We start from the raw sequence: 65,631 nt of genomic DNA on the forward strand, positions 1-65,631 counted from the left end.
CCATCGGTTAACTAATCGCACCCTAGTCTAGCCATTGGCTCGACTAAGTGTCTAACCGACCACGACTCGAGGCCTCCTAACTCTAGGGACATTCACACGACCAGACATGGCAAATCAACATAATCAGGACAGACTCCTAAGTCTAAGACACCCCAAACGCCTAGGACAGACTCCTAACTCTATGGGAAGATCTTTTGAAAATGATTTGCAAGGTTATTTTGAAGAATTTTTGTATTTTTTTGAAAATTTTAAAGGTTTTAAAGCTATGTAAGTTTTTGAAGTTATGAAAGTTGTGACTGAACTCAGGATGCCAGCTGCAAGCCTGAGCTGCCTACGTACCCCTCAGCTAGGGATCAAGCCATCCGTAGTTCAGAAATTTTCTAAACTACGAAGCCTAGGAACATGCAAAGACTGACTCTGAAAGATAGAATGACGGAATCCTAAACTCTATGAAGGTTGGACAGACTCCTAAATTCTATAAAGGTTGGAAAGACTCCTAACTATATAGAGGATAGATGGACCCCTAACTCTATAAAGAGTAGGACAGACTCGTAAACTCTAGCAGGGTAGGACAGACTCCTATACTCTATAGAGGTTGGACAGACTCCTAAACTCTATAGGGGGGTAGGACAGAATCCTAAATTCTATGGTGGTAGGACAGACTCCTAAACCCTATGATGGAGTAGGACAGACTCCTACACCCTATGAACGACCCTAGAAGGAAAAAATCCCTTAACCTGCAAAAGCTCTAAGGCAGAAAGGGAAGGGGTTGGCTCAAGAAGCATTCCATTATACCCTAAGCCCATGAGGACATTAGTAGCAAATCTAAATTCCAAATAAGATATCCAGGACAAGAAGAGGCTATAGAAATCAAGAACGGAATTAGAATGACATCAAGAGAAATGAAGAAGGGAGCTTATCACCTTGACTGATTTGTTTCACATGGAACAAAGCTGACATGACTAAGATGATTCAAAAGATTAGATCAACTTGCTTCACACAATTAACATTCTATCAACCGAGGTGCTAAACTAGGGATCTCGATCGACCTTTTCCCTATAAGACAAAATCGACTTAGCCAAGATAGCAAGAATCTATGAAGGCATTACAAAGGAACTCAGATCATACACAGGGAAAGAAGCAAAACCATGTTCGAGTAATACGAATATTTCCCAGGATGATACTGACAGATGAGTTGAGATGAGCAAATAAGAATTCAAGGGGTACTATATAGATCTTAACATCCACAATGTGAATAGAATACGTCCAAAACTTATCTAATCACCTAACCCACTTGAGAACTTACCATTCAAGCCTACCCAATGTCCTTTGAATAACACGTAGCACAGGCATAATTCAAGAGTGCTGACAAATCTTTCTGTAAATGCCTCTAAATAGTAGGTGCAAATGCCATGAGAATTTAACTCTTATACAAGCAAAATTGAATCAACTCATATTTCCATATTTTCAAGTCACAAACCAAAAATCATGCTAAAGGATATATGATTAAGAAAGCAATCCCCACAATTAAGCCCAAAAGCACAAGAAATATAAATGTATGCCCCCTAATAAATCAGTATCAGCTTTTACTGAGATTTCCATGTATTAATACATTCAATATGGGGTGAGCTTAATTCAGCAAATGTTTAAGAAGGACTCAGGCTGAAGAAAATATAAACAATTGATCATTTCTTATGACAAAGACAAAATCAGCTTAAAGATTATAAACAAATCTGAATTCTTATCATGAGGAGAAATTCCAGTCTACATACATTCACATAGCACTGCCATATTAACAACATTTCCAAAGCAAAATGATTCCATTCGTATATTAACTTTTGGAATCACTGTGAACGTGTAATCACTCCATACGAACATGTTGTAATCTTTGTCAAAAGAAATCCAAAGAAACCCAAAATGTTAAGCCTGTGTGACTACCGAAACTTGAGAGCATTTACTATCAAAAGCTTAATCGCAAGAAGAAGATAGCATATGTCCATTAGGATAATCAATAGATGTCCTGGGTTTGGGTAGAACAACTTTGGTTATTAAATGATCCGATCATGTTAACAAAGTTTTAGGAAATGGAAGCAATGGAGTTGGTCCACACAAAAACAAAGTAATTCTCCTAATAGAATTCCTTACACAATGAGAATGCCATGGCCATGCTGTTGCAGTTGTGACTCCACACTCGTCAAAACCAGGAACCCAACAAAATCAAAGTAAAGAACAAGGCTATTTGAAGCTAGATTAAGGGAACTGGATCCAAAGTAGTAAAAACCCCACACACAAATTTGGAAAACCAAATAGGAACTTGAATTTTAAAGGCAAGACACCACAATTGAATGCATGAACATGAAAAGGGTGTGAAAATGAGGAATATCACCTTTTGCTTGAACCCTTCTTCTTCGATGATAATTCCGCAAAACGAGGTTGCCTCCTCTCCGAATCTGGTGATGGTTATAGATCCGATGGCAGAAGTTATGGCCGTGAGCCCGGCACCCAAACCCTCTTCTCTTTCTATTCGTAGCCCTAGGAGAAAAGATGATCGAAATGTGGAGTGGGTAAAGGGATTTGATGGCTGTGATGGTGGTGGTTTTGGGTGGAATGAAAGTTAGGTCGAGCGGCAATGGAGGGCAAAGACCGGTCAGAGGAGGAGTGGTCGGAGGTTTTGAAAGAGGATTCCACAGATGTGGGTTTTTGAAATGGGTTTGTTATGAAATGAAATGGGGTTTTATGAAAATAGAAAAAGGGTAAAAACAGGGGATGTGGGTGGCGGATCTAGGTGGAGGAGAGGGGTGCTTGCCGACGGCAAGAGAGAAGGCCGGAGGTCGGAAATTGCAGAGGTGGAGAGGATGGCTGAGGAAAATGGTGGTAGAGGTGGCTGTAGAGGTTTAGGGTTCTAAAAGAAAATAGAGAAAATGGTGGTAGAACCGATGATGGTGGTGGAGATGGTTGTATAAATCCGACCGGATTTAATGGAGTTCTTGGTCGGAGCTATGCCGGAACTGCCGGATGTTGAAGATGGTGGGAGAGGAAGAAAATGGTGGATGGATGGTTGATGGGGTCGGAAAAAATGGTGGTGTGTTTGGATGGGGGTTTGCCGACGGCAAGAGAGATGGCTGGAGGTCGGGAGTTGCAGAGATGGAAGGGGAAGAAGAAGGTGGTGGCTGTGGAAGAGAAGGTGGCTGTGGGTTTAGGTGATCGGATTGAGGTGGCTAGGTGGAGAAGAAGGTGGAAGTGGGTGGAGCTTGGGCTCCCTTTCTCTCCCCCTCTCTCTCGGTTTTCTCTATTTTCTCTGCAAAAATGAGGCCTCTCCTCCTAAACCCTAATTTGACCCATATATAAAGGAAAATGATAAATCCCCCCCCGCCTCCATCCTCCATGGACAGCCACCACCTCGTGTATTTTGCGACAATTTTTAACCTAATGGGGGGGGGGGGTGTCCAAGTATAAAATAGGGCAAAGATTCTCCTCTCTCTAAATGATCCTAACCCCTTGATTTGATCCAAGGGCCACTAAGGGGTTGCTTGCACCAGAAGCAAAACCAGAATTACAACATCACCCCTCTAAGGTTGGCAAATCACCTTTTTACCAACAAAAATCCCTTATTTTTTTCATTTTAATACTCGCACTATCCCTGCTTGTCTTATTTTACATTTTTCGTCCGATTGCAATGAAATTTTGCAGGAGTGCCCTCGGGGTCATCAATAATCTCCTGGGGAATTTGTACCCACGAATGCGCACAATAAGATGCTGGAAACTTAAAATTTTCCCTCAATTTAGGACCACTTTCTCGAGAATTTATTTAACTTCGAGACCTCGACCCTGCTTTGGGGACCTTAGGGCCCGGTCAAAATGGGGTGTCTACAATGCTTTTTCTCCTTTGTTTTTCAAACTGCAATGGAGGAGCTTCAGAAATGAGCCTGGGGATTTGGTCCCTAGAGTAATATTCAGCTGGCGATGATGCTTTGAATAGAGATTTGAGGCATTTCTTTGCATACATTTGAAGAAACATATGAAAGAACTGATGAAAATATCATGGAATTTTCGCAATCAGCCTCTACGGATTATTCTTCGCAGACATGCAGATAAATTGAATTGATTCCAGTCCCGATTCCCTAATGCTCATCCCAACATCACAGATGAAATAGAGATTCCGTCTACATATGAAAAGGAAAAGAAGGGATTTTCAAGGGTCCATCGCAAAAGGCATTTTGCACCTATCTGTTGCACATCAGACCAGCCACCTCGTGAACGAAGACAACAGCTTTTGTCTCCATTCATGAGGTGGGTGGTCTGACATGTGACAGACCAGCCGCGAAATGCCTTTCGCGATGGATGCTAGCAATTCCCGGAAAAGAATGTAATGTCTAGTGATCCAAAAGCACCCATAGCCTCTCCACATACCTGGACAGATGGAGGAATCCTTTGAATCCTAAACCCATTCTTGGATTTTTCTTATTCTGTTGGTCGAATTGCCCCGCTAAAACTTATGTACAAAGAATGATCGTCCAAGTGAGCAGCTCTACCATTTGGATCACAACTATAACTACATAGGTTAAGTTACTTTTTGTGATCAAATGGTTTCCTAGTAAGAAATTTTGGAAAAGTAATATCCCTGCTTCGTTTGGTTTCACAAAAGCTTAGCAGCCATCGAAATTTGGTCTGGATTTGGCATTCCATTCCACATTTGACTGCCAAAATACATTGGACACCCTTTGATTCCCTGATGTCTCTCATGTAATAATTGCTTTTCTTTCTTGTCCCCTTCTTTCAAAAGTAATGAATTATGGTTGATTTTTTTAAGGAATGATGTTCTCTCTTTTTCGCTCTCTTCTCTCCCCATATTGGTAGTAACACCCCTTACTTTTTCAATATGCCGCGCAACCAAACATTACTACACAATTTTCCGATGTAAATCTAGGCGAATCAAAATGCTTGTCTCATCCCTTTAACTTCTTATTCCACTACTCTCCTGGCCCATCCCAAGCAAACAAACATAGCATCCAGAAGGTTTATTTGTTTATTCCACCCCCCCCAAACTTCCCTAAAAGTCGCCCACAGAAATCATAGGCACCCACTATCCTGTCATAGGCACCCACTATCCTGTAAGATGTCGCCCACAGAAACCAGAAGGTTTATTTGTTTATTCCCCACCCCCCCCCCCCCCACCAAACTTCCCTAAAAGTCGCCCACAGAAATCATAGGCACCCACTATCCTGTAAGATGTCGCCCACAGAAACCAAAAGCAACTTAGAAATATCAATTCACCAGCAGAAGACGACAACGGGACTCCGAAGCAAACAAACAACAAATAGCCCTTCAATTTAGTCAAATAAAAACAAAACAAATTTCCATGTTATCAGAAACTGTAACAAGACGACAGAAAGTCTCTCTTTTTCGTCTTTGATAAAATAATCCCTTTCCAACTGGCGACAGCAAATGACTTCCAGCGACAGATACAGCGTCGCGCCATTAGAATTCCGGCAAAGAGCACTGCTAGCAAAACGGGATCCCGTTTTGGGAGAAAAAAAAGATAAAGGATTTGAGAGGATAAAAGAAAGGCGAAACGAATCCAACTTTATGCCGAAATTTTGGCATTTTGGGCCGACATGTCGTGCCTTGAAGAAACCCTGTTGTGTTTCCTCCCGTTTCTCTTCCTTCGGCTGCCGCTTCTGGCCCCCCTTGACTCCTCCTCTTCCGCATTCTCTCTCTACAACCCCAAACAAAATACACATAAGCCCCTGCACAAAATACAAGTTGACAGACATAATACGGCCCTTTTCAGCTTAATAATATTTTATTCCGAAATGATATATTCGCCCCCTTTTTATTACTTGAGACAGCCTCCTCTACTGTTAAAGAGTATTCATAAATACATTAGAACATGCTGTCTCAAGTAAAAAAAAACAGGAAGAATATATCAATCATTTCCATATTTTATCTTCATCTTTTTGCATGAAAAAAGACTGGAAATGATATTTTTTTTGGGGTGGAAGTGCCTAAATACAATACCCCAGTACCGTCCCAAAAAATATAGTCCACATATTAAGCCCCCATGGAATGGAAGCACCGTAATATAGTCCACATATTTTTACAGACGTTTTGAGAATGTTTTGTGATTTACACAAATGTTCTAAGACTTTTTTTCATTGGAAAATTATGTTTCACAAACAATAATAAAACCAAAAAGAGAATGTCCCTCACCCCTAAGCAGAAATTATGGCCGGCATCAAAGCTGGAGAAATCGGAAATATCTTCAACCATGCCTTTTCCCGAGTTCATGTCCAAGCTACTTCTTTTGTTGTTGTTGTTTTTATTGTTAGAGGAAGAAAAAATGGGGGGATAACCCTGCGAAGTGGACCCAAAACTATCCCGTTGGAACATTTCCTCGAATAACTCTTGTAGTTCCTCGAAGCTCTCCTTCCCAGTATCCTGCAATTCCACACACGAATAGACATTTGATTGAAGCAAAGAGGAGATGAAACGATTTCCTTTCCAAGTAACTGATACTACAACCAGCCAATCGCTAGCGCTCTAGAGAGCATGATTCACAGTACGCACCCATGCAATCTAAATTCAACAGACTTATGGTCGGTGTTTAAAAACTAAATGACTCAACAAGGAACTCGCCCGAGTCGACTCCCGTGTTGCACCACATCCGCATTCCGTGTTTTGCCCTACAAAGTCCACAAATTCCTTTTACTCTCCTGAGTTATGACGGCGTCAACCGTGTTTTTAGCCGCGTCTGTGCCGAGTCGACAAGGATTTTTCTTGGCTGCGTTCCGCGTCACATCCACATTTTTAAACACTGCTTATGGTTAACTCCATATTACCTCGGGCGCTATGATTTGTGGACACGGACACGAGGGTGGCGTGTCGACACAGACAGAGTGTCGGACACGGCAAACTCCAAAAAGTTAGAAACGGAGACACGTCCAAAATCGAAAGTACATATAATCTTGATTTGTGGACACGGATTTTTGTGGCGACTTTCAACATGGATACGAGGTATCTGACATGGCAACCCCTAAAATTTTAGAAATAGTGTCACACTCGTACACATATATACATATAAAGTTACTAACACTTCTAGCAGTACACTTAAAAGTGTCCAAAGGAGTGTGAACACGGATGTCGTGTCGGACACGATACGACACGTGTGTCAACAATAAATTCAAAGTGTCGGCCAAATCATAGCTTGGGCGTATGTTAGACGGGGCCCTTTTAAAATGGAGTGATAAAAATAAATGGCAACTTGTAATTTAACAGCAAGCGAATCACCTCATGATTCTTAGCAAAAAATATTCTGAAGAGTGATGCTAGGAAAACTTTATAACAACATGCAACGGATACCACTTGTTGGTAAGAGATTGGAGAGAAGATATACGAAAAACCTTTCTAATAAAATGACACAAAAAACCCCTCTTTCACGGGTTAATTTTCAAGATAATGGAAAAGTTAGTTTAAGATTTTAAGTCCATTATGCATTGTGCCTATGTTAGGCCCAAATGCAACGATTTAAGGTTAAGAGGAGATGAGATCTCACTTACACTGGGCTTGGTTTGACTCATCATAACAGCCATCTCCCCCAAGAAATCGCCCATATCCTGTACAAACCAAATACAAAATCGAAAATAAAAATATTAACAATTTATTTAAAATTGATATTAACAGCTATTTTATACATTTAATAAGGGAAGAAGAATCTCTCTTTCCGTTCTCTGTTTTCAGACTTACATTTTCGTCGTCATCACTGTTGTATATTCCTACGTCATATAGGAATCTTTTGTTCGCGTCAGAAAGAACTATGAAATTAACAGAAATCCCGTGAATTTTGTAAATAGGTGAAACCTGATCAAAATAACAATAATAATAATAATAAGGGAATTGCTAGCGTCCATCCCAAAAGGGTTTTCGCGGCTGGTCTGTTACACGTAAGACTAGCCACCTCGTTAATGGAGACCAGCCTGACTTGCAAATAGATCAGCCGCGAAAATCCTTCTGCGATGGACCTTAGCAAATTCCTAATAATAATAATAATAGATTTTTATTCTCTCAACGAGAGAGAAAATTACCGGAATAAGCTTCTTGAATTGCCTGAAATTTCTTCTTCGCTTCTTCCACGTAATTTGAATTTCCAGACGAAGAGCAACGGTCCGGATGCCACCTCTAGAAAAAAAAAAGAATTTTGTTTTTCTCATCCCTTGGCGTATAAGGAAAAAAACATTAGCAAAAAGATCCAGATACCATCTTTGGAAAGGAAAGGAAAATTTCCAGAAATTTTTTAAAAATCCATAAACTAATTAATATCGAAGTATCATTCATAAATGGAGGATCTTTCAAGGCTTTTAACATCCAAAAATAGAATAAACAATTAGGATCACAATCTTTTCCAGATCACAAGGGCCGATGAACTTTAGAACAGATTTTTCAACAAGATATATAAGAAATCAGCAGAAATTTGAAATAAAAAAACAAGAAATCCATCGTCACAATATTTTCAGGCTTTATGCAAATTCAGGAAACAAAAATCCAACAAAAGTACCAGAAAAAGGTTATTTTCCTAACCAGCGCGAGTTTCTTATATGCATTCCTCAGATCCGACGCCGAGCACTCCTTTTGCAGTCCTAAAACGGCGTAAAAATCGCCGGTTTTCTCCTCCCCGGCAGCCATATATTCCAAGAAGAAAAGGAAATATCGGAATAGTCGACGAATTTCCTTGCCGGAACCCTAAAATAAACAGAAGCTTATAGATCGAGAACTACATAGGTTGTAATTTCGGACACGAAACCTCTCAATTTCGTGCAAACAAAGGGCAGAAGACACTGGAGAAGCCCCAAAGGCCAAGTCTTGGAAGCCTCCAGAAACAAAGCTTTTAACTTCTCGTTTCGGGCATTCTGAGTCGTCCGATTGGAACAAATTAATCTACGGCTTAGATCTTCCTGTGGCGAGATATTTTTATGTCTCCAGAAGGTTCCCCCGCTAAGTCAGATTTGACCGCGTGGTTATAGCCCTGGGCCCTTGCCGACTTTACTAACAAATACGAGGTTAGGCGCGTTTCTCAAGAGACCTCAATTTTATATATCAAATTGCACAAACGCCACAAACATTTCGGTAAAACTAGGGAACACTGGTACTGTACGGGTCCACACCATAGGATGATCCAAACCGTCCATGTGATGAGCCACAAGGTAAATAGGTTATGCCCTAAAAATCATTTATATAGGATGATCCCAACCCTCCGATCGATAGTAGGGAAACATCTATAGATGGGAGGGATAGGATCATCCTATGAAAATGATTTTTGGGGCACCAACTATTTACGTGGTGGCCCATCACATGGACCGTTTGGATCGTCCTATAGTGTGGTTCCTACACTTCTTTTTGAAAAATACGGTACTATAATAAGGGCTTACACCATAAAATATCTAAGAGAGAGAACAGCCCTCAGATGACTTCCAAGTATATGACAAAATCTGCAGAAAAGTGACTGTGTGGCTGTTTTCTCATGCGAAAATCAGCCGCTAACTGCCATTCCGCGAAAGTCCCTATCAAATCAATTTTTCAGAAAACCATTTCGCGTCTCACTGTTGCAGTAGAACGCAGCCACACAACCTAACTTTTTAACAGATTTTGTCTTATTTATTTAATTCATCTGAGTTAAGGAAGCTTGCAGAGAAAACTGCGGTGTGGCCCCCGAATCCTTTGAATCTTAACCTAATAAATGGGTGAAATTAAAAGATAATGTGGGTTCATTGGAGTTTCTTAGCGTGAGACATAGGTTCAACCTAAACTTATTTTTTAATCGGAATGGACCCAAAGTCATTGAGGAAAAATTCATCTCTCAGACATAAATTTGAATATATTTTATTATTTTGTTGAGATTTTATAAGAAGTGTGGCCGTATATGGTCAGGGTTGCAACTTGGGTCTGGCTCAACCCGAACGTTCAACCCGATTTTGGCTCGGGTTGGGTTGGCATTTTCTCAGGTTAGGTTGGGTTGGGAGAAGCCAATCCGATTTAGTTTCGGGTTGGGTTAGGGTTGAGGCCCTGGCAACCCGACCCGACCCGACCCGAACCCGACCTCTATCCTCTAATTTTTTTCTTGATTTTTTTAGGATTATGTTTTTTCCTTGTATTTTTCTGTTTGGCTCTAGATGAACCCGGACCCAACCATCCTCAACCCAAACCCAACCCAACCCGATTTGGAGGCAGGTTGGGTAAGGGCTGACAATCCTCAACTCGAGCGCAACCCGAACCGATTTGGAGGCGAGTTGGGTTAGGGTTTTGAGTGCAATAATTGGTTCTGGACTCACAGTAGGTAGTCATTATAAACAAATAGGGCCTTAAGCTGCTATAGTTGGGTTTATTTAATCATTTATATACTTCAACACTCCATGGGATGATGAAGTTTAAGTGCAATTCGTCATTGTCATATAAGAAAAGGAGAAATTTCATGATGACCATCCAAAAGATCACCGAAAAATTATGAAGAAGATTTTAATAAGAACAATAACTATGTTATAAAACAGTTTTGAAGGACAAAGACAATTTAAATTGTCCAATCAACTGTATATACACGCAATCTAGCTCTTCTTTTTAAATAGAGCATTGCCATTTTCCTTCTCACAAAATATCCCTAATCAACATCTTGATGTGGATGTTTTTATCATCATGCACGATCAATCTGCACAATGTCCCTAATCAACATCTTGATGTGGATGTTTTTATCATCATACACGATCAATCAGAGTGCTGATAGAGTACACCAATAAGCACGGTCTTATATCCTTCAAGTTAGGCAAATCTAAAGTATCTGGAGCATAAGAGAGGTCTACAAATGGGAGTTCGAGCAAGTAAACTAAGCACAATCTTTAAAGTTCGTGTAGTTAGATGGAGAAAAGAAACACCTCTAGTTCCGAGGGGTTATGTTCCTGTTTATGTGGGCATCAAAGGAGAGATGAGGCGGTTCATGGTCCATGTGTCATCTCTAAGCGATGCAGACTTCTTTGAACTTCTCCATAGGTCAGCGGAGGAATATGGTTTTTGTAACCAGGGTGCTCTCAAGATACACCATGACGCCAAGATCTTTGAGTACCGGATTCTTAGACGACGGAATTGAAAGATGGCGAGGGTCTGAGAGACCATGCAATTGAAATCTTGGTAGATCCTTTGTTTTTTATGGTGTTAAAATTTGGGGATCATTTGTAAAGAAGTTTAGCGTTTTAATTGATGAAGGGGATTTACTCTCCTGATGTAAATATATGTCATATAATGTTTATTAGCGTTTAGCCCTAATCAAAGGGTTAAGACAGGGCTCTCATCATTTTATTTCATATATTATACATATCAGATATGCATAAAGCTTGGAGGTAGGCAGAAACCTTGGTGACTTCAGTCTTTGGATGATTCAAGCCCGCTTACTTGTCATATATGATATTTTATATGGCGTGGAAAAATATTGTACGGCCCACTTCATAGCATGATCAAAACCATTCATTTGTTAGACCACAAGGTAAATAAGTTGTGCCACATAAATCATTTCTATAAGTTGATCATAACCCTAAGATCACTTGAGATTTCATTAACGTGGAGTCTCTCTACTCACTGGCGTGCCCGCACACACACCATGGAAGAAGTGATGTTCCCCTTTTCAAGGTAGACCCGGCAAATTGGGACCCGTACCCGCGGGTACACCTAGCTCGTAGGAGTACGGGTACCAATTTCATTACCCGCGAGAAAAATACCCGCACCCAACCCGTACCCGTGACTCGCGGGTGGGTCTAGGTCGGGCGTTGGTGCCCCCTGATTACCCGCCATTCGGTTTTCAACTTTTTTTTCTTAAGGCCTAAACACTAAACAGTAAAAAATAGACTATGTGGGTAGGCCAACAAAACAAGTCAAAGCAATCAGACTATGTGACTGGTATCTTTGGTTGTACCAAAACAAGCACTTGTTAAAATAAATGAAAAATTGTATGATGAATGGGCGTATAAACATGTACTCATCATCCCATCCTTGATATTTGATCCAACAGCAGCTGCTGTTGGATTAAATATCAAGGCTTGTACATCCATCGTACCACCTTTATGTGTTCATACACCCATTCATCATAAAATTTCTTTTGGTATATATATATATATATATATATATATATATATATATATATATATATATATATATATATATATATATATATATGAGGAAACTGTTGGTGAGCTTAAGCTCCCCAATCACATGGCTTCCCAATCACATGTGGTGATCCAAACCATTCATTTGCAAGGTCTTATGATAGATAGGGGGTGTACCAAAAATCAGCTCCATAGGATCATCCTAACCCCTCCATTTGTGGAGGACAAAAAATGGGCAGATTTGTGTCTGTCCATTTTTGTCCTCCACAAATGGAGGGGTTAGGATGATCCTATGGAGCTGATTTTTGATACACCCCCTGTCTATGTAAGGGACTTTAAAATGAATGCTTTGGATCAACCTAACAAAGTGGGACCCCATGTGATTGGGCGCTTAAGCTCACCATAAGTTTGGTGAGCTTAAGCGCACCAACAGTTTCCTCTCTCTCTCTCTCTCTCTCTCTATATATATATATATATATATATATATATATATGTATATACATATATATATATATATATATAAAATTTCTTCTTTAAATTGGCCAGGTTACCCGTGAGTATACCCGTACCCGCCCAGGTGGGTTCTGGGTTCATGAAAGGCTACCTTACCCGCGCCGGTATTTCTTACCCGTACCCGCCGGTACCCATACCGCACGGGTTGTACCCCTACCTGCGCGGGTTACCCGTTTGCCAGGTCTACTTCAAGGTTACAAAGGAGGCAATTAAGAAACAAAGAAGAGAAGCACAAAAATGAATATTCACTTCTAGTTTTTTCATTACTATTGCTCTACAAGACCCTTTTACATCATTACTGACGTGTGTTGCACGAGCCGTGCGAGCTGGTTAACAGTTAGGCGTGGCAGCATCTTAAAGGGTGGGTGGGGGGAGAAGCCAAAGGCTGGCCTGGATGTAGTTCATGCTAAGGAAGGGTCTCACTTGATCGCCGTTTAGTACCTTTCCAAAACTCACACGCCCTTTAGTGGATGCTCCTGGTCCCTCGCACATGTATTCTCCATAGAAAACAGTCCTACAAGTAATAGAAAATAAACAATTTCATGTGGATGCCATAAATACATCACCTTTGTGCCCATTGTATAATTGAATTTTTTTTAATCTTCGCTTGATTAGCAAAATTGGACGTGATTATAATTTCTAATAATAACATTAATAATAGCAACAACAATATGTATAAGAATAAGGTGATGAAGATCATGATGAAGAACAATAAGAAGAAAGAGATAATTAAGAAGGAAAGATGTGTATTACCTGTCACGTTCAGCATTGCCCTTGTCGTCCCAACCTTCAGGGAGGACAACGGTGTCCATGAAAGAGTAGGCAAAGACGACCCTTGAGCTTGGCATCCACGCTCGGCTCAGGTAGGCTTTCCCAGTACCAGTCACATTGCAATGGACAAAGGAGAATCCGCTCTTGTCTGCAACAGTTGTCCTCCCTTGTGCTGTAATTGCTGTAAGACCTTTAGCCACTGAACTAATCACAGTGTTCTGCAACCACACAAACATTACACACACACATTACTCTACAATCATTCAAACTGTATTGTCTTATATTGGTACTCCCATGTTTTTATAATTGCACAAACTCAGCTTGTCTTTTCTTTTTTAATACGCTTCGCAAATCTTTTTTTTTGTAGCTGTTTAAATAATAATAATAAAAGAGAAAGTGAGTGTCCAATTATTGTTAAATGTCAGTGCAAACATCAGTCTAAATTTTTTTTCTTCATTTGTGAGAAGCTTAACCTGTGGTGTTGATCCTATCCTTTTCACTTGCTTTCTTGTGAGCCCTTTTTTTTTTTGAAAGGTAATATTATAAATAAAGGGAAAAAAAAAAACAGGAGACCGAGATGGGACTCCCATATTACAATCGAAAATGGGAAGACAAAAGAGATGAAATATACAATCAACGGCACACCACTCCTCAAGGAGGAAGGTGGTCAAACCACCTAATAGGACCACCAGATACACCGCGCTTGGCAAGCACATCCGGCTTATCATTTGCCCATCTTCTGACATGTTGATATCCTATAGAAGACCCCGAAGTTATATCACCAATCTCATCAAACATGGAAAGAAATCTCCACGGAGGAGCCGTCCCACCTTTTAGCCAACGATTTCTTGTGAGCCCTATCTCACATTTTTAACTTTTGGGTCAAAACTTTGAAGCTTGTCTCAATCTAATGGGAAAAAAGTTTAGAGAGAGAGAGAGAGAGTACCAAGTAGATACTCCTTCCATTGCCAAAAATGAAATCAACTGTGCCCTTAATGAAACAATCCTTGAAGAAATGCTTGCCCACTTTATCAAGAAGTGTATCTTGAAATCCATTAAACCTGCAGTTATAGAAGGCTGCTTTATCACCTGCAATCCGCATAGCAACTGCCTGACCACCTTCTTCCCCATCAGCCGGACAGGGAGCAGAGTTCTACACAAACAAAACAAAACAAATCCTTTTTATTTCAAGCTCCAAAACATTCTATACAAACAAAACAAAACAAATCCTTTTTATTTCATGCTCTTTATTTCAAGCTCCGTAACGACTACTTTCCCCTCCCAAAACTTAAAACAACTCCAAAATAATTAGCATTAATCTCTGAGATCAAATTACGCCTGTAAAAAAGTACACCACGTAGAACAAATCCCTGATTCATTGGTGTCGGAGGTATAAATGATCAATAACACCAACTCTATCATTGTGACCTTGTGGAGCAAGTCAATGTTTCATACAATATATAGTGTGAGATCCCGCTTCGGAAAGGGAGTAAAAGTTGTCAGGCTATATATATATAGGAAATGGTTTGTGGCAGCCATGCACAGATAAGCTTATCTGTGCATGGCTGCCACAAACCATGGGGGGCCACATTTTTGGAGGAATCTAAAGCATTCATTTGGAAGGCCCTTCCATGGATAGGGTGTGTACCAAAAATCAGGCCTATAGGATCATCCTAACCCAATCAAAGTTAGAGGGAAAAATGAGCAGACACTGTCCATGGAAGGGCCTTCAAAATGAATGCTTTGGATCCCTCCAAAAATGTGAGCCTCCCATGGTTTGTGGCAGCCATACACTAGCTTAAAATACAGTGGAGGCCCACATTGTTTGGATGATCCAAACCATTCATTTGATTGGCCCTCACATAGATAGGGTATCTACAAAAAATCAGCTCCATAGGATCATCCTAACCCTTCGAACCGTGGAGACAAAAAATGGACAAATTTGTGAAGGTTTATACACGTTTATTTTACCTCCACAAATCGTAGGGTTGGGTTGATCCTATGGAGCTGATATTTTGTGGACACCCTATCTATGTGAGGGCCAATCAAATGAAGGGTTTGGATCACCAAAACAATATGCCCGTATTTTAAGCTAGTGTGTAGATAACTTCTCTACACATGTGTGTAGGAACCGTTTTCTCATATATATATATATATATATACTTCTCTACACATGTGTCTAGGAACCGTTTTCTCATATATATATATATATATATATATATATATATATATATATATATATATATATATGAGAAAACGGTTCCTACACACATGTGTAGAGAAGTTATCTACACACTAGCTTAAAATACAGTGGGGGCCCACATTGTTTGGGTGATCCAAGCCATCCATTTTAAAGGCCCTCATATAGATAGGGTGTCTACAAAAAATCAGATCCATAGGATCATCCTAACCCTACGATTTGTGGAGGTAAAATGGATGTCTTTAAACCTTCACAAATTAGTCCATTTTTTGCCTCCATAGTTCGAATGGTTAGGATGATCCTATGGATCTGAATTTTTATGGACACCCTATCTATGTGAGGGCCTTAAAAATGAATGGTTTGGATCACCCAAATAATGTGGCCCCCACTGTATTTTAAGCTAGTGTGTAGAGAACTTATCTACATATATGTGTAGGAACCGTTCTCTCTCTCTCTCTCTCTCTATATATATATATATATATATATATATATAGAGGAAAGTGTCTCTAGTCTCTCCCCTAGATAAGCTTATCTAATCCTCCCTTTAAAAAAACACAATGGGCCCACGCTGTTTGGATGATCCAAAGCATTCATTTGATAGGTCCTAACATAGATAGGGTGTGCCCAAAAAATCAGCACCAAAGGGTCATCCTAGAACTTCATTTTGTTGGGCACACCGTGTCCAAAATGGACGCATATAAACGTCGACGTTTATATGTGTCCATTCTGGGTACCACAAGGCACCACAAAACGAAGTTCTATGATGACCCTTTGGTGCTGATTTTTTGGGCACACCCTATCTATGTTAGGACCTATCAAATGAATGCTTTGGATCATCCAAACAGCGTGGGCCCACTGTGTTTTTTTAAAGGGAGGAGTAGATAAGCTTATCTAGGGGAGAGACTAGAGACACTTTCCTCATATATATATATATATATATATCCACTGTATTTTAAGCTAGTGTGTAGATAACTTCTCTACACATGTCCACTATATATATATATGAGAAAACGGTTTCTACACACATGTGTAGAGAAGTTATCTACACACTAGCTTAAAATACAGTGGGGGCCACATTATTTGGGTGATCCAAATCATTCATTTTTAAGGTCCTCTCATAGATAGGGTGGTCCACAAAAAATCAGATCCATAGGATCATCCTAACCATTCGAACTTTGGAGGCAAAAAATGAACTAATTTGTGAAGATTTAAAGACATCCATTTTACCTCTACAAATCGTAGGGTTGGAATGATCCTATAGATCTGATTTTTTGTAGACACCCTATCTATGTGGGGGCCTTTAAAATGGATGGCTTGGATCACCCAAACAATGTGGGCCCCCACTGTATGTTAAGCTAGTGTGTAGAGAACTCTCTACACATGTGTAGAAACCGTTTTCTCATATATATATATATATATATATATATATATATATATATATATATATATATATCTACTACTATAAGCTGGGAGGAAAAGAAGTGAATTTTTTTATTTACATATCACTTTTTTTGACTTTTTTTAACAAATGCACCCATTCAACTCACATATTTTCAATCCTACCCCCTCATTTATGCTTTTAACAAAGGCACCCATTAAAGCCACATAATTTCAATCTTACCCCCCTCCTTTATTGTTTTTTAATAAAAAATCTATAGGGTGATCTTAACCATCCAATTTAAGAGGAATTATGGAAACATCTATAGATTGGAGGGCTAGGATCAGCCTATGGAAATGATTTTTGGGAAACATCTATAGATTGGAGAGCTAGGATCAGCCTATGGAAATGATTTTTGGGGAACAACCTATTTATGTTGTGTTTCATCACATGGACGGTTTGAATCAACCTATGACATGGTCCGTACAGTTCTTTGTCGGCCCGTGCATCGCACAGGGTTTTTTACTAGTATATATATATATATATATATATATATATATATGAGAAAACGGTTCCTACACATATGTGTAGATAAGTTATCTACACACTAGGTTAAAATACAGTGGGGGCCACATTATTTGAGTGATCCAAACCATTCATTTTTAAGGCCCTCACATAGATAGGGTCTCCACAAAAAATCAGATCCATTGGATCATCCTAACCATTCGAACTGTGGAGGCAAAAAATGGACTAATTTGTAAAGGTTTAAAGACATCCATTTTACCTCCACAAATCGTAGGGTTGGGATGATCCTATGGATCTGATTTTTTGTAGACACCCTATCTATGTGAGGGCCTTTAAAAGGGATGGCTTGGATCACCCAAACAATGTGGGCCCCCACTGTATTTTAAGCTAGTGTGTAGAGAACTCTCTACACATACGTGTAGGAACCGTTTTCTCTCTCTCTCTCTCTCTCTCTCTCTCTCTCTCTATATATATATATATATATATATATATATATATATATATATATATATATATATATATATATATATATATATATATATGAAAAGGGTTGCTACTCGGTCTTGTAGCTAAGTTTATCTACTCGGGCGGGTTAAATACAGTGGGGGCCCACATTGTTCGTGTGATCGAAACCATTCATTTGAAAGTCCCTTACCTAGATATGGTGTCCACAAAAAAGCAGACCCACAAAAAATATATGGACTTTCTCTTAACTGTGCAGACGCATGAAAACAAAACCATGGCGAGTATGAGACCCATAATCGGACAATAGTTACACAAGAGTGGGTCAGTGGAATATTGAAAACGAGGAATGCAAAATTCAGGGGTGTCCTTACAAAATTGAGGTGATAGGGCGCCCTTGAGTCTAGCATTCCTCATGGAAATAACACCCGATCAACAAAAGCCAAGAAAGGAATTCTAAACTCACCTCGAATATCATATTGACAGCCATGAAGTTACCGGACTCGATGGCAACAGTGGCACTATTGTAGGTGCCATGTTGCTTTCGGGCAGTATCATCCCACGATATCGTAGGCATATTGTCGGGCTGTCCGTAGAACGTGATGAACGGCTTTGTTCGGGTCACGATCACCTTCTCCTTGTAAACCCCTGGACCAATCTTTATAATCGTCCGCTTATTATTTGCATCAGGGATGCTATTGATGGCTCCCATTATCGTATTGAAATCGGCCTTGCCCTGCTTCGAAACCGTTATGATCTTCCTTGTTTTCTCCCCATTAACGACTCTGGGCTCGAGGGTTGTGGACTTTAGGAATTGGGAGAACCAAGCGTCGATATCAGCCAATTTGGCGGGAATTGGGACACCCGAATTGGCGGGGGCGGAGTGGACAAGGTGGAGGCCGATGAACATCGTCACGAGAGTCGCCAGAACGACGGCGTGAGTCCGTTTCCCCGCCATTTTCAATTGATCGGAGTTGGAGAAGGGAAAGTGGTGAGTTAGAAAGGGTGATGCCCGTGGGGTTTTGTACGTGCATGGATTCTAAAGTTAGGTATAGGTTGTTTCTGTTTTTTCCGTTGCCGCGTGTCTACTAAATACCCCTGTTCTTTATACATATATCGAGAGTTGGATAGATCCCCTGTTCTATTCTTAAAACGTAATGGCATTCTCGTTATTTAGTGAAATGTAAAGGTTATTTTGTGGCGTTCCTCCTTTTAGGTTAAGCCTTGCGTGCATGAGAGTTCGTTCCCAGATTGAGGAAGACCAAACCAGTGTTCCTAATCTTGCGTTAATTAACAGGATCTAAACACAGCAATAGGATTCACGGGCCTATTTTGGATCATCAAATGTGGGATCCGACCTGTTTTACCGAAATACCCTCCAAATTTTCATAATGTTTATAATTCTTTGAAGGATATTTCGTCAAAACACTACAAGAAACATTGGAATTAGCGACTCACTAAATTGGGTCGCTAATATTAAAAATATCTTTTTTTTGGGTCGTTGCATGGTCGCTTATTCGATCGTCGCTAATAGTCTTTAGCGACCCATATTAACATGAGAGTCGCTAAATGTTACCCATTAGCGACCCATCGAATCGTTGCTAATGAATCATCCAACAATAGCTAAAGGTTTGTAGACAACCAAAGGATAATCCAAACCGTCCATTGATGGGCCATAAACGTAAATAGGTTTCGTCCCAAAATATCATTGGCTGATGCTAGCCCTCCGATCTAACTAGAAACTACATCTTATGCAACCTCTATAGATTGTAGGGTTGTGAGCATCCTGTGGAAATGATTTTTTGGGGCACAACCTATTTACATTATGGCCCATCAAATGAATGGTTTGGATCATTCTATGGAGTTGGTCGTAATGTAACATTAAAGCCCGTCCACAACATAGGACGATCCAAGCCGTCCATGGTTTGGATAATCCTATGGAGTTGGTCGTACAGTAACATTAAGGCCCAATCGTAGGCCCCACCGATATTTTTTCAAATTGAAGCGTATCGTCCACAACATAGGATGATCCAAGCCGTCCATGGTTTGGATCATCCTATGGTGTGGTTCGTACAGTAACATTAAGGCCCAATTTAGGCCCCACCCATATTTTTGAAAATGAAGTGTACGGTCCAGACAATAGGATGATTCGAGCCGTCCATTTGATGGGCCATAACGTAAATGGGTTGTGCCCCTAGAAGGGTTGGCCCATCAAATGAATGGTTTGGATCATCTTGTGGTCGTACAGTAACATTAAGGCCCGTCCACAACATAGGATGATCCAAGCCGTCCATGGTTTGGATAATCCTATGGAGTTGGTCGTACAATAACATTAAGGCCCAATCGTAGGCCCCACCGATATTTTTCAAATTGAAGCGTACCGTCCACAACATAGGATGATCCAAGTTGTCCATGGTTTGGATCATCCTATGGTGTGGTTCGTACCAATTTAGGCCCCACCCATATTTTTGAAAATGAAGTGTACCGTCTAGACCATAGGATGATCCGAGCCGTCCATTTGATGGGCCACAATGTAAATAGGTTGTGCCCCATAAATCATTTCCGTAGGATGATCACAACCCTACAATCTATATAGGTTGCATAAGATGTAGTTTCTATTTAGATCGGAGGGCTAGGATCAGCCTATGAAAATAATATTTTGGGACGCAACCTATTTACGTTTATGGCTCATCAAATGGACGGGTTGGATTATCGGGAACGTTAGCCATCCCTCAGGGGAGCGGAATATCAGCGCCCTTTTTTTTTTCTGTAATAATATCATACATTACTTCATCTTCTTCTTCAACAGTTCTTGTTGTTCTTGCAAGTTTCTTTCTGAAATATCAAATATTACTCTGTCTTTTCTCTTCTTCCTCAACAGTTCTTGTTGTTCTTGCATTCTTTTCTCTGAATTACAACTAAGCTCCTTACAGTATTCTCTGCATTCACATTGATGAATCTGGAAAAGGTAAATTTTTTATTGGGCTTTGCGTTTTGGGGCTGCCCGCTGCGCTGACTGACTCGCATGTCTACTCTTTACTTGCTTTACTATCAATAACTTGTGGCCCATCCAACTTCTTGAGAGACCATATGCCATTGTCGTTATAGGAGTCAAAGATGATAGTGCAGAAAGAATTGGAAAGACAGTCAATTTCGAAATTGGAGTTGGCAAATTGGCATAGCGGCTTACGCATGTGTAGAATAGGTATGATGAGCAGAGCCAAAATTGTTGACAAGAAATTTGAGGATAGAGAGTATGAAGGTGTGGATGCCCAGAAATAAGTCACCTCAAATTTTGGTACAAATCAGCCTTTTTAAGGAGATGCTGATTGCGTTTGTCCGTTAAAGGAAGCTCTGATGAGGGACAATCCTATGCCCATAGCTGCCCCGGCTCACATTTCAATTTGAGTTTGTTTTGTATTTTGTAATTCGTTATGTGTCTAGCTAGTGAATGCAATTTGCTGAATTCTGTTAGCCATTAGGCCCGTTTGGATGCCGAGAAGATTTTGATTTGGATTTCTCACATTTGCAGCCCTTTTTGCATTGTAATTTGGGTCGGATCAAATTCTTGGATTTCTAATTCAGCAGCTGACAGTGAAAAAAATCAGATTTCTAAGTTTGCTGTGGAGATAAGAACTTGGAAATCCACAGATCTGGGAGTTTCCTTCACCCTCTTTGCTCCTCAAACTCTCCCCTCCACTAGGAAGTATCCCCTTCCCTCTCTGTCTCCCTCTACATGAGCTTCCGGATCTATTCAATTTGTATTCAAAACTCAATTCCAAATCCAAATACAGAATGGAAGGTATCCAAACGGGTTTCGTTTGTCCCATTGAATTGCTAAGTTTCTCAGATCATTCGGTTACAGGTGTAGAAGAGATGGTGATATATAGTTTAAAAGGTAGAATGTTAAGAGCTAAGAAACTTCACAATTGGTATTTACTAAATTTGGCATTGGTAAGGATGCAACTGTGTGTACACCCAAAATTGCAATCTGTTCTTTTCAGATTGTAGTCCAAGGTAACTTTTTTATACATCCAAATCTTTAAATTAAAGCTTTCAATTTTATTTAGAAGACGAACCTTTTATTTTCTTCAGCAAGTTACAAGAAGTCTTACCTCAATTTTCTTTTCTGCCAGAATTCTATACAGAAAATGTTAACATACCAACTTCTCCAAAAGCTTAATTATCTTTTATGCTTTAACACTCCCCCGCACGTGTGGCCCACTTGGCAAACACGTGGCACATGTGGTCCCACTTTGGGCCGACCATCGCATGTGGATTTTTGCTATCCGGAAGGTTTGAACTCGAGACTTTGGCTCTGATACCATTTTAACTTACCTGCTCTGATACCATGAAGAATTTTGAAGATTTTCACTAATCTTGGATTTCTTGGATGCTTTATAATAATCTCAAGGTGTGCTTATATAGAGCACATACAGAATAAACATAGAATAAAATCAAAATAACTACGGAAGGAAACAATCCTAATCAAATCTACTTTCCTAGTCTATAGAATGAAATCAAATCAAATCTACTTTCCTAGTCTATAGAATGAAATCAAATCAAATCTACTTTCCTAATCTGTAAGGTTACCTCTTCTAATCTACTTGCCTAATCCACCACCACAATGATCCGACGGTGATATCTCAACCTAATCCAGCGGTGAGATCTCATATATTCTAACATGCCCCCTCAAACGTATATGGATTGGAAATCAATATACGTTTAATTACAATATATAACCCCAAAAGAAATACAAAGCCGCGAAGAGCCTCGAAGAGCTGAATTAGACTCTAGCCGGAATGGGCGAGTCTTGGTTTTGAATACCGAACCTTCTGGAAATAGGTCACTATGGACCAAAGCCTCGATGGGCAAGAATGAGGCTCAGTGGGCTAGGCACATGGGTCGGCAAGTACCGATTCTCATGGAATTTGGCTCTCTCAGGCACGAACCTCAAAGAATCGAGGCCCCTCAACTGAGTAGAGCGATCAATTTCAGGCACGCACCTCGAAGAGAAGATGTACCTCAACTGAAATAAACGAAAGATAGGAAAAGTTTCGAGATGGAAAAAGAGAAATTGAGAGAGAATGAAAAAGGGACTGCGACACTAGTGATTGAGAATAATGAGGGCAACAAAAATAAGAATCATTGAAACTTTGGACAAGGAGTGAAAAAGAGAGTGCATGTAACAAATATGGGGAGTTTATCAATTTGGGGTCTATCACGTAAGATGAAGCGAGAGTGAGGGGTGCTAGAATGAAACTGATGAGACTATAAATGCACGGGAGAACTATGTTGTTGGGCTAAAGACAAAAGAAGGGGTGTTCAAATCATAATTGGAGGGGTGCAAGTTCCTCTTCCTTTATCAAATCAATCCATGCAATACAGTAAGATTCCGTGAGATTGTTTAGAAAAGTGATTTGAAAAAGCAATGAAAATTTCTCTTCAAAGATGTGACTTGACGGTGGAATTCCATTTTCAGCCCACCATCAGAAACCATTCTCTTCAAAGAGACAGAGGGTAAGGTAGCAAATCAGTGACTTGACGGTGGAATTTCACAACCACCGAAAGAGTGGTCGTAGATTAGAATAGATGTGATCAAGTATCCGGGATTGAATTGATGTGGGTAGAGAAGGATTGCCAAGCAACCCACTCTCTTTTGCTGCAGGTGAGAACCTGGCTGAATCAAGATCTCTGTTAACAGATAAAAAAAAAGTAGAGATGATTGAAGGTAAAGTTGTGGTGTTAACGATGGTTTAGGGCCCGGCAGGGCAAGGAGTTGGAAACTAACAAAACCAGTAAGGAAGGTACTACTAGTGGTGTTAAGAGCGTTGGTGGCGGGGCGGACGGCTAGATTGGATGTCCGCCGGAGAGAGAAGCTATTTGTCTTGTGGTCACTCCAAGATCGGTGGCTCTGATACCATGATAACTTACCAACTTCTCCCAAAAGCTTAAGCTTTTGGAGAAAGGCGTTATTTATCTTTTATGCTTTAACATCCAAATCTTTAAATTAAAGCTTTCAATTTTATTTAAAAGACGAACCTTTTATTTTCTTCAACAAGTTACAAGAAGTTTTACCTCAATTTTCTTTTCTGCCAGAATTCTATACAGAAAATTCCATGTGATTTTCCCTCTTTATGCTTCTGCTTAGTTTACTCAAATTATCAATTTTTTTCTAGTTCAATGCCTTCTTTCTTATTTTTCCAATAATTCCATTTCCAACGCATTTTTTCCTTTACAATTATAACAAGGAATACCGAATAATATTAAATAACTCCAGCAAACACTTACACAGTTGCACATATGAAAATCAATAAATTTATACATATAAATAACGAGAAAAATAAAAATAAAATAGAAAACCTAGAAATATTCAAACAAAGAGAGGGGAAACGAAAAACAAACATCGTACAGAGAGGATTGAGAGAATTACCACGAATTGATCTCTCACGCACAAGCGCACGGATTTTCAACGGTCACGATCTCTTCATCTGAAACCCTGAAGAGGAGATAACCGATGGTGAGCCCTAAGATGACGGCGATGAAGATCCCATCGTTAAACGACATGATAGCGAGCATCAAAAGATATCCGATGGCTGAATTTACGCCGAATAGTAAGGCAACAGAGAATTTTGCAAAATTTTTGTTGTTGTAGAGCCTGGGGAGAAGAAGTGGAGTATTGATCAATGGCGATGGTTTGATACTAGCGAGGATCTTGAATCGGAGCCGTCGATCTTCCATGTATTGGTAGAATACGGAGAAGAGGAAAACCACGATGAGAGTTAGAGCATAACTCGGCCATGAATCGGTCTTCCACGAGTCGAAGAGGAGAGTCACCTTCTTGCCCCAGTAAAAGGTCATATGCATCATCTTTTCCTAGAGAGAGAGAGAGAGAGATTGCTTTTGAGGGTTTAAACGTGGAGAAACACATTGGAATGGCGAGATGAAGGGGCAGAGATTTTAGTTTTCTTAGTGTCTGAAAATGGCCTGGACAGTTTTCATAATTGTAATGATGCCGTTAGTTGTTTATTAGTTAAAATTAGGGATCTCGATCGACCTTTTCCCTATAAGACAAAATCGACTTAGCCAAGATAGCAAGAATCTATGAAGGCATTACAAAGGAACTTAGATCATACAAAAGGAAAGAAGCAAAACCATGTTCGAGTAATACAAATATTTCCCAAGATGATACTGACAGATGAGTTGAGATGAGCAAATAAGAATTCAAGGGGTACTATATAGATCTTAACATCCACAATGTGAATAGAATACGTCCAAAACTTATCTAATCACCTAACCCACTTGAGAACTTACCATTCAAGCCTACCCAATGTCCTTTGAATAACACGTAGCACAGGCAGAATTCAAGAGTGCCGACAAATCTTTCTGTAAATGCCTCTAAATAGTAGGGGCAAATGCCATGAGAATTTAACTCTTATACAAGCAAAATTGAATCAACTCATATTTCCATATTTTCAAGTCACAAACCAAAAATCATGCTAAAGGATATATGATTAAGAAAGCAATCCCCACAATTAAGCCCAAAAGCACAAGAAATATAAATGCATGCCCCCTAATAAATCAGTATCAGCTTTTACTGAGATTTCCATGTATTAATACATTCAGTATGGGGTGAGCTTAATTCAGCAAATGTCTAAGAAGGACTCAGGCTGAAGAAAAATATAAACAATTGATCATTTCTTATGACAAAGACAAAATCAGCTTAAAGATTATAAACAAATCTGAATTCTTATCATGAGGAGAAATTCCAGTTTACATACATTCACATAGCACTGCCATATTAACAACATTTCCAAAGCAAAATGATTCCATTCGTATATTAACTTTTGGAATCACTGTGAACGTGTAATCACTCCATACGAACATGTTGTAATCTTTGTCAAAAGAAATCCAAAGAAACCCAAAATGTTAAGCCTGTGTGACTACCGAAACTTGAGAGCATTTACTATCAAAAGCTTAATCGCAAGAAGAAGATAGCTGTGGACCCCGATCCGAGATAGGCGGCGAGGGAACGGGTCCCCACACCATCCTCTGGATCATCCACGTGTGAAGGAGAGCTCTACCAAGGAACTCTCAAAACGGATGCCACCCTCATAGCATAGCACGAGTGGCGATATAAAAAGAAAGAGATATGTCTCGATCCGGAGCCAAGACTCGAAACCAAGACATACCTGAAATAAACTCAGAGTCGCCATCCATGGATATGCCATGGAACCCTAAAATCAAATCCTCTGTGCAATGGATAACCAGAAATATATATGGGTTCGTGCCTGGTTACGAATGGGGAAGGTCTGAGAGCACCCCCGATTCGTCCGAGTGCAAGCACTTGGTCTCTTATGCCATTTATTATTAACTCCAAAGAAGTTTGGGTAAAAATCATATGAAATGGGAACAATCCTCAGGAATCGTCTACCTAAGCATGCATTTCCTGAGGATAAAATAATAAGCACACATAAAATGAGATGAAAGATGTGTCACCTAAGCATAGCTAGGTTATGAGTGACATGCCTAATGGGTGTCTAAATTCTGATGTACAAACACATGCAAGCTATAGCTAAAGGTACATGATCAGTACAAGAAAGTAAGAAAACACATCAAAACATACAATGACTACACAACAAATCCTAAGACTCTAAATTATTAGCCCGAGTCCTCGGATGGTCTGGTATTCATCCAAAGAAGCCTACGTATCCCCGCCTCCACGAGAATCAAGGCAACGTAGTTCTTCGCGCCTATTCTAAGCTAGGATGCCTAAGACACCTAGACCTCTATCCTAGACTCGATCTAAAAGACCGGACCAATTATTAAAGTTTATTGTACGATTATTTAAATTCCAGTGAATTGCGGATTTTAAGACACCCTATATGCCCTAACTAAATACAGATTAGCCCTAGGCTAATGCAGGTGGTTCCTACAACCTTTGTGTAACTGGGCTGTATTTCCTAAGGAAAACCAAAGGTAGACTAGCGTATCCTACTCTAGTCATCACTCGGCGATGTGGATCGCCGACTGACCGGACGGAGGCGAAACAGACTCCTAACTCTAACACAAACACAAACAAAACACACAACAATCAAACAACACACCGAGGACGAAACTCTTAACTCTAAAACAAACGCAAACCAGCACACAGCAAATCAAAGACTAAAACCAAAGACAAACCCCTAACTCTAAAACGCTCCTTCTAGGACAAAGTCCTAACTCTAGAGGAAGATTTTTCGAAAACAGGTTTATGAAATCTTTTTGTACTTTTTTAAAGAGTTTGAATGATTTATTTACAAAGGTTTGGCTGGACCTGGGATAAGAATCCCAAGCTGCACTACGTACCTTGTGAGAGAGGATCAAGCCAACGTAGTTCGAAACGAACTCTCAAACTAACAAACACTTACAGCAAATCAACTATTTTTTATGTTTTAAGTTTCTAATGTTTTTGAGATTTTTAATGATTTCAATGCTTATGGATTTTAAAATTTCTGATGTTTTCTCCCTTTTGGCCAAAGACCGGAGAGAATATACAAGCAAAACCCTAGGGCCAAACCCTAGGGTGAATAAGGGAAACTATGCTCTAATAACACCGTTATAAGAGCAAATGAGTCAAAGACTCTCTAATAAGAGTAACTGATAACACTGAAAATGAGATAATGGAGTCAAAGACTCTCTAATGACTGCAAAAAGAAAGGCGAGTCAAAGACTCTAATAAATCCAACTGAAAGTACAAATGAGTCAAAGACTCTCTAAGAAAACTGCGAAAAAGATAAATGAGTCAAAGACTCTCTAATAACATCACCAAAGGAATAAATGAGCCAAAGATTCTCTGAAAGAAACGGAAACACGATTCAAAGACTCTCTAAGAGAGAAGAAAACACGAGTCAAAGACTCCACTGACAACAACTAAAGGATATACGAGTCAAAGACTCTCTAAGAGATGAAAACACGAGTCAAAGACTCCACTGACAACAACTAAAGGATATACGAGTCAAAGACTCTCTAAGAGATGGAAACACGAGTCAAAGACTCCACTGACAACAACTAAAGGATATACGAGTCAAAGACTCTCTAAGAGATGGAAACACGAGTCAAAGACTCTCTAAGAGAGAAGAAAACACGAGTCAAAGACTCCACTGACAACAACTAAAGGATACACGAGTCAAAGACTCTCTAAAAGAAAAGGAAACACGAGTCAAAGACTCCACTAACACTAACTAAAGGATAGATGAGTCAAAGACTCTCTAAAAGAAAAGGAAACAAGAATTTGCACATTTGGCAGAGGTAAAACACCCAGCCGGGCCGGACAGCTACCTAGCCCTAGGGTGCAACAAATGTGCAACCCAATACCCATAAGGGTAGGGGTATGAAGCCAAGCCGAGTAGGGTGTTCTCCCAAAACCAAACGACGCACAAAGAGGAGGTTTAGCAAGAGAATGAGACCGGGCGGGTTTCCCAAACACACACAAAGATGGGCTCCAAGTAACCTTATCATTGCCCTCAAGGGGTAAGCAAGGCTAAGACAACTAATTGACCAAATTGGTCTCTAATTAACAGAGGTACAAATTGAGGTGCAACCTCAGAGAGGATTCTACAAATGAGGCCAAGCAGGCCTTCTAAAGGTACACCATTTATCAAAATCAAAACAACCTCCCTGAGGTTAAGCTAAAGAAGAGGTTTGCCTCCAAAGGAGGATCGCCTAACGAGACAAAGTATGTCTTCTAGTAAAGGTTCTAGTATCTAAAGAAGTCTAAAAGAAATCTAGAAGACTGTGTTAGTCTAATCAAAATAGAGAAGAAAAAGGCTACCAGGTAATCTCAAATTTCCATTCAATTATTATAAAAACAAATCAAGTATTAGCAAAGTATGATTTACAACTAAAGAGTGCACAATCTGTAAGAATATCAATCATAAAATGATAAACAACATTAATTAGTCCAGACCAGCCGCTGGATAGCCTAATAAAGTAAAACAATATCAAACACTTCAAAGCCAACCGCAAACCCCAATACGGGGACTCCAATGAAATCAGATGATGCCAAAGTAATCGTCTGATTTCCTATACAATAATATTTCTACAAACCGCCTTGAAATCAGACGATATTCGTGTCAAGGACATCGAATAGTGCAAATCATCTGATTTCCTTCTTCAATTAAATAATTTATAAAATTAATTAGCCCAGACCAGCCGCTGGGTAGCCTAATGAAATAAAAGAAAGTATGATAAGGTTTCAAGATAGTCTCACCTGAATAATTCATTCATCACCATCTTCAAAACCTAACTCAAAGCTTAGTATAAGAAGAGTATTAGATTTTCAACAGATTATACGAATATATCAAATGATATTCCCAATTTATAAAAATTTTAGTGCAAAACATAGTTGAAAAGTGGACAGATAAAGCTAGCTCTATAGAGACACAAATTGTCTCTCTAAAGGGGAGGCTCTAAGCAACGAGGCTTGTCCCAGAGGAGAGCTGCCTAACGAGACAAAGCGTGTCTCCTAGAACGGTACTCGCTAATGAGACCACAATGGTCTCCTAAATGAAGAAGAGAAACTACCATCTAATGGTGTCTAAAAGACTAAGTAAGTCTACTAAACTAAGAGGGGAAACCTACTCGGACTAAGCAAGTCCCCAAAGGATGGGCTTGGGCTAGCGCCTTCATCGCCCAGAGAAGGGTTCTTTTTTTAAAAAAAATGGTTAAAAGAAAATCCAAAAGGTTGGGTAGGCCTACTAAACAAAAGAGGGGAGTGCTACTTGGATTGAGCGAGTCCCCTAAAGATGGGCTTGGGCTAGTAAACCAATGTCCTAAAATCATCAGAGTAATGCGGGCTTTCCTTGTTTGACACCTCATGATTCTAAACTAAAGACTTGCAAAATGATTATAGTCAAACTCCAAAACAGACAAGACTTAGGAAATTGAATAAAGAAAGACTCTTCTTCCCTATTTTATTCCACATCACTAAAGAACAACACACCACTCAAATTCAGGAAATTTGGAAGAAGTAAAAGAAAAATTATGAGCAAATTCTTACCTGAGAGAATGCTCTTGCACTCACCGGACAACTTTTAATGGAAGCTTTCAATGGCCATAGACAAACTATCTGGCTCGCTCCTCCTTTCATCTGAACCAGCATTAATGCGAGGGGCTGAATTGTAACGTCCAAATTATAGCAACATAGCAGATCCACGAACCGATCAAACTGCCTATTCTGCCTTCTTCTCTACAATTGACGACGAAGATGATTTTTTGCAGCGAGATTAAATGGTGTTTGGGGGTAAAACTCGCACTGGCTGGGTTATGGGAGTTGTGACATAACCTCTTCTAATTTTTCTTCTTTTCTTCTAATTCCCTTTTCAAATCCTTTTGATGGAAGGGGGCTAATGGAAAGAAGCGATGGTCAGCAATGGTAGCTGGCCATAGAAACTAATGGATAAGGTCGGTAGAGGATGATCCGAAATCTCCGATGAGTAATGGAACGGATGAAATTAAAAACCAGGTAAAAACATAAGGTAAACAAGAACAATGAATGGTACAATGGATTGTAGAAACATGGGCATATGGCTATGCACTGGATCTGTGGTGAATGGTAAATGAGAACGATGGAAATTATGATGAAAATGAAGGGGATCTAATCATGGAGAAAAAATAAAAAAATAAAAAAAATGAACAGAAGTAAAGTACGAATGCAAGAACCTCACCGGAGCTCCGATCTACTAACCAGAGAAGAAAAGCTCTTTCTTCATTTTAGATCTCAATTGATCTTCTTTTCCCTTTTCAATCTCTCTGATTTTCACAAAGAAAACTCCAATTTCTCTCTCTGATTTTTCACCCCTTCTCAACGACTCTCTCAATCTCTTTTTCGATCTGCGATGCTGGGATCCGGTGGAAGGTATGGATCGGGACGCGACCAGGATCCTATCGGATTTTAGCAGGAGAACATGGCCGGAGATGATTGAAGAGGATCAGAGAAAAGATCAAGATTAGGGTTCCGAACCTAGGGTTTCAGAGATGCAAAAATGAAGATGCAGTTATGGTGGATGAGATGATTGAAGAGGAAAAAATGAATAGTGATCGGAGGCAGAGTTTTGACCGGAGGCTTGCAATTTTCGTCGGAAATTAATCAGAATCCGGTGATGATCGCACCGGAGAAGAAGAAAAAAGAAGCTAGGGTTTCATGAATTTCTCTCTTCAACTCTCTCTCTCTCTGCAAGTCTCGGGAATTCTTCAAATATTCCAGATCGGGAAATGGATCATCGGATTCCGGCAAAATATGCCGGAGAAGATGAACGGTGAGATCCCCTTTCTCGTTCTCTCCAACTCTTTCCGATTTTTTAGAAAATGAGAAGAATCCCTAATTTTTCTCTTTCACGGATTTTTATATCAAATGAGGCTTACCAATATTAGCACTACTGTAATCAATGGGCGCACAAAATGTACCAGGCGCGCGAAATTGGCTCGGACTCGGACGGGCTAATTCACACCCATGTTATGTAAAAACGATATATTTGGCTCTTGTTTCTCATGGACAATCCCTTTCCTGATTAATTCAACCCCCTTCTAAACTTGCCCTACGACACCATCTCAGCTCGTTTGCTAGGCAAACGAGCTCGGATTTCGACGAAATTTTGCAGAGGCCTTGGTGAGACTCTAATCTAGCTTAGGGTAGAAATTGGGGTCCTAACTCATTGATTGGGTAAGGCTTCGCACAAATACCGCGAACACGGGTCTGGTCAAAATGGGGTGTCTACAATAGCATATGTCCATTAGGATAATCAATAGATGTCCTGGGTTTGGGTAGAACAACTTTGGTTATTAAATGATCCGATCATGTTAACAAAGTTTTAGGAAATGGAAGCAATGGAGTTGGTCCACACAAAAACAAAGTAATTCTCCTAATAGAATTCCTTACACAATGAGAATGCCATGGCCATGCTGTTGTAGTTGTGACTCCACACTCGTCAAAACCAGGAACCCAACAAAATCAAAGTAAAGAACAAGGCTATTTGAAGCTAGATTAAGGGAACTGGATCCAAAGTAGTAAAAACCCCACACACAAATTTGGAAAACCAAATAGGAACTTGAATTTTAAGGGCAAGACACCACAATTGAATGCATGAACATGAAAAGGGAGTGAAAATGAGGAATATCACCTTTTGCTTGAGCCCTTCTTCTTCGATGATAATTCCGCAAAACGAGGTTGCCTCCTCTCCGAATCTGGTGATGGTTATAGATCCGATGGCAGAAGTTATGGCCGTGAGCCCGGCACTCAAACCCTCTTCTCCTTCTATTCGTAGCCCTAGGAGAAAAGACGATCGAAATGTGGAGTGGGTAAAGGGATTTGATGGCTGTGATGGTGGTGGTTTTGGGTGGAATGAAAGTTAGGTCGAGCGGCAATGGAGGGCAAAGAGAGGTCAGAGGAGGAGTGGCCGGAGGTTTTGAAAGAGGATACCACAGATGTGGGTTTTTGAAATGGGTTTGTTATGAAATGAAATGGGGTTTTATGAAAATAGAAAAAGGGTAAAAACAGGGGATGTGGGTGGCGGATCTAGGTGGAGGAGAGGAGTGCTTGCCGACGGCAAGAGAGAAGGCCGGAGGTCGGAAATTGCAGAGGTGGAGAGGATGGCTGAGGAAAATGGTGGCAGAGGTGGCTGTAGAGGTTTAGGGTTCTAAAAAAAAAAAGAGAAAATGGTGGTAGAACCGATGATGGTGGTGGAGATGGTTGTATAAATCCGACCGGATTTAATGGAGTTCTTCGTCGGAGCTATGCCGGAACGGCCGGATGTTGAAGATGGTGGGAGAGGAAGAAAATGGTGGATGGATGGTTGATGGGGTCGGAAAAAATGGTGGTGTGTTTGGATGGGGGTTTGCCGACGGCAAGAGAGATGGCCGGAGGTCGGGAGTTGCAGAGATAGAAGGGGAAGAAGAAGGTGGTGGCTGTGGAAGAGAAGGTGGCTGTGGGTTTAGGTGATCGGATTGAGGTGGCTAGGTGGAGAAGAAGGTGGAAGTGGGTGGAGCTTGGGCTCCCTTTCTCTCCCCCTCTCTCTCGGTTTTCTCTATTTTCTCTGCAAAAATGAGGCCTCTCCTCCTAAACCCTAATTCGACCCATATATAAAGGAAAATGATAAATCCCCCCCCCCCCCCTCCATCCTCCATGGACAGCCACCACCTCGTGTATTTTGCGACAATTTTTAACCTAGGGGGGTCCAAGTATAAAATAGGGCAAAGATTCTCCTCTCTCTAAATGATCATAACCCCTTGATTTGATCCAAGGGCCACTAAGGGATTGCTTGCACCAGAAGCAAAGACAGAACTACAACATCACCCCTCTAAGGTTGGCAAATCACCTTTTTACCAACAGAAATCCCTTATTTTTTTCATTTTGATACTCGTACTATCCCTCCTTGTCTTATTTTACATTTTTCGTCCGATTGCAATGAAATTTTGCAGGAGTGCCCTCGGGGTCATCAATAATCTCCTGGGGAATTTGTACCCACGAATGCGCACAATAAGATGCTGGAAACTTAAAATTTTCCCTCAATTTAGGACCACTTTCTCGAGAATTTATTTAACTTCGAGACCTCAACCCTACTTTGGGGACCTTAGGGCCCGGTCAAAATGGGGTGTCTACAATGCTTTTTCTCCTTTGTTTTTCAAACTGCAATGGAGGAGCTTCAGAAATGAGTGTGGGGATTTGGTCCCTAGAGTAGTATTCAGCTGGCAATGATGCTTTGAATAGAAATTTGAGGCATTTCTTTGCATACATTTGAAGAAACATATGAAAGAATTGATGAAAATTTCATGGAATTTTCGCAATCAGCCTCTACTGATTATTCTTCGCAGACATGCAGATAACTTGAATTGATTCCAGTCCGGATTCCCTAATGCTCATCCAAACATCACAGATGAAATAGAGATTCCGTCTACATATGAAAAGGAAAAGAAGGGATTTTCAAGGGTCCATCGCAAAAGGCATTTTGCACCTATTTGTTGCACATCAGACCAGCCACCTCGTGAACGAAGACAACATCTTTTGTCTCCATTCACGAGGAGGGTGGTCTGACATGTGACAGACCAGCCGCAAAATGCCTTTCGCGATGGATGCTAGCAATTCCCGGAAAAGAATGTAATGTCTATTGATCCAAAAGCACCATAGCCTCTCCACATACCTGGACAGATGGAGGAATTCTTTGAATCCTAAACCCATTCTTGGATTTTTTATATTCTGTTGGTCGAATTGCCCTGCTAAAACTTATGTACAAAGAATGATCGTCCAAGTAAGCAGCTCTACCATTTGGATCACAACTATAACTACATAGGTTAAGTTACTTTTTGTGATCAAATGGTTTCCTAGTAAGAAATTTTGGAAAAGTGATATCTCTGCTTCGTTTGGTTTCACAAAAGCTCAGCAGCCATCTGAATTTGGTCTGGATTTGGCATTCCATTTCACATTTGATTGCCAAAATACATTGGACACCCTTTGATTCCCTGATGTCTCTCATGTAATAATTGCTTTTCTTTCTTGTCCCCTTCTTTCAAAAGTAATGAATTATGGTTGAATTTTTTAGGGAATGATGGTTATCTCTTTTTCTCTCTCTTCCCTCTCCCCATATTGGTAATAACACCCCTTACTTTTTGAAAAATACTGTACTATAATAAGGACTTACACCATAAAATATCTAAGAGAGAGAACAGCCCTCAGATGACTTCGAAGTATATGACAAAATCTGCAGAAAAGTGACTGTGTGGCTGTTTTCTCATGCAAAAATCAGCCGCTAACTGCCATTCCGCGAAAGTCCCTATCAAATCAATTTTTCAGAAAACCATTTCGCGTCTCACTGTTGCAGTAGAACGCAGCCACACAACCTGACTTTTAACAGATTTTGTCTTATTTATTTAATTCATCTGAGTTAGGAAGCTTGCAGAGAAAACTGCGGTGTGGCCCCCGAATCCTTTGAATCTTATCCTAATAAATGGGTGAAATTAAAAGATAATGTGGGTTCATTGGAGTTTCTTAGCGTGAGACATAGGTACAACCTTAACTTATTTTTTAATCGGAATGGACCCAAAGTCATTGAGGAAAAATTCATCTCTCAGACATAAATTTGAATATATTTTATTATTTTGTTGAGATTTTATAAGAAGTGTGGCCGTATGGTCAGGGTTGCAACTTGGGTCGGGCTCAACCCGAACGTTCAACCCGATTTTGGCTCGGGTTGGGTTGGCATTTTCTCAGGTTAGGTTGGGTTGGGTTAGGGTTGGGAGAAGCCAATCCGATTTAGTTTCGGGTTGGGTTAGGGTTGAGGCCCTGGCAACCCGACCCGACCCGACCCGAACCCGACCTCTGTCCTCTAATTTTTTTTCTTGATTTTTTTAGGATTATGTTTTTTCCTTGTATTTTTCTGTTTAGCTCTAGATGAACCCGGACCCAACCATCCTCAACCCAAACCCAACCAAACCCGATTTGGAGGCAGGTTGGGTAAGAGCTGACAATCCTCAACTCGAGCGCAACCCGAACCGATTTGGAGGCGGGTTGGGTTAGGGTTTTGAGTGCAATAATTGGTTTTGGACTCACAGTAGGTTGTCATTATAAAAAAATAGGGCCTTAAGCTGCTATAGTTGGGTTTATTTAATCATTTATATACTTCAACACTCCATGGGATGATGAAGTTTAAGTGCAATTCGTCATTGTCATATAAGAAAAGGACAAATTTCATGATGACCATCCAAAAGATCACCGAAAATTTATGAAGAAGATTTTAATAAGAACAATAACTATGTTATAAAACAGTTTTGAAGGACAAAGACAATTTAAATTGTCCAATCAACTGTATATACACGCAATCTAGCTCTTCTTTTTAAATAGAGCATTGCCATTTTCCTTCTCACAAAATATCCCTAATCAACATCTTGATGTGGATGTTTTTATCATCATGCACGATCAATCTGCACAATGTCCCTAATCAACATCTTGATGTGGATGTTTTTATCATCATACACGATCAATCAGAGTGCTGATAGAGTACACCAATAAGCACGGTCTTATATCCTTCAAGTTAGGCAAATCTAAAGTATCTGGAGCATAAGAGAGGTCTACAAATGGGGGTTCGAGCAAGTAAACTAAGCACAATCTTTAAAGTTCGTGTAGTTAGATGGAGAAAAGAAACACCTCTAGTTCCGAGGGGTTATGTTCCTGTTTATGTGGGCATCAAAGGAGAGATGAGGCGGTTCATGGTCCATGTGTCATCTCTAAGCGATGCAGACTTCTTTGAACTTCTCCATAGGTCAGCGGAGGAATATGGTTTTTGTAACCAGGGTGCTCTCAAGATACACCATGACGCCAAGATCTTTGAGTACCGGATTCTTAGACGACGGAATTGAAAGATGGCGAGGGTCTGAGAGGCCATGCAATTGAAATCTTGGTAGATCCTTTGTTTTTTATGGTGTTAAAATTTGGGGATCATTTGTAAAGAAGTTTAGCGTTTTAATTGATGAAGGGGATTTACTCTCTTGATGTAAATATATGTCATATAATGTTTATTAGCGTTTAGCCCTAATCAAAAGGTTAAGACAGTTCCCTCTCATCATTTTATTTCATATATTATACATATCAGATATGCATAAAGCTTGGAGGTAGGCAGAAACCTTGGTGACTTCAGTCTTTGGATGATTCAAGCCCGCTTACTTGTCATATATGATATTTTATATGGCGTGGAAAAATATTGTACGGCCCACTTCATAGCATGATCAAAACCATTCATTTGTTGGACCACAAGGTAAATAAGTTGTGCCAGTTGATCATAACCCTCAGATCACTTGAGATTTCATTAACGTGGAGTTTCTCTACTCACTGGCATGCCCGCACACACACCATGGAAGAAGTGATGTTCCCCTTTTCAAGGTAGACCCGGCAAATTGGGACCCGTACCCGCGGGTACACCCAGCTCGCAGGAGTACGGGTACCAATTTCATTACCTGCGAAAAAAATACCCGTACCCGTGACCCGTGGGTGGGTCTAGGTCGGGCGTTGGTGCCCCCTGGTTACCCGCCATTCGGTTTTCAACTTTTTTTTCTTAAGGCCTAAACACTAAACAGTAAAAAATAGACTATGTGGGTAGGCCAACAAAACAAGTCAAAGCAATCAGACTATGTGACTGGTATCTTTGGTTGTACCAAAACAAGCACTTGTTAAAGTAAATGAAAAATTGTATGATGAATGGGCGTATAAACATGTACTCATCATCCCATCCTTGATATTTGATCCAACAGCAGCTGACTTGTTAAGAAGCTGCTGTTGGATTAACTATCAAGGCTTGTACATCCATCGTACCACCTTTATGTGTTCATACACCCATTCATCATATAATTTCTTTTGGTAAATATATATATATATATATATATATATATATATATATAGAGAGAGAGAGAGAGAGAGAGAGAGAGAGAGAAAAGTGTCTCTAGTCCGCCGACCTAAAACACAGTGGGCCCACAATGTTTGGATGATCCAAAGCATTCATTTGATAGGCCCTGACATAGATAGGGTGTGCACAAAAAATCAGTTCCATAGGACCATCTTAACCCTTCGATTTGTGGAGCTAAAAATTGGGCAAATTAGTGAAGTTTTATACCCATCCATTTTAACCTTCACAAATCGTAGGGTTGGGATGATCCTATGGAGCTAATTTTTTGGGCACACCCTATCCATGTCAGGGCCTATTAAATGAATGCTTCGGATCACACAAAAACTGTGGGCCTGCACTAATTTTTTGGCGGACGGACTAGAAAACTTTTCTAGTCGGCCGACTAGAAACATCAACCCCATATATATATATATATATATATATATGAGGAAACTGTTGGTGAGCTTAAGCGCACCAAACCTATGGTGCGCTTAAGCTCCCCAATCACATGTGGTGATCCAAATCATTCATTTGCAAGGTCTTATGATAGATAGAGGGTGTAATCTGCCCATTTTTTGTCCTCCACAAATGGAGGGGTTAGGATGATCCTATGGAGCTGATTTTTTGTACACCCCCTATCTATGTAAGGGACTTTAAAATGAATGCTTTGGATCAACCTAACAAAGTGGGCCCCCATGTGATTGGGCGCTTAAGCTCACCATAAGTTTGGTGAGCTTTTAAGCGCACCAACAGTTTCCTCTCTCTCTCTCTCTCTCTCTCTCTCTCTCTCTCTCTCTCTCTCTCTATATATATATATATATATATATATATATATATATATATATATATATATATATATATATATATAAATTTCTTCTTTAAATTGGCCAGGTTACCCGTGAGTATACCCGTACCCGCCCAGGTGGGTTCCGGGTTCATGAAAGGCTACCGTACCCGCGCCGGTATTTCTTACCCGTACCCGCCGGTACCCATACCGCACGGGTTGTACCCCTACCTGCGCGGGTTACCCGTTTGCCAGGTCTACTTCAAGGTTACAAAGGAGGCAATTAAGAAACAAAGAAGAGAAGCACAAAAATGAATATTCACTTCTAGTTTTTTCATTACTATTGCTCTACAAGACCCTTTTACATCATTACTGACGTGTGTTGCACGAGGCGTGCGAGCTGGTTAACAGTTAGGCGTGGCAGCATCTTAAAGGGTGGGTGGGGGGAGAAGCCAAAGGCTGGCCTGGATGTAGTTCATGCTAAGGAAGGGTCTCACTTGATCGCCGTTTAGTACCTTTCCAAAACTCACACGCCCTTTAGTGGATGCTCCTGGTCCCTCGCACATGTATTCTCCATAGAAAACAGTCCTACAAGTAATAGAAAATAAACAATTTCATGTGGATGCCATAAATACATCACCTTTGTGCCCATTGTATAATTGAATTTTTTTTAATCTTCGCTTGATTAGCAAAACTGGACCTGATTATAATTTCTAATAATAACATTAATAATAGTAACAACAATATGTATAAGAATAAGGTGATGAAGATCATGATGAAGAACAATAAGAAGAAAGAGATAATTAAGAAGGAAAGATGTGTATTACCTGTCACGTTCAGCATCGCCCTTGTCGTCCCAACCTTCAGGGAGGACAACGGTGTCCATGAAGGAGTAGGCAAAGACGACCCTTGAGCTTGGCATCCACGCTCGGCTCAGGTAGGCTTTCCCAGTACCAGTCACATTGCAATGGACAAAGGAGAATCCGCTCTCGTCTGCAACAGTTGTCCTCCCTTGTGCTGTAATTGCTGTAAGACCTTTAGCCACTGAACTAATCACAGTGTTCTGCAACCACACAAACATTACACACACACATTACTCTACAATCATTCAAACTGTATTGTCTTATATTGGTACTCCCATGTTTTTATAATTGCACAAACTCAGCTTGTCTTTTAATAATAATAAAAGAGAAAGTGAGTGTGCAATTATTGTTAAATGTCAGTGCAAACATCAGTCTAATTTTTTTTTCTTCATTTGTGAGAAGCTTAACCTGTGGTGTTGATCCTATCCTTTTCACTTGCTTTCTTGTGAGCCCTTTTTTTTTGAAAGGTAATATTATAAATAAAGGAAAAAAAAAAAAAAAAAACAGGATACCGAGATGGGACTCCCATATTACAATAGAAAATGAGAAGACAAAAGAGATGAAATATACAATCAACGGCACACCACTCCTCAAGGAGGAAGGTGGTCAAACCACCTAATAGGACCACCATATACACCGCGCTTGGCAAGCACATCCGGCTTATCATTTGCCCATCTTCTGACAGGTTGATATCCTATAGAAGACCCCGAAGTTATATCACCAATCTCATCAAACATGGAAAGAAATCTCCACGGAGGAGCCGTCCCACCTTTCAGCCAACGATTTCTTTTGAGCCCTATCTCACATTTTTAACTTTTGGGTCAAAACTTTGAAGCTTGTCTCAATCTAATGGGAAAAAAGTTTAGAGAGAGAGAGAGAGTACCAAGTAGATACTCCTTCCATCGCCAAAAATGAAATCAACTGTGCCCTTAATGAAACAATCCTTGAAGAAATGCTTGCCCACTTTATCAAGAAGTGTATCTTGAAATCCATTAAACCTGCAGTTATAGAAGGCTGCTTTATCACCTGCAATCCGCATAGCAACTGCCTGACCACCTTCTTCCCCATCAGCCGGACAGGGAGCAGAGTTCTACACAAACAAAACAAAACAAATCCTTTTTATTTCAAGCTCCAAAACATTCTATACAAACAAAACAAAACAAATCCTTTTTATCTCATGCTCTTTATTTCAAGCTCTGTAACGACTACTTTCCCCTCCCAAAACTTAAAACAACTCCAAAATAATTAGCATTAATCTCTGAGATCAAATTACGCCTGTAAAAAAGTACACCACTTAGAACAAGTCCCTGATTCATTGGTGTCGGAGGTATAAATGATCAATAACACCAACTCTATCATTGTGACCTTGTGGAGCAAGTCAATGTTTCATACAATAGTGTGAGATCCCGCTTCGGAAAGGGAGTAAAAGTTGTCAGGCTATATATATATATATAGGAAATGGTTTGTGGCAGCCATGCACAGATAAGCTATATGTGCATGGCTGCCACAAACCATGGGGGGGCCACATTTTTGGAGGGATCTAAAGCATTCATTTGGAAGGCCTTTCCATGGATAGGGTGTGTACCAAAAATCAGCCCTATAGGATCATCCCTGTTAAAGTATAAAAGATTAAATACTGCCTTTCTCCAACAGCTTAAGCTACTGGAGAAGTTGGTAAGTTAACATGGTATCAGAGCAAATGCCTGAGTTCAAACCTCCTTGATAGCAAAATCCACATGCAATGGCTAAACCCAAAAGTGGGGCCACATGTGCCACGTGTAGGCCAACCCTAGAAAGCGGGGCCACACGTGAGGGGGAGTGTTAAAGTATAAAAGATTAAATACTGCCTTTCTCCAACAGCTTGAGCTATTGGAGAAGTTGGTAAGTTAACAATCCCAACCCAATTAAAGTTGGAGGGAAAAATGAGGAGACACTGTCCATGGAAGGGCCTTCAAAATGAATGCTTTGGATCCCTCCAAAAATGTGGGCCTCCCATGGTTTGTGGCAGCCACACACTAGCTTAAAATACAGTGGAGGCCCACATTGTTTGGATGATCCAAACCATTCATTTGATTGGCCCTCACATAGATAGGGTATCCACAAAAAATCAGCTCCATAGGATCATCCTAACCCTTCGAACCGTGGAGACAAAAAATGGACAAATTTGTGAAGGTTTATACACGTCTATTTTACCTCCACAAATCGTAGGGTTGGGATGATCCTATGGAGCTGATATTTTGTGGACACCCTATCTATGTGAGGGCCAATCAAATGAAGGGTTTGGATCACCAAAACAATATGCCCGTATTTTAAGCTAGTGTGTAGATAACTTCTCAACACATGTGTGTAGGAACCGTTTTCTCATATATATATATATATATATATATATATATATATATATATATATATAAGTGGGGGCCCACATTGTTTGGGTGATCCAAGCCATCCATTTTAAAGGCCCTCACATAGATAGAGTGTCTACAAAAAATCAGATCCATAGGATCATCCCAACCCTACGATTTGTGGAGGTAAAATGGATGTCTTTAAACCTTTACAAATTAGTCCATTTTTTGCCTCCAAAGTTCGAATGGTTAGGATGATCATATGGATCTGATTTTTTGTGGACACCCTATCTATGTGAGGGCCTTAAAAATGAATGGTTTGGATCACCCAAATAATGTGGCCCCCACTGTATTTTAAGCTAGTGTGTAGAGAACTTATCTACACATGTGTAGGAACCGTTTTCTCTCTCTCTCTCTCTATATATATATATATATATATATATATATATATATATATATATATAGTGGACATGTGTAGAGAAGCTATCTACACATGAGAAAACGGTTTCTACACACATGTGTAGAGAAGTTATCTACACACTAGCTTAAAATACAGTGGGGGCCACATTATTTGGGTGATCCAAACCATTCATCTTTAAGGCCCTCTCATAGATAGGGTGGTGCACAAAAAATCAGATCCATAGGATCATCCTAACCATTCGAATTTTGGAGGCAAAAAATGAACTAATTTGAGAAGGTTTAAAGACATCCATTTTACCTCTACAAATCGTAGGGTTGGGATGATCCTATAGATCTGATTTTTTGTAGACACCCTATCTATGTGGGGGCCTTTAAAATGGTGGCTTGGATCACCCAAACAATGTGGGCCCCCACTGTATGTTAAGCTAGTGTGTAGAGAACTCTCTACACATATGTGTAGAAACTGTTTTCTCATATATATATATATATATATATATATATATATATATATATATATATATATATATATCTACTACTATAAGCTGGGATGAAAAGGAGTGAATTTTTTGAAAATTATATGAGAATTACACATCACTTTTTTGACTTTTTTTAACAAATGCACCCATTCAACTCACATATTTTCAATCCTACCCCCTCCTTTATGCTTTTAACAAAGGCACCCATTAAAGCCACATAATTTCAATCTTACCCCCCTCCTTTATTGTTTTTTTTAATAAAAAATCTATAGGGTGATCTTAACCATCCAATTTAAGAAGAATTATGGAAACATCTATAGATTGGAGCGCTAGGATCAGCCTATGGAAATGATTTTTGGGAAACATCTATAGATTGGAGGGCTAGGATCAGCCTATGGAAATGATTTTTCGGGCACAACCTATTTATGTTGTGTTCCATCACATGGACGGTTTGGATCAACCTATGACGTGGTCCGTACAGTTCTTTGTCGGCCCGTGCATCGCACGGGGTTTTTTACTAGTATACTATATAGGAGAAGAGAAAAGAAGAAATTTTTTTGAATTTTTGGAAAATTCTATGAGAATTACACATCACTTTTTTTTACTTTTTTTAACAAATGCACCAATTCAACTCACATATTTTCAACCCTACCCCCTCCTTTATGCTTTTTAACAAATGCACCCATTAAAGCCACATAATTTCAATCTTACCCCCTCATTTATGGTTTTTTAATAAAAAATCTATAGGGTGATCTTAACCGTCCGATTTAAGAGGAATTATGGAAACCTCTATAGATTGGACGGCTAGGATCAGCCTATTGAAATGATTTTTGGGGCACAACCTATTTATGTTGTGTTCCATCACATGGACGGTTTGGATCAACCTATGACATGGTCCGTACAGTTCTTTGTCAGCCCGTGCATCGCACGGGGTTTTTTACTAGTATATGTATATATATATATATATATATATGTATGTATATACATATACATACATATATATATGTATATATATATATATACATACATATATATATATATATATATATATATAGAGAGAGAGAGAGAGAGAGAAAACGGTTCCTACACGTGTAGATAAGTTATCTACACACTAGCTTAAAATACAGTGGGGGCCACATTATTTGGGTGATCCAAACCATTCATTTTTATATATATATGTATATATATATGTATATACATACATATATATATGTATATATATATATATATACATACATATATATATATATATATGTATATATATATATATATATATGTATGTATATATATATATATGTATATATATATATATATATATATATATATTTATATATAGAGAGAGAGAGAGAGAGAGAGAGAGAGAGAAAACGGTTCCTACACGTGTAGATAAGTTATCTACACACTAGCTTAAAATACAGTGGGGGCCACATTATTTGGGTGATCCAAACCATTCATTTTTAAGGCCCTCACATAGATAGGGTGTCCACAAAAAATCAGATCCATAGGATCATCCTAACCATTCGAACTGTGGAGGCAAAAAATGAACTAATTTGTAAAGGTTTAAAGACATCCATTTTACCTCCACAAATCGTAGGGTTGGGATGATCCTATGGATCTGATTTTTTGTAGACACCCTATCTATGTGAGGGCCTTTAAAATGGATGGCTTGGATCACCCAAACAATGTGGGCCCCCACTGTATTTTAAGCTAGTGTGTAGAGAACTCTCTACACATATGTGTAGGACCCGTTGCTACTCGGTCTTGTAGCTAAGTTTATCTACTCGGGCGGGTTAAACACAGTGGAGGCCCACATTGTTCGGGTGATCGAAACCATTCATTTGAAAGTCCTTTACCTAGATATGGTGTCCACAAAAAAGCAGACCCACAAAAAACATATGGACTTTCTCTTAACTGTGTAGACGCATGAAAACAAAACCATGGCGGGTATGAGACCCATAATCGGACAATAGTTACACAAGAGTGGGACAGTGGCATATTGAAAAAGAGGAATGCAAAATTCAGGGGTGTCCTTACAAAATTGAGGTGATAGGGCGCCCTTGAGTCTAGCATTCCTCATGGAAATAACACCCGATCAACAAAAGCCAAGAAAGGAATTCTAAACTCACCTCGAATATCATATTGACAGCCATGAAGTTACCGGACTCGATGGCAACAGTGGCACTATTGTAGGTGCCATGTTGCTTTCGGGCAGTATCATCCCACGATATCGTAGGCATATTGTCGGGCTGTCCGTAGAACGTGATGAACGGCTTTGTTGGGTTCACGATCACCTTCTCCTTGCAAAACATAGTTGAAAAGTGGACAGATAAAGCTAGCTCTATAGAGACACAAATTGTCTCTCTAAAGGGGAGGCTCTAAGCAACGAGGCTTGTCCCAGAGGAGAGCTGCCTAACGAGACAAAGCGTGTCTCCTAGAACGGTACTCGCTAATGAGACCACAATGGTCTCCTAAATGAAGAAGAGAAACTACCATCTAATGGTGTCTAAAAGACTAAGTAAGTCTACTAAACTAAGAGGGGAAACCTACTCGGACTAAGCAAGTCCCCAAAGGATGGGCTTGGGCTAGCGCCTTCATCGCCCAGAGAAGGGTTCTTTTTTTAAAAAAAATGGTTAAAAGAAAATCCAAAAGGTTGGGTAGGCCTACTAAACAAAAGAGGGGAGTGCTACTTGGATTGAGCGAGTCCCCTAAAGATGGGCTTGGGCTAGTAAACCAATGTCCTAAAATCATCAGAGTAATGCGGGCTTTCCTTGTTTGACACCTCATGATTCTAAACTAAAGACTTGCAAAATGATTATAGTCAAACTCCAAAACAGACAAGACTTAGGAAATTGAATAAAGAAAGACTCTTCTTCCCTATTTTATTCCACATCACTAAAGAACAACACACCACTCAAATTCAGGAAATTTGGAAGAAGTAAAAGAAAAATTATGAGCAAATTCTTACCTGAGAGAATGCTCTTGCACTCACCGGACAACTTTTAATGGAAGCTTTCAATGGCCATAGACAAACTATCTGGCTCGCTCCTCCTTTCATCTGAACCAGCATTAATGCGAGGGGCTGAATTGTAACGTCCAAATTATAGCAACATAGCAGATCCACGAACCGATCAAACTGCCTATTCTGCCTTCTTCTCTACAATTGACGACGAAGATGATTTTTTGCAGCGAGATTAAATGGTGTTTGGGGGTAAAACTCGCACTGGCTGGGTTATGGGAGTTGTGACATAACCTCTTCTAATTTTTCTTCTTTTCTTCTAATTCCCTTTTCAAATCCTTTTGATGGAAGGGGGCTAATGGAAAGAAGCGATGGTCAGCAATGGTAGCTGGCCATAGAAACTAATGGATAAGGTCGGTAGAGGATGATCCGAAATCTCCGATGAGTAATGGAACGGATGAAATTAAAAACCAGGTAAAAACATAAGGTAAACAAGAACAATGAATGGTACAATGGATTGTAGAAACATGGGCATATGGCTATGCACTGGATCTGTGGTGAATGGTAAATGAGAACGATGGAAATTATGATGAAAATGAAGGGGATCTAATCATGGAGAAAAAATAAAAAAATAAAAAAAATGAACAGAAGTAAAGTACGAATGCAAGAACCTCACCGGAGCTCCGATCTACTAACCAGAGAAGAAAAGCTCTTTCTTCATTTTAGATCTCAATTGATCTTCTTTTCCCTTTTCAATCTCTCTGATTTTCACAAAGAAAACTCCAATTTCTCTCTCTGATTTTTCACCCCTTCTCAACGACTCTCTCAATCTCTTTTTCGATCTGCGATGCTGGGATCCGGTGGAAGGTATGGATCGGGACGCGACCAGGATCCTATCGGATTTTAGCAGGAGAACATGGCCGGAGATGATTGAAGAGGATCAGAGAAAAGATCAAGATTAGGGTTCCGAACCTAGGGTTTCAGAGATGCAAAAATGAAGATGCAGTTATGGTGGATGAGATGATTGAAGAGGAAAAAATGAATAGTGATCGGAGGCAGAGTTTTGACCGGAGGCTTGCAATTTTCGTCGGAAATTAATCAGAATCCGGTGATGATCGCACCGGAGAAGAAGAAAAAAGAAGCTAGGGTTTCATGAATTTCTCTCTTCAACTCTCTCTCTCTCTGCAAGTCTCGGGAATTCTTCAAATATTCCAGATCGGGAAATGGATCATCGGATTCCGGCAAAATATGCCGGAGAAGATGAACGGTGAGATCCCCTTTCTCGTTCTCTCCAACTCTTTCCGATTTTTTAGAAAATGAGAAGAATCCCTAATTTTTCTCTTTCACGGATTTTTATATCAAATGAGGCTTACCAATATTAGCACTACTGTAATCAATGGGCGCACAAAATGTACCAGGCGCGCGAAATTGGCTCGGACTCGGACGGGCTAATTCACACCCATGTTATGTAAAAACGATATATTTGGCTCTTGTTTCTCATGGACAATCCCTTTCCTGATTAATTCAACCCCCTTCTAAACTTGCCCTACGACACCATCTCAGCTCGTTTGCTAGGCAAACGAGCTCGGATTTCGACGAAATTTTGCAGAGGCCTTGGTGAGACTCTAATCTAGCTTAGGGTAGAAATTGGGGTCCTAACTCATTGATTGGGTAAGGCTTCGCACAAATACCGCGAACACGGGTCTGGTCAAAATGGGGTGTCTACAATAGCATATGTCCATTAGGATAATCAATAGATGTCCTGGGTTTGGGTAGAACAACTTTGGTTATTAAATGATCCGATCATGTTAACAAAGTTTTAGGAAATGGAAGCAATGGAGTTGGTCCACACAAAAACAAAGTAATTCTCCTAATAGAATTCCTTACACAATGAGAATGCCATGGCCATGCTGTTGTAGTTGTGACTCCACACTCGTCAAAACCAGGAACCCAACAAAATCAAAGTAAAGAACAAGGCTATTTGAAGCTAGATTAAGGGAACTGGATCCAAAGTAGTAAAAACCCCACACACAAATTTGGAAAACCAAATAGGAACTTGAATTTTAAGGGCAAGACACCACAATTGAATGCATGAACATGAAAAGGGAGTGAAAATGAGGAATATCACCTTTTGCTTGAGCCCTTCTTCTTCGATGATAATTCCGCAAAACGAGGTTGCCTCCTCTCCGAATCTGGTGATGGTTATAGATCCGATGGCAGAAGTTATGGCCGTGAGCCCGGCACTCAAACCCTCTTCTCCTTCTATTCGTAGCCCTAGGAGAAAAGACGATCGAAATGTGGAGTGGGTAAAGGGATTTGATGGCTGTGATGGTGGTGGTTTTGGGTGGAATGAAAGTTAGGTCGAGCGGCAATGGAGGGCAAAGAGAGGTCAGAGGAGGAGTGGCCGGAGGTTTTGAAAGAGGATACCACAGATGTGGGTTTTTGAAATGGGTTTGTTATGAAATGAAATGGGGTTTTATGAAAATAGAAAAAGGGTAAAAACAGGGGATGTGGGTGGCGGATCTAGGTGGAGGAGAGGAGTGCTTGCCGACGGCAAGAGAGAAGGCCGGAGGTCGGAAATTGCAGAGGTGGAGAGGATGGCTGAGGAAAATGGTGGCAGAGGTGGCTGTAGAGGTTTAGGGTTCTAAAAAAAAAAAGAGAAAATGGTGGTAGAACCGATGATGGTGGTGGAGATGGTTGTATAAATCCGACCGGATTTAATGGAGTTCTTCGTCGGAGCTATGCCGGAACGGCCGGATGTTGAAGATGGTGGGAGAGGAAGAAAATGGTGGATGGATGGTTGATGGGGTCGGAAAAAATGGTGGTGTGTTTGGATGGGGGTTTGCCGACGGCAAGAGAGATGGCCGGAGGTCGGGAGTTGCAGAGATAGAAGGGGAAGAAGAAGGTGGTGGCTGTGGAAGAGAAGGTGGCTGTGGGTTTAGGTGATCGGATTGAGGTGGCTAGGTGGAGAAGAAGGTGGAAGTGGGTGGAGCTTGGGCTCCCTTTCTCTCCCCCTCTCTCTCGGTTTTCTCTATTTTCTCTGCAAAAATGAGGCCTCTCCTCCTAAACCCTAATTCGACCCATATATAAAGGAAAATGATAAATCCCCCCCCCCCCCTCCATCCTCCATGGACAGCCACCACCTCGTGTATTTTGCGACAATTTTTAACCTAGGGGGGTCCAAGTATAAAATAGGGCAAAGATTCTCCTCTCTCTAAATGATCATAACCCCTTGATTTGATCCAAGGGCCACTAAGGGATTGCTTGCACCAGAAGCAAAGACAGAACTACAACATCACCCCTCTAAGGTTGGCAAATCACCTTTTTACCAACAGAAATCCCTTATTTTTTTCATTTTGATACTCGTACTATCCCTCCTTGTCTTATTTTACATTTTTCGTCCGATTGCAATGAAATTTTGCAGGAGTGCCCTCGGGGTCATCAATAATCTCCTGGGGAATTTGTACCCACGAATGCGCACAATAAGATGCTGGAAACTTAAAATTTTCCCTCAATTTAGGACCACTTTCTCGAGAATTTATTTAACTTCGAGACCTCAACCCTACTTTGGGGACCTTAGGGCCCGGTCAAAATGGGGTGTCTACAATGCTTTTTCTCCTTTGTTTTTCAAACTGCAATGGAGGAGCTTCAGAAATGAGTGTGGGGATTTGGTCCCTAGAGTAGTATTCAGCTGGCAATGATGCTTTGAATAGAAATTTGAGGCATTTCTTTGCATACATTTGAAGAAACATATGAAAGAATTGATGAAAATTTCATGGAATTTTCGCAATCAGCCTCTACTGATTATTCTTCGCAGACATGCAGATAACTTGAATTGATTCCAGTCCGGATTCCCTAATGCTCATCCAAACATCACAGATGAAATAGAGATTCCGTCTACATATGAAAAGGAAAAGAAGGGATTTTCAAGGGTCCATCGCAAAAGGCATTTTGCACCTATTTGTTGCACATCAGACCAGCCACCTCGTGAACGAAGACAACATCTTTTGTCTCCATTCACGAGGAGGGTGGTCTGACATGTGACAGACCAGCCGCAAAATGCCTTTCGCGATGGATGCTAGCAATTCCCGGAAAAGAATGTAATGTCTATTGATCCAAAAGCACCATAGCCTCTCCACATACCTGGACAGATGGAGGAATTCTTTGAATCCTAAACCCATTCTTGGATTTTTTATATTCTGTTGGTCGAATTGCCCTGCTAAAACTTATGTACAAAGAATGATCGTCCAAGTAAGCAGCTCTACCATTTGGATCACAACTATAACTACATAGGTTAAGTTACTTTTTGTGATCAAATGGTTTCCTAGTAAGAAATTTTGGAAAAGTGATATCTCTGCTTCGTTTGGTTTCACAAAAGCTCAGCAGCCATCGGAATTTGGTCTGGATTTGGCATTCCATTTCACATTTGATTGCCAAAATACATTGGACACCCTTTGATTCCCTGATGTCTCTCATGTAATAATTGCTTTTCTTTCTTGTCCCCTTCTTTCAAAAGTAATGAATTATGGTTGAATTTTTTAGGGAATGATGGTTCTCTCTTTTTCTCTCTCTTCCCTCTCCCCATATTGGTAATAACACCCCTTACTTTTTGAAAAATACTGTACTATAATAAGGACTTACACCATAAAATATCTAAGAGAGAGAACAGCCCTCAGATGACTTCGAAGTATATGACAAAATCTGCAGAAAAGTGACTGTGTGGCTGTTTTCTCATGCAAAAATCAGCCGCTAACTGCCATTCCGCGAAAGTCCCTATCAAATCAATTTTTCAGAAAACCATTTCGCGTCTCACTGTTGCAGTAGAACGCAGCCACACAACCTGACTTTTAACAGATTTTGTCTTATTTATTTAATTCATCTGAGTTAGGAAGCTTGCAGAGAAAACTGCGGTGTGGCCCCCGAATCCTTTGAATCTTATCCTAATAAATGGGTGAAATTAAAAGATAATGTGGGTTCATTGGAGTTTCTTAGCGTGAGACATAGGTACAACCTTAACTTATTTTTTAATCGGAATGGACCCAAAGTCATTGAGGAAAAATTCATCTCTCAGACATAAATTTGAATATATTTTATTATTTTGTTGAGATTTTATAAGAAGTGTGGCCGTATGGTCAGGGTTGCAACTTGGGTCGGGCTCAACCCGAACGTTCAACCCGATTTTGGCTCGGGTTGGGTTGGCATTTTCTCAGGTTAGGTTGGGTTGGGTTAGGGTTGGGAGAAGCCAATCCGATTTAGTTTCGGGTTGGGTTAGGGTTGAGGCCCTGGCAACCCGACCCGACCCGACCCGAACCCGACCTCTGTCCTCTAATTTTTTTTCTTGATTTTTTTAGGATTATGTTTTTTCCTTGTATTTTTCTGTTTAGCTCTAGATGAACCCGGACCCAACCATCCTCAACCCAAACCCAACCAAACCCGATTTGGAGGCAGGTTGGGTAAGAGCTGACAATCCTCAACTCGAGCGCAACCCGAACCGATTTGGAGGCGGGTTGGGTTAGGGTTTTGAGTGCAATAATTGGTTTTGGACTCACAGTAGGTTGTCATTATAAAAAAATAGGGCCTTAAGCTGCTATAGTTGGGTTTATTTAATCATTTATATACTTCAACACTCCATGGGATGATGAAGTTTAAGTGCAATTCGTCATTGTCATATAAGAAAAGGACAAATTTCATGATGACCATCCAAAAGATCACCGAAAATTTATGAAGAAGATTTTAATAAGAACAATAACTATGTTATAAAACAGTTTTGAAGGACAAAGACAATTTAAATTGTCCAATCAACTGTATATACACGCAATCTAGCTCTTCTTTTTAAATAGAGCATTGCCATTTTCCTTCTCACAAAATATCCCTAATCAACATCTTGATGTGGATGTTTTTATCATCATGCACGATCAATCTGCACAATGTCCCTAATCAACATCTTGATGTGGATGTTTTTATCATCATACACGATCAATCAGAGTGCTGATAGAGTACACCAATAAGCACGGTCTTATATCCTTCAAGTTAGGCAAATCTAAAGTATCTGGAGCATAAGAGAGGTCTACAAATGGGGGTTCGAGCAAGTAAACTAAGCACAATCTTTAAAGTTCGTGTAGTTAGATGGAGAAAAGAAACACCTCTAGTTCCGAGGGGTTATGTTCCTGTTTATGTGGGCATCAAAGGAGAGATGAGGCGGTTCATGGTCCATGTGTCATCTCTAAGCGATGCAGACTTCTTTGAACTTCTCCATAGGTCAGCGGAGGAATATGGTTTTTGTAACCAGGGTGCTCTCAAGATACACCATGACGCCAAGATCTTTGAGTACCGGATTCTTAGACGACGGAATTGAAAGATGGCGAGGGTCTGAGAGGCCATGCAATTGAAATCTTGGTAGATCCTTTGTTTTTTATGGTGTTAAAATTTGGGGATCATTTGTAAAGAAGTTTAGCGTTTTAATTGATGAAGGGGATTTACTCTCTTGATGTAAATATATGTCATATAATGTTTATTAGCGTTTAGCCCTAATCAAAAGGTTAAGACAGTTCCCTCTCATCATTTTATTTCATATATTATACATATCAGATATGCATAAAGCTTGGAGGTAGGCAGAAACCTTGGTGACTTCAGTCTTTGGATGATTCAAGCCCGCTTACTTGTCATATATGATATTTTATATGGCGTGGAAAAATATTGTACGGCCCACTTCATAGCATGATCAAAACCATTCATTTGTTGGACCACAAGGTAAATAAGTTGTGCCAGTTGATCATAACCCTCAGATCACTTGAGATTTCATTAACGTGGAGTTTCTCTACTCACTGGCATGCCCGCACACACACCATGGAAGAAGTGATGTTCCCCTTTTCAAGGTAGACCCGGCAAATTGGGACCCGTACCCGCGGGTACACCCAGCTCGCAGGAGTACGGGTACCAATTTCATTACCTGCGAAAAAAATACCCGTACCCGTGACCCGTGGGTGGGTCTAGGTCGGGCGTTGGTGCCCCCTGGTTACCCGCCATTCGGTTTTCAACTTTTTTTTCTTAAGGCCTAAACACTAAACAGTAAAAAATAGACTATGTGGGTAGGCCAACAAAACAAGTCAAAGCAATCAGACTATGTGACTGGTATCTTTGGTTGTACCAAAACAAGCACTTGTTAAAGTAAATGAAAAATTGTATGATGAATGGGCGTATAAACATGTACTCATCATCCCATCCTTGATATTTGATCCAACAGCAGCTGACTTGTTAAGAAGCTGCTGTTGGATTAACTATCAAGGCTTGTACATCCATCGTACCACCTTTATGTGTTCATACACCCATTCATCATATAATTTCTTTTGGTAAATATATATATATATATATATATATATATATATATATATAGAGAGAGAGAGAGAGAGAGAGAGAGAGAGAAAAGTGTCTCTAGTCCGCCGACCTAAAACACAGTGGGCCCACAATGTTTGGATGATCCAAAGCATTCATTTGATAGGCCCTGACATAGATAGGGTGTGCACAAAAAATCAGTTCCATAGGACCATCTTAACCCTTCGATTTGTGGAGCTAAAAATTGGGCAAATTAGTGAAGTTTTATACCCATCCATTTTAACCTTCACAAATCGTAGGGTTGGGATGATCCTATGGAGCTAATTTTTTGGGCACACCCTATCCATGTCAGGGCCTATTAAATGAATGCTTCGGATCACACAAAAACTGTGGGCCTGCACTAATTTTTTGGCGGACGGACTAGAAAACTTTTCTAGTCGGCCGACTAGAAACATCAACCCCATATATATATATATATATATATATGAGGAAACTGTTGGTGAGCTTAAGCGCACCAAACCTATGGTGCGCTTAAGCTCCCCAATCACATGTGGTGATCCAAATCATTCATTTGCAAGGTCTTATGATAGATAGAGGGTGTAATCTGCCCATTTTTTGTCCTCCACAAATGGAGGGGTTAGGATGATCCTATGGAGCTGATTTTTTGTACACCCCCTATCTATGTAAGGGACTTTAAAATGAATGCTTTGGATCAACCTAACAAAGTGGGCCCCCATGTGATTGGGCGCTTAAGCTCACCATAAGTTTGGTGAGCTTTTAAGCGCACCAACAGTTTCCTCTCTCTCTCTCTCTCTCTCTCTCTCTCTCTCTCTCTCTCTATATATATATATATATATATATATATATATATATATATATATATATATATATAAAATTTCTTCTTTAAATTGGCCAGGTTACCCGTGAGTATACCCGTACCCGCCCAGGTGGGTTCCGGGTTCATGAAAGGCTACCGTACCCGCGCCGGTATTTCTTACCCGTACCCGCCGGTACCCATACCGCACGGGTTGTACCCCTACCTGCGCGGGTTACCCGTTTGCCAGGTCTACTTCAAGGTTACAAAGGAGGCAATTAAGAAACAAAGAAGAGAAGCACAAAAATGAATATTCACTTCTAGTTTTTTCATTACTATTGCTCTACAAGACCCTTTTACATCATTACTGACGTGTGTTGCACGAGGCGTGCGAGCTGGTTAACAGTTAGGCGTGGCAGCATCTTAAAGGGTGGGTGGGGGGAGAAGCCAAAGGCTGGCCTGGATGTAGTTCATGCTAAGGAAGGGTCTCACTTGATCGCCGTTTAGTACCTTTCCAAAACTCACACGCCCTTTAGTGGATGCTCCTGGTCCCTCGCACATGTATTCTCCATAGAAAACAGTCCTACAAGTAATAGAAAATAAACAATTTCATGTGGATGCCATAAATACATCACCTTTGTGCCCATTGTATAATTGAATTTTTTTTAATCTTCGCTTGATTAGCAAAACTGGACCTGATTATAATTTCTAATAATAACATTAATAATAGTAACAACAATATGTATAAGAATAAGGTGATGAAGATCATGATGAAGAACAATAAGAAGAAAGAGATAATTAAGAAGGAAAGATGTGTATTACCTGTCACGTTCAGCATCGCCCTTGTCGTCCCAACCTTCAGGGAGGACAACGGTGTCCATGAAGGAGTAGGCAAAGACGACCCTTGAGCTTGGCATCCACGCTCGGCTCAGGTAGGCTTTCCCAGTACCAGTCACATTGCAATGGACAAAGGAGAATCCGCTCTCGTCTGCAACAGTTGTCCTCCCTTGTGCTGTAATTGCTGTAAGACCTTTAGCCACTGAACTAATCACAGTGTTCTGCAACCACACAAACATTACACACACACATTACTCTACAATCATTCAAACTGTATTGTCTTATATTGGTACTCCCATGTTTTTATAATTGCACAAACTCAGCTTGTCTTTTAATAATAATAAAAGAGAAAGTGAGTGTGCAATTATTGTTAAATGTCAGTGCAAACATCAGTCTAATTTTTTTTTCTTCATTTGTGAGAAGCTTAACCTGTGGTGTTGATCCTATCCTTTTCACTTGCTTTCTTGTGAGCCCTTTTTTTTTGAAAGGTAATATTATAAATAAAGGAAAAAAAAAAAAAAAAAACAGGATACCGAGATGGGACTCCCATATTACAATAGAAAATGAGAAGACAAAAGAGATGAAATATACAATCAACGGCACACCACTCCTCAAGGAGGAAGGTGGTCAAACCACCTAATAGGACCACCATATACACCGCGCTTGGCAAGCACATCCGGCTTATCATTTGCCCATCTTCTGACAGGTTGATATCCTATAGAAGACCCCGAAGTTATATCACCAATCTCATCAAACATGGAAAGAAATCTCCACGGAGGAGCCGTCCCACCTTTCAGCCAACGATTTCTTTTGAGCCCTATCTCACATTTTTAACTTTTGGGTCAAAACTTTGAAGCTTGTCTCAATCTAATGGGAAAAAAGTTTAGAGAGAGAGAGAGAGTACCAAGTAGATACTCCTTCCATCGCCAAAAATGAAATCAACTGTGCCCTTAATGAAACAATCCTTGAAGAAATGCTTGCCCACTTTATCAAGAAGTGTATCTTGAAATCCATTAAACCTGCAGTTATAGAAGGCTGCTTTATCACCTGCAATCCGCATAGCAACTGCCTGACCACCTTCTTCCCCATCAGCCGGACAGGGAGCAGAGTTCTACACAAACAAAACAAAACAAATCCTTTTTATTTCAAGCTCCAAAACATTCTATACAAACAAAACAAAACAAATCCTTTTTATCTCATGCTCTTTATTTCAAGCTCTGTAACGACTACTTTCCCCTCCCAAAACTTAAAACAACTCCAAAATAATTAGCATTAATCTCTGAGATCAAATTACGCCTGTAAAAAAGTACACCACTTAGAACAAGTCCCTGATTCATTGGTGTCGGAGGTATAAATGATCAATAACACCAACTCTATCATTGTGACCTTGTGGAGCAAGTCAATGTTTCATACAATAGTGTGAGATCCCGCTTCGGAAAGGGAGTAAAAGTTGTCAGGCTATATATATATATATAGGAAATGGTTTGTGGCAGCCATGCACAGATAAGCTATATGTGCATGGCTGCCACAAACCATGGGGGGGCCACATTTTTGGAGGGATCTAAAGCATTCATTTGGAAGGCCTTTCCATGGATAGGGTGTGTACCAAAAATCAGCCCTATAGGATCATCCCTGTTAAAGTATAAAAGATTAAATACTGCCTTTCTCCAACAGCTTAAGCTACTGGAGAAGTTGGTAAGTTAACATGGTATCAGAGCAAATGCCTGAGTTCAAACCTCCTTGATAGCAAAATCCACATGCAATGGCTAAACCCAAAAGTGGGGCCACATGTGCCACGTGTAGGCCAACCCTAGAAAGCGGGGCCACACGTGAGGGGGAGTGTTAAAGTATAAAAGATTAAATACTGCCTTTCTCCAACAGCTTGAGCTATTGGAGAAGTTGGTAAGTTAACAATCCCAACCCAATTAAAGTTGGAGGGAAAAATGAGGAGACACTGTCCATGGAAGGGCCTTCAAAATGAATGCTTTGGATCCCTCCAAAAATGTGGGCCTCCCATGGTTTGTGGCAGCCACACACTAGCTTAAAATACAGTGGAGGCCCACATTGTTTGGATGATCCAAACCATTCATTTGATTGGCCCTCACATAGATAGGGTATCCACAAAAAATCAGCTCCATAGGATCATCCTAACCCTTCGAACCGTGGAGACAAAAAATGGACAAATTTGTGAAGGTTTATACACGTCTATTTTACCTCCACAAATCGTAGGGTTGGGATGATCCTATGGAGCTGATATTTTGTGGACACCCTATCTATGTGAGGGCCAATCAAATGAAGGGTTTGGATCACCAAAACAATATGCCCGTATTTTAAGCTAGTGTGTAGATAACTTCTCAACACATGTGTGTAGGAACCGTTTTCTCATATATATATATATATATATATATATATATATATATATATATAAGTGGGGGCCCACATTGTTTGGGTGATCCAAGCCATCCATTTTAAAGGCCCTCACATAGATAGAGTGTCTACAAAAAATCAGATCCATAGGATCATCCCAACCCTACGATTTGTGGAGGTAAAATGGATGTCTTTAAACCTTTACAAATTAGTCCATTTTTTGCCTCCAAAGTTCGAATGGTTAGGATGATCATATGGATCTGATTTTTTGTGGACACCCTATCTATGTGAGGGCCTTAAAAATGAATGGTTTGGATCACCCAAATAATGTGGCCCCCACTGTATTTTAAGCTAGTGTGTAGAGAACTTATCTACACATGTGTAGGAACCGTTTTCTCTCTCTCTCTCTCTCTCTATATATATATATATATATATATATATATATATATATATATATATATATAGTGGACATGTGTAGAGAAGCTATCTACACATGAGAAAACGGTTTCTACACACATGTGTAGAGAAGTTATCTACACACTAGCTTAAAATACAGTGGGGGCCACATTATTTGGGTGATCCAAACCATTCATCTTTAAGGCCCTCTCATAGATAGGGTGGTGCACAAAAAATCAGATCCATAGGATCATCCTAACCATTCGAATTTTGGAGGCAAAAAATGAACTAATTTGAGAAGGTTTAAAGACATCCATTTTACCTCTACAAATCGTAGGGTTGGGATGATCCTATAGATCTGATTTTTTGTAGACACCCTATCTATGTGGGGGCCTTTAAAATGGTGGCTTGGATCACCCAAACAATGTGGGCCCCCACTGTATGTTAAGCTAGTGTGTAGAGAACTCTCTACACATATGTGTAGAAACTGTTTTCTCATATATATATATATATATATATATATATATATATATATATATATATATATATATATATATATATCTACTACTATAAGCTGGGATGAAAAGGAGTGAATTTTTTGAAAATTATATGAGAATTACACATCACTTTTTTGACTTTTTTTAACAAATGCACCCATTCAACTCACATATTTTCAATCCTACCCCCTCCTTTATGCTTTTAACAAAGGCACCCATTAAAGCCACATAATTTCAATCTTACCCCCCTCCTTTATTGTTTTTTTTAATAAAAAATCTATAGGGTGATCTTAACCATCCAATTTAAGAAGAATTATGGAAACATCTATAGATTGGAGCGCTAGGATCAGCCTATGGAAATGATTTTTGGGAAACATCTATAGATTGGAGGGCTAGGATCAGCCTATGGAAATGATTTTTCGGGCACAACCTATTTATGTTGTGTTCCATCACATGGACGGTTTGGATCAACCTATGACGTGGTCCGTACAGTTCTTTGTCGGCCCGTGCATCGCACGGGGTTTTTTACTAGTATACTATATAGGAGAAGAGAAAAGAAGAAATTTTTTTGAATTTTTGGAAAATTCTATGAGAATTACACATCACTTTTTTTTACTTTTTTTAACAAATGCACCAATTCAACTCACATATTTTCAACCCTACCCCCTCCTTTATGCTTTTTAACAAATGCACCCATTAAAGCCACATAATTTCAATCTTACCCCCTCATTTATGGTTTTTTAATAAAAAATCTATAGGGTGATCTTAACCGTCCGATTTAAGAGGAATTATGGAAACCTCTATAGATTGGACGGCTAGGATCAGCCTATTGAAATGATTTTTGGGGCACAACCTATTTATGTTGTGTTCCATCACATGGACGGTTTGGATCAACCTATGACATGGTCCGTACAGTTCTTTGTCAGCCCGTGCATCGCACGGGGTTTTTTACTAGTATATGTATATATATATATATATATATATATATATGTATGTATATACATATACATACATATATATATGTATATATATATATATATACATACATATATATATATATATATATATATATAGAGAGAGAGAGAGAGAGAGAAAACGGTTCCTACACGTGTAGATAAGTTATCTACACACTAGCTTAAAATACAGTGGGGGCCACATTATTTGGGTGATCCAAACCATTCATTTTTATATATATATGTATATATATATGTATATACATACATATATATATGTATATATATATATATATACATACATATATATATATATATGTATATATATATATATATATATATGTATGTATATATATATATATGTATATATATATATATATATATATATATATTTATATATAGAGAGAGAGAGAGAGAGAGAGAGAGAGAGAAAACGGTTCCTACACGTGTAGATAAGTTATCTACACACTAGCTTAAAATACAGTGGGGGCCACATTATTTGGGTGATCCAAACCATTCATTTTTAAGGCCCTCACATAGATAGGGTGTCCACAAAAAATCAGATCCATAGGATCATCCTAACCATTCGAACTGTGGAGGCAAAAAATGAACTAATTTGTAAAGGTTTAAAGACATCCATTTTACCTCCACAAATCGTAGGGTTGGGATGATCCTATGGATCTGATTTTTTGTAGACACCCTATCTATGTGAGGGCCTTTAAAATGGATGGCTTGGATCACCCAAACAATGTGGGCCCCCACTGTATTTTAAGCTAGTGTGTAGAGAACTCTCTACACATATGTGTAGGACCCGTTGCTACTCGGTCTTGTAGCTAAGTTTATCTACTCGGGCGGGTTAAACACAGTGGAGGCCCACATTGTTCGGGTGATCGAAACCATTCATTTGAAAGTCCTTTACCTAGATATGGTGTCCACAAAAAAGCAGACCCACAAAAAACATATGGACTTTCTCTTAACTGTGTAGACGCATGAAAACAAAACCATGGCGGGTATGAGACCCATAATCGGACAATAGTTACACAAGAGTGGGACAGTGGCATATTGAAAAAGAGGAATGCAAAATTCAGGGGTGTCCTTACAAAATTGAGGTGATAGGGCGCCCTTGAGTCTAGCATTCCTCATGGAAATAACACCCGATCAACAAAAGCCAAGAAAGGAATTCTAAACTCACCTCGAATATCATATTGACAGCCATGAAGTTACCGGACTCGATGGCAACAGTGGCACTATTGTAGGTGCCATGTTGCTTTCGGGCAGTATCATCCCACGATATCGTAGGCATATTGTCGGGCTGTCCGTAGAACGTGATGAACGGCTTTGTTGGGTTCACGATCACCTTCTCCTTGTAAACCCCTGGACCAATCTTTATAATCGTCCGATTATTATTTGCATCAGGGATGCTATTGATGGCTCCCATTATCGTATTGAAATCGGCCTTGCCCTGCTTCGAAACCGTTATGATCTTCCTTGTTTTCTCCCCATTAACGACACTGGGCTCGAGGGTGGTGGACTTTAGGTATTGGGAGAACCAAGCGTCGATATCAGCCAATTTGGCGGGAATTGGGACACCCGAATTGGCGGGGGCGGAGTGGACAAGGTGGAGGCCGATGAACATCGTCACGAGAGTCGCCAGAACGACGGCGTGAGTCCGTTTCCCCGCCATTTTCAATTGATCGGAGTTGGAGAAGGGAAAGTGATGAGTTAGAAAGGGTGATGCCCGTGGGGTTTTGTACGTGCATGGATTCTAAAGTTAGGTATAGGTTGTTTCTGTTTTTTCCGTTGCCGCGTGTCTACTAAATACCCCTGTTCTTTATACAAATATCGAGAGTTGGATAGATCCCCTGTTCTATTCTTAAAACGTAATGGCATTTTCGTTATTTAGTGAAATGTAAAGGTTATTTTGTGGCGTTCCTCCTTTCAGGTTAAGCCTTGCGTGCATGAGAGTTCGTTCCCAGATTGAGGAAGACCAAACCAGTGTTCCTAATCAATGCACGTGGCGAGTAAGAAATTCATTTCTTATTTAGTAAAGCATATATTAGGGGTGTCAATGGATCCAGACGTCCGGTGGAGTCCGAATCTCGCGTTAATTAACAGGATCTAAACCAAGCAATAGGATTCATGGGCCTATTTTGGATCATCAAATGTGGGATCCGAAAATCTTTGGATTGTATATGGGCTTGCAAGAGATATCCATTGGATAGCCATGATCCGACCTGTTTTACCGAAATACCCTCCAAATTTTCATAATGTTTATAATTCTTTGAAGGGTATTTCGTCAAAATACTACAAGAAACATTGGAATTAGCGACCCACTAAACTGGGTCGCTAATACTAAAAATATCTTTTTTGTGGGTCGTTGCATGGTCGCTAATTCGATCGTCGCTAATAGTTTTTAGCGACCCATATTAACATGAGAGTCGCTAAATGTTACCCATTAGCGACCCATCGAATCGTTGCTAATGAATCATCCAACAGTAGCTAAAGGTTTGTAGACAACCAAAGGATAATCCAAACCGTCCATTGATGGGCCATAAACGTAAATAGTTTGCGTCCCAAAATATCATTTCCATAGGCTGATGCTAGCCCTCCGATCTAACTAGAAACTACATCTTATGCAACCTCTATAGATTGTAGGGTTGTGAACATGTGGAAATGATTTTTTGGGGCACAACCTATTTACATTATGGCCCATCAAATGAATGGTTTGGATCATTCTATGGAGTTGGTCGTAATGTAACATTAAAGCCCGTCCACAACATAGGACGATCCAAGCCGTCCATGGTTTGGATAATACTATGGAGTTGGTCGTACAGTAACATTAAGGCCCAATCGTAGGCCCCACCGATATTTTTTCAAATTGAAGCGTATCTTCCACAACATAGGATGATCCAAGCCGTCCATGGTTTGGATCATCCTATGGTGTGGTTCGTACGGTAATATTAAGGCCCAATTTAGGCCCCACCCATATTTTTGAAAATGAAGTGTACCGTCCAGACAATAGGATGATTCGAGCCGTCCATTTGATGGGCCATAACGTAAATGGGTTGTGCCCCTAGAAGGGTTGGCCCATCAAATGAATGGTTTGGATCATCTTGTGGTCGTACAGTAACATTAAGGCCCGTCCACAACATAGGATGATTCAAGCCGTCCATGGTTTGGATAGTCCTATGGAGTTGGTCGTACAATAACATTAAGGCCCAATCGTAGGCCCCACCGATATTTTTCAAATTGAAGCGTACCGTCCACAACATAGGATGATCCAAGCTATCCATGGTGTGGATCATCCTATGGTGTGGTTCGTACCAATTTAGGCCCCACCCATATTTTTGAAAATGAAGTGTACCGTCTAGACCATAGGATGATCTGAGCCGTCCATTTGATGGGCCACAATGTAAATAGGTTGTGCCCCATAAATCATTTCCGTAGGATGATCACAACCCTACAATTTATATAGGTTTCATAAGATGTAGTTTCTATTTAGATCGGAGGGCTAGGATCAGCCTATGAAAATAATATTTTGGAACGTTAGCCAGCCGTCAGGGGGCGGAATTACAACAGTTCTTGTTGTTCTTGCATTCTTTTCTCTGAATTACAACTAAGCTCCTTACAGTATTCTCTGCATTCACATTGATGAATCTGGAAAAGGTAAATTTTTTATTGGGCTTTGCGTTTTGGGCTGCCCGCTGCGCTGACTGACTCGCATGTCTACTCTTTACCTGCATTACTATCAATAACTTGTGGCCCATCCAACTTCTTGAGAGACCATATGCCATTGTCGTTATAGGAGTCAAAGATGATAGTGCAGAAAGAATTGGAAAGACAGTCAATTTCGAAATTGGAGTTGGCAAATTGGCATAGCGGCTTACGCATGTGTAGAATAGGTATGATGAGCAGAGCCAAAATTGTTGACAAGAAATTTGAGGATAGAAAGTATGAAGGTGTGGATGCCCAGAAATAAGTCACCTCAAATTTTGGTACAAATCTGCCTTTTAAAGGAGATGCTGATTGCGTTTGTCCGTTAAAGGAAGCTCTGATGAGGGACAATCCTATGCCCATAGCTGCCCCGGCTCACATTTCAATTTGAGTTTGTTTTGTATTTTGTAATTCGTTATGTGTCTAGCTAGTGAATGCAATTTGCTGAATTCTGTTAGCCATTAGGCCCGTTTGGATGCCGAGAAGATTTTGATTTGGATTTCTCACATTTGCAGCCCTTTTTGCATTGTAATTTGGGTCGGATCAAATTCTTGGATTTCTAATTCAGCAGCTGACAGTGAAAAAAATCAGATTTCTAAGTTTGTTGTGGAGATTAGAACTTGGAATCCATAGATCTGGGAGTTTCCTTCACCCTCTTTGCTCCTCAAACTCTCCCCTCCACTAGGAAGTATCCCCTTCCCTCTCTGTCTCCCTCTACATGAGCTTCCGGATCTATTCAATTTGTATTCAAAACTCAATTCCAAATCCAAATACAGAATGGAAGGTATCCAAACGGGTTTCGTTTGTCCCATTGAATTGCTAAGTTTCTCAGATCATTCGGTTACAGGTGTAGAAGAGATGGTGATATATAGTTTAAAAGGTAGAATGTTAAGAGCTAAGAAACTTCACAATTGGTATTTACTAAATTTGGCATTGCTAAGGATGCAACTGTGTGTACACCCAAAATTGCAATATGGGCTTTTCAGATTGTAGTCCAAGGTAACTTTTTTATACATCCAAATCTTTAAATTAAAGCTTTCAATTTTATTTAAAAGACGAACCTTTTATTTTCTTCAGCAAGCTACAAGAAGTCTTACCTCAATTTTCTTTTCTGCCAGAATTCTATACAGAAAATGTTAACTTACCAACTTTTCCAAAAGCTTAAGCTTTTGGAGAAAGGCGTTATTTATCTTTTATGCTTTAACACTCCCCCGCACGTGTGGCCCACTTGACAAACACGTGGCACATGTGGTCCCACTTTGGGCCGACCATCGCATGTGGATTTTTGCTATCCGGAAGGTTTGAACTCGAGACTTTGGCTCTAATACCATTTTAACTTACCTGCTCTGATACCATGAAGAATTTTGAAGATTTTCACTAATCTTGGATTTCTTGGATGCTTTATAATAATCTCAAGGTGTGCTTATATAGAGCACATACAGAATAAACATAGAATAAAATCAAAATAACTACGGAAGGAAACAATCCTAATCAAATCTACTTTCCTAGTCTATAGAATGAAATCAAATCAAATCTACTTTCCTAATCTGTAAGGTTACCTCTTCTAATCTACTTGTCTAATCCACCACCACAATGATCCGACGGTGATATCTCAACCTAATCCAGCGGTGAGATCTCATATATTCTAACATGCCCCCTCAAACGTATATGGATTGGAAATCAATATACGTTTGATTACAATATATAACCCCAAAAGAAATACAAAGCCAATTTTGATGCACACTTCTACGATTGATGTCCGCCTGATGTACGTTGTTGATATTGCCGAAGATGAATTGCCGCCTGTTGTTGAAGAATGCGTCGCATGAGAGAAGAGCCGCGAAGAGCCTCGAAGAGCTGAATTAGACTAGCCGGAATGGGCGAGTCTTGGTTTTGAATACCGAACCTTCTGGAAATAGGTCACTATGGACCAAAGCCTCGATGGGCAAGAATATGAGCCTCAATGGGCTAGGCACATGGGTCGGCAAGTACCGATTCTCATGGAATTTGGCTCTCTCAGGCACGAACCTCAAAGAATCGAGGCCCCTCAACTGAGTAGAGCGATCAATTTCAGGCACGCACCTCGAAGAGAAGATGTACCTCAACTGAAATAAACGAAAGATAGGAAAAGTTTCGAGATGGAAAAAGAGAAATTGAGAGAGAATGAAAAAAGGACTGCGACACTAGTGATTGAGAATAATGACGGCAACAAAAATAAGAATCATTGAAACTTTGGACAAGGAGTGAAAAAGAGAGTGCATGTAACAAATATGGGGAGTTTATCAATTTGGGGTCTATCACGTAAGATGAGGCGAGAGTGAGGGGTGCTAGAATGAAACTGATGAGACTATAAATGCACGGGAGAACTATGTTGTTGGGCTAAAGACAAAAGAAGGGGTGTTCAAATCATAATTGGAGGGGTGCAAGTTCCTCTTCCTTTATCAAATCAATCCATGCAATACAGTAAGATTCCGTGAGATTGTTTAGAAAAGTGATTTGAAAAAGCAATGAAAATTTCTCTTCAAAGATGTGACTTGACGGTGGAATTCCATTTTCAGCCCACCATCAGAAACCATTCTCTTCAAAGAGACAGGGGGTAAGGTAGCAAATCAGTGACTTGACGGTGGAATTCCACAACCACCGAAAGAGTGGTCGTAGATTAGAATAGATGTGATCAAGTATCCGGGATTGAATTGATCTGGGTAGAGAAGGATTGCCAAGCAACCCACTCTCTTTTGTTGCAGGTGAGAACCTGGCTGAATCAAGATCTCTGTTAACAGATAAAAAAAAAGTAGAGATGATTGAAGGTAAAGTTGTGGTGTTAACGATGGTTTAGGGCCCGGCAGGGCAAGGAGTTGGAAACTAACAAAACCGGTAAGGAAGGCACTACTAGTGGTGTTAAGAGCGTTGGTGGCGGGGCGGACGGCTAGATTGGCCGTCCGCCGGAGAGAGAAGCTATTTGTCTTGTGGTCACTCCAAGATCGGTGGCTCTGATACCATGATAACTTACCAACTTCTCCAAAAGCTTAAGAGAAAGGCGTTATTTATCTTTTATGCTTTAACATCCAAATCTTTAAATTAAAGCTTACAATTTTATTTAAAAGACGAACCTTTTATTTTCTTCAGCAAGTTACAAGAAGTCTTACCTCAATTTTCTTTTCTGCCAGAATTCTATACAGAAAATTCCATGTGATTTTCCCTCTTTATGCTTCTGCTTAGTTTACTCAAATTATCAATTTTCTTCTAGTTCAATGCCTTCTTTCTTATTTTTCCAATAATTTCATTTCCAACGCATTTTTTCCTTTACAATTATAACAAGGAATACCGAATAATATTAAATAACTTCAGCAAACACTTACACAGTTGCACATATGAAAATCAATAAATTTATACATATAAATAACGAGAAAAATAAAAATAAAATAGAAAACCTAGAAATATTCAAACAAAGAGAGGGGAAACGAAAAACAAACATCGTACAGAGAGGA

The 65,631-nt window shown here is 40.0% G+C and overlaps 4 protein-coding genes across 5 annotated transcripts; all 4 read right to left on the reverse strand.

Moving 5' to 3' along the window:
* Positions 1-5,296: 5,296 nt before the first annotated feature.
* Positions 5,297-8,869, reverse strand: LOC143877980 (Chaperone DnaJ-domain superfamily protein). Of its 2 annotated transcripts, none has more exons than XM_077380344.1 (6): positions 8,575-8,869; positions 8,082-8,175; positions 7,744-7,811; positions 7,557-7,613; positions 6,211-6,438; positions 5,297-5,747 (listed from the first exon to the last, which is right to left on the reverse strand). In XM_077380344.1, exons 1-6 carry the CDS (start codon positions 8,677-8,679, stop codon positions 5,331-5,333), a joined length of 969 nt encoding a protein of 322 aa, XP_077236459.1. In that variant the 5' UTR covers positions 8,680-8,869; the 3' UTR covers positions 5,297-5,330. The 2 variants fall into 2 exon arrangements, with proteins under 2 accessions (XP_077236459.1, XP_077236461.1); XM_077380346.1 differs by having other exon boundaries at positions 5,450-5,716; positions 8,575-8,867.
* A 4,003-nt stretch (positions 8,870-12,872) lies between these two features.
* LOC143876853 (putative pectinesterase 63) lies at positions 12,873-18,997 on the reverse strand. The gene is made up of 4 exons (XM_077378541.1): positions 18,453-18,997; positions 14,368-14,574; positions 13,404-13,639; positions 12,873-13,164 (listed from the first exon to the last, which is right to left on the reverse strand). Exons 1-4 carry the CDS (start codon positions 18,942-18,944, stop codon positions 13,005-13,007), a joined length of 1,095 nt encoding a protein of 364 aa, XP_077234656.1. The 5' UTR covers positions 18,945-18,997; the 3' UTR covers positions 12,873-13,004.
* Positions 18,998-38,484: 19,487 nt separating this feature from the next.
* LOC143876874 (putative pectinesterase 63) lies at positions 38,485-45,344 on the reverse strand. The gene is made up of 5 exons (XM_077378557.1): positions 45,243-45,344; positions 44,404-44,574; positions 39,923-40,129; positions 39,004-39,239; positions 38,485-38,764 (listed from the first exon to the last, which is right to left on the reverse strand). Exons 1-5 carry the CDS (start codon positions 45,342-45,344, stop codon positions 38,605-38,607), a joined length of 876 nt encoding a protein of 291 aa, XP_077234672.1. The 3' UTR covers positions 38,485-38,604.
* Positions 45,345-53,682: 8,338 nt separating this feature from the next.
* LOC143876854 (putative pectinesterase 63) lies at positions 53,683-60,158 on the reverse strand. The gene is made up of 4 exons (XM_077378542.1): positions 59,622-60,158; positions 55,121-55,327; positions 54,202-54,437; positions 53,683-53,962 (listed from the first exon to the last, which is right to left on the reverse strand). Exons 1-4 carry the CDS (start codon positions 60,111-60,113, stop codon positions 53,803-53,805), a joined length of 1,095 nt encoding a protein of 364 aa, XP_077234657.1. The 5' UTR covers positions 60,114-60,158; the 3' UTR covers positions 53,683-53,802.
* Between the last annotated feature and the right edge of the window lie 5,473 nt (positions 60,159-65,631).

Source organism: Tasmannia lanceolata, unplaced genomic scaffold (assembly GCF_043159265.1).
Source record: "Tasmannia lanceolata isolate RefF3 unplaced genomic scaffold, GAP_Taslan_0.1 ptg000005l, whole genome shotgun sequence".
Classification (NCBI taxonomy): domain Eukaryota; kingdom Viridiplantae; phylum Streptophyta; class Magnoliopsida; order Canellales; family Winteraceae; genus Tasmannia; species Tasmannia lanceolata.

Bases quoted from the DNA above. Each gene is read 5' to 3' on its own strand.
- LOC143877980 (XM_077380344.1), bottom strand. From the start codon at position 8,679: ATGGCTGCCGGGGAGGAGAAAACCGGCGATTTTTACGCCGTTTTAGGA. The intron at 8,176-8,574 runs GTTAGGAAAATA...TTTTTTTTCTAG, and splicing joins CATATAAGAAACTCGCGCTG to AGGTGGCATCCGGACCGTTG. The intron at 7,614-7,743 runs GTAAGTCTGAAA...TGGTTTGTACAG, and splicing joins ACAGTGATGACGACGAAAAT to GATATGGGCGATTTCTTGGG.
- LOC143876853 (XM_077378541.1), bottom strand. From the start codon at position 18,944: ATGGCGGGGAAACGGACTCACGCCGTCGTTCTGGCGACTCTCGTGACG. The intron at 14,575-18,452 runs GTGAGTTTAGAA...TTGTTTGTGTAG, and splicing joins CTGTCAATATGATATTCGAG to AACTCTGCTCCCTGTCCGGC. The intron at 13,640-14,367 runs GTACTCTCTCTC...GTGTGGTTGCAG, and splicing joins ATGGAAGGAGTATCTACTTG to AACACTGTGATTAGTTCAGT.
- LOC143876854 (XM_077378542.1), bottom strand. From the start codon at position 60,113: ATGGCGGGGAAACGGACTCACGCCGTCGTTCTGGCGACTCTCGTGACG. The intron at 54,438-55,120 runs GTACTCTCTCTC...GTGTGGTTGCAG, and splicing joins ATGGAAGGAGTATCTACTTG to AACACTGTGATTAGTTCAGT. The intron at 53,963-54,201 runs GTAATACACATC...TATTACTTGTAG, and splicing joins GGCGATGCTGAACGTGACAG to GACTGTTTTCTATGGAGAAT.
- LOC143876874 (XM_077378557.1), bottom strand. From the start codon at position 45,344: ATGCTGGTTCAGATGAAAGGAGGAGCGAGCCAGATAGTTTGTCTATGG. The intron at 40,130-44,403 runs GTGAGTTTAGAA...TTGTTTGTGTAG, and splicing joins CTGTCAATATGATATTCGAG to AACTCTGCTCCCTGTCCGGC. The intron at 39,240-39,922 runs GTACTCTCTCTC...GTGTGGTTGCAG, and splicing joins ATGGAAGGAGTATCTACTTG to AACACTGTGATTAGTTCAGT.